The 72089-nt window shown below is 34.0% G+C and overlaps 3 protein-coding genes across 7 annotated transcripts; 2 read left to right on the top strand and 1 right to left on the bottom strand.

The window, feature by feature from the left end:
* Window positions 1-17783: 17783 nt before the first annotated feature.
* LOC109792476 (putative 2-isopropylmalate synthase) lies at window positions 17784-55738 on the bottom strand. 4 transcript variants are annotated; one of them, XM_083072357.1, is made up of 13 exons: window positions 55159-55738; window positions 51344-51557; window positions 51174-51257; window positions 48231-48323; window positions 48057-48143; window positions 43757-43857; window positions 22700-22777; window positions 20099-20132; window positions 19939-20013; window positions 19046-19129; window positions 18813-18947; window positions 18222-18367; window positions 17784-18125 (listed from the first exon to the last, which is right to left on the bottom strand). In XM_083072357.1, the coding sequence occupies exons 1-13, from the start codon at window positions 55686-55688 to the stop codon at window positions 18038-18040; spliced, it is 1749 nt and encodes a 582-aa protein (XP_082928483.1). In that variant the 5' UTR covers window positions 55689-55738; the 3' UTR covers window positions 17784-18037. The 4 variants fall into 4 exon arrangements, with proteins under 4 accessions (XP_082928483.1, XP_082928484.1, XP_082928485.1 ...); XM_083072358.1 differs by having other exon boundaries at window positions 19939-19995; XM_083072359.1 differs by lacking the exon at window positions 22700-22777 and having other exon boundaries at window positions 19939-19995.
* On the top strand, window positions 21535-24941 carry LOC145956753 (DNA-directed RNA polymerase III subunit 2). Of its 2 annotated transcripts, XM_083072361.1 has the most exons (7): window positions 21535-22017; window positions 22111-22174; window positions 22250-22368; window positions 23205-23330; window positions 23411-23466; window positions 24126-24196; window positions 24661-24941. In XM_083072361.1, exons 3-7 carry the CDS (start codon window positions 22259-22261, stop codon window positions 24724-24726), a joined length of 429 nt encoding a protein of 142 aa, XP_082928487.1. In that variant the 5' UTR covers window positions 21535-22017; window positions 22111-22174; window positions 22250-22258; the 3' UTR covers window positions 24727-24941. The 2 variants fall into 2 exon arrangements, with proteins under 2 accessions (XP_082928487.1, XP_082928486.1); XM_083072360.1 differs by lacking the exon at window positions 22111-22174 and having other exon boundaries at window positions 21537-22017.
* Window positions 55739-60685: 4947 nt separating the features above from the next.
* LOC145957221 (uncharacterized) lies at window positions 60686-61906 on the top strand. The gene has a single exon (XM_083073441.1). It carries the CDS (start codon window positions 60686-60688, stop codon window positions 61904-61906), a length of 1221 nt encoding a protein of 406 aa, XP_082929567.1.
* Window positions 61907-72089: the final 10183 nt, after the last annotated feature.

The following is a 72089-nucleotide window of genomic DNA, read 5'->3' as shown; positions in this document are numbered from 1 at the left end:
TTATCTTTTCCATGAAATGCGGGAAGAGTGATGTTAGGTTCCCTATTGGAAGACTCCCTATGTCTATGATGCCTTGGGGGTCTTTGATAGTAACCATCATTGTGATGGCTACTAATGAAGGTATCACTTAGAGGTTGGGTGTGATGCCCTTCCTCCTCATGAACACTTGCATACATATGCCCCTTTCCTCTTGAGGGTTGAGGAGAAGTGACTCTTGGTCTTGAACCACTAGCCTCTCCTCCCACAACTAGTTTTTCAAGCATCCTTTTTATTTCCTCATTATTTTTTTCAAACTCTTTTTCTTTTCTTCTCAATTCTTCCTCTCTTTTTATATTTTCCTCTTCTTTTTTTCTTAGGTACTCTTTCAATTCCCTAAGTTCATCCCTAACACTAGACCTAGTACTACGAGAATTATGACCATGGACACTAGAATGATCACTCATCTTTGATCAAGAAAAGGTTTTCACAAATTGTTTTCAAAGGGGTTGGAAAAGTTTTTCACAAAGACTGAGTGATAAAAATGGTTTTCACAAAAGGTTTTCAAAGTGCAAGATAGGTAGGAAAAGGCCTAAGTGTACAAAGTGAACTTTCAAGGGGAGGTGGACTACAAAGAATCACTTAATAACCAAGCCCTATCAAGTAAAAATCACTAATCCTTTTCTACTTTTCTTACAAAACAATTTGGCACAACAATAAAGTGGGTGTGTGCACGTTACCCCTAGTAGGCAAAAGCAAGCCTTCTAAACGGATTTGGAGACAAAGATTAAAGCCTAAACAATTATACTACCAAAAGCTATAAAGCATGCAAAAGAAAAGCATGTAAAACATATTCTAGTCGAGGTCCTAGGTGAAGGCTTTCAAATCACCTTCAAACTACACGAAATTAAAATCAACTTGAAGAGGTTTAGAAATGGTCAAATTACAAACCAAAAGAATGAAACCAAGGCCCAAAAACACAAGAGGCCGAAAGCAAAGAAAACAAGTAAAATTATGAAAAACAAAAAATTAGGTCTTCAAACTCCTCCACTTGAGTTCCTTCACAAAGAGCAAACTTGATGGAGGACCATCCTTGAAGACACATGTGGGCCCCATCACTAGGTCCATGGCTAGGAGGGTCGAAGAGGAGGAGGGTGTTCACACACCTAGGGATACTCTCCTCATGATCATAGAGTATTAGTACTCTCCTAAGCCTCATTAGTATAGGGTTTATTTTATTTGCCAATTTTACCCTTGTATTTTGGGGTATTTTAGTCATAGGATTTATTTTCTTTGTATTTCCTATTTTACCCTTGTATTATGGGGTGCTTTAGATGATTAGGGTTTTTAATTTGGGTTAGGGTATTACATAGGAGGTGACGCCTAGTTTGGTGAGTTTGGACCTATTTTTGGTGATTAGAAAGGCTTAGGCCCAATGGAGGGCAAAGGTTGCATGGACTTATCATGCACCTAGAAATAGCCAATCTAATCCCATAGATTCCAAACTTGGCCACCAAGTTGCATCTAGGGTTAATTTGGCATTACATTTGGAGTGCATTTTGCCTTGGCATTTTCGGCCATGCACACCCTAAATGCAACCCTAAATGCAACTTCTCCTATAAATACCCCACCCCCCACCACTTGTAAATACTTTGGATGTATATGAATTTGAGTGAGCATTCTTATGCCTCAAGTCCCTATCCTTAGTCCCTAGCTAAATTCGGCTAGCCTACCTTCATTCTCCACCCTTGGAGAGTGAGACCTAGAGTGGCCTCCACCTACCTTGGAGTGAGCCAACCTAAATCACCAAACACCATCCCCAAAAGCTTACGCCCAACACCTCCCTTTTTCGGCCATTTTCATTCTTCCCACCATAAAACCTCCATTTTGTCTTCCTTGTTGAACCTAGATCAAGGGCAAGGCTTCCTCTCCTTCATCTCTACGTCATTTCATGGAGAAGGAACCCATCAAGTGGTATCAGAGCCTGGTTCTTCAAGGGTAACATCTAGTACTTTTGTGTCTTCTTTGAGTCTTCTTCTTGTTTTTTTTGCTTTCGGTCATTTTCTTTCTCCTTGCCTTCTTTGTGTGGCCGAATAGCTTTAGGGTTCACACCTTGTCCTTGTGAGCCTTCCTTGCCATTTTAGGTTTCCATGTTTTTTTTAGGGTTGCCATGCTTTTCATTTTTCTTGAGTCTCATATGAACATGAAGAACATGCTTTTTGATTTTTGAATCCACCTAAAGTTTTGTCATTTCTTTTGTTTCCTATATTTTGTCAACATAAATTCCATGTATGTGCCAAACACTTTGCATGAAACACATGAACAAAATATGCCATATTGCATGATAGTGGGCGTGACATTTAGAAGTTCTTTAGAGGTCATTCATGCATGCTAAATAGTCCTAGCATGTTCCTTGTAATTTTGAGTTTCCATGTGTGAAATGCTTCCTTGCACATGCATATAACTTGCTGCCCACTTTTTCCCTTGCATTCCACTTGTTTTGGTTAGTTTTGTATGTTTAAAGGAACCCTAAAAGAATCTAAGAGGTGGCTGAAAAAAAAAAAAAAAAATTGTGCCAACAACTTGTACCAACTAGTACAAACCTTTTCCACTAAAAAGATTCCTTAAGGAACCACTAAGAAACGCCACTTGTCATCCTCTCTTCTCCTAAATTTTTTTAACCTAATTTTTGACCAACCACAAGTGCAAAACCTAAGCAACATTTGGGCTTAATTTAACAAAAAAATTTCGGACCCAAGACATATAAAAGAAAACATTGCCGTGAAAAGAAAGAAAAAGACTAGAACAAAAAAAAAAAATTCTTGGACCAAAAAGGACTTGTTGCTAGACTTGTGGACTTGGACAAATACCTGTGCATTTGGGAGTTGGACTTATGACAATTTGACCTTATTTTGGGACTTTCCTTTGGCTGGACCGAAACACAAAAAGAACTTAATCAAGTGGACTAAACACTAACCTAATTCTAGTGCCTTTCTAGGATTATTCTTTGTGTGCTTCCTTTCTTTGATTGAGTCTTAATTTTTTTGCTTGTCTTTCTTGGCCTCTTTTGTTTTGTCATCTTAAATTCTCTTTGAGTTTAGCCTTTCTTAATTGTGCTTTTCAGTTTTTATTTCTTGGACTCTTGCTTTGGGTTGGTTTTAATTTCATTGTAGGTCAAAACCCACTCTAGTCAATTTTCACACCTTTGGTGGATTTGAGTGGAGGGGTGAACCGAATCCAAGCCTAGCCTTTGGAGGGACTTACACCACACATAAAGGAGTGAACAAACACTTGGAGAGGTCTAACACGTTTGTTCATTGTGAAGGAACCCCATTGGAGGAGTTTGAAGACTTAAATTCTTGTTTTTGTCTAATTTTTTGCTTACTTTTCTCTCTCGGCCTCTTTGTTGTTTTTGGCCTTAGTTTCATTCTTTTGGTTTGTAATTTGGCCATTTCTAAACCTCTTCAACTTGGTTTTAGTACGTGTAGTTGAAGGTGATTTGAAAACATTCACCTAGGACCTCGACTAGAACATGTTTTAAGTGCTTTCCTTTTGCATGTTTTAAAGCTTTTAGTAGTATAATTGCTTAGGACTTTATCTTTGTGCAATTACGTTTAGAAGGCTTGTTTTGCCTACTAGGGGTAACGTGCACACACTCACCTTTGATTGTGTCAATTCTTTTTTGTAAGAGAAAGTAGAAAAGGCTTAGTGATTTTTACTTGATAGGGCTTGGTTATTAAGTGATTCCTTGTAGTCCACCTCCCCTTGAAAGTTCACTTTGTGCACTTAGGCCTTTCCTACCTATCTTGCACCTTGAAAACCTTTTTGTGAAAACCTCTTATCACTCACTCTTTGTGAAAACCATTTTCAATCCCTTTTTGAAAACAATTTGTGAACACCTTTTCTTGATCAAAGATGAGTGATCATTCTAGTGTCCATGGTCATAATTCTCGTAGTACTAGGTCTAGTGTTAGGGATGAACTTAGGGAATTGAAAGAGTACCTAAGAAAAAAAGAAGAGGAAAATATAAAAAGAGAAGAAGAATTGAAAAGGAAAGAAAAAGAGTTTGAAAGAAACAATGAGGAAATAAAAAGATTACTTGAAAGATTAGTTGTGGGAGGAGAGGCTAGTGGTTCAAAACCAAGAGTCACTTCTCCTCAACCTTCAAGAGGCAAGGGGCATATGTATTCAAGTGTTCATGAGGAGGAAGGGCATCATACCCAACCTCTAAGTGATATCTTCCATAGTAGTCATCACAATAATGATTACTATCAAAGACCCCCAAGGCATCATAGAAATAGGGAGTCTTCCAATAGGGAACCCAACATCAATCTTCCCTCATTTCATGGCAAAGATAACGTTGAAACTTATCTAGATTGGGAAATGAAAGTGGAGCAACTTTTCTCTTGCCATGGAATAAGTGAGGATAGAAAGGTTTCTTTAGCAACCCTTAGCTTCCAAGGGCATGCTATGTATTGGTGGACTTCCTTAGAAAAAGAAAAAAGAATAAACCATGAGCCTCCAATTCAATATTGGAATGAGCTCCGTAGTGCCTTAAGAAGGAGGCATATTCCTCCATACTATGACCGAGAGCTTATGGATAAGCTTCAAAGATTAAAACAAGGGTCCTCTAGTGTGGAAGAATATAGGCAATCTATGGAGTTACTCATGATGAGGGCTGGGATAAGGGAAGAAGAGAGGACCACCATCTCAAGATTCCAAAGTGGTCTTAACCTTGAAATAAGGGACAAAGTTGAGCTCTTACCATATAGAGATTTGAATGAGCTTGTTCAACTTTGTTCTAGAGTGGAGCACCAACTCAAAAGAAAAACTTTTAGAAAAGACTCCACTCCATCTTATTCCAAGAGCTTCAAGAAGGAGGGCCCCTCTTCCAATCCTTTCCCTAAAGAAAAAGAAAAAGAAACCTCTCAAAGGACAACTTCCAAAGACACTAAGACAAGTGACATCAAGTGCTTTAAATGCCTTGGTCGAGGGCACATTGCCTCTCAATGCCCAACAAAGAAAACCATGATTTTAAAGGGCCAAGACCACTATAGTAGCCTTGATAAAGCTACTTCTTCACCTTCAAGTGATGAAGAAAACTTAGAGTCCGAGGAAGAAACTCACCCTTGTGAAGGAGACTTGTTAATGGTTAGAAGGCTTCTTGGAAACCAATCTAGTACCCTAGACCAATCCCAAAGAGAGAACTTGTTTCATACAAGGTGCAAGGTTTTAGAAAACACTTGTTCTCTTATTGTGGATAGTGGATCTAGTTGCAATTGTTGTAGTACTAGATTGGTGGATAAGCTATCCTTAACTACGATGCCTCACCCAAAGCCTTACAAATTACAATGGATCAATGAGGAGGGAGGTATTGAAGTTAATCAACAAGTGAATATACCTATCTCCATTGGCAAATACCAAGATGAAATTTTATGTGATATAGTGCCATTGGATGCTAGTCATATTCTACTTGGGAGGCCTTGGCAATTTGATAAAAAAACTATTCATGATGGCCTAACCAACAAAATAAGTTTCCATCACTTAGGTAAAAAGATTGTGTTGTGTCATCTATCACCTTTTCAAGTATATGAGGACCAACTCAAGATGAAAATCAAAAGAGAGGAAGAAGGAAAAAAAAGTAAAAAGCCAAAGAAAGAAAAAAAAGACCTTTCCCTTAAAAATAAAGAAGGGAAAGAGGAGGTGCCAAGTTTAGAGGAAAGTGTCCCCTCTAAAGAAGTTGTTCATAAAAATGTTTTTTCCCTTAAAAATGATATCAAAAACACACTTTTGATTGAACAACCTTTGTACCTTCTCTATTTCAAAGAGACACTTGCTGCCACTAGTCATGAGCTTGAGTCTCTACCTCAAGAGGTTCAAAAACTTTTAAAGGAGTTTGATGATCTATTTCCTCAAGAAGTCCCTAGTGGACTTCCACCTTTAAGAGGAATAGAATATCAAATAGACCTCATACCGGGATCTAGTCTTCCTAATAGGCCCGCCTATAGGACTAACCCACAAGAGACCAAAGAGATAGAAGCTCAAGTTGATGACTTGTTGAAGAAGGGTTGGGTTCAAAAGAGCCTTAGCCCTTGTGCCGTCCCCGTTCTTTTGGTGCCTAAGAAAGATGGCAAATGGAGGATGTGCACGGATTGTAGGGCCATCAATAACATTACAATAAAGTATAGGCACCCAATCCCTAGGTTAGATGATATGTTAGATGAATTACATGGGGCCATCATATTTTCCAAGATTGACCTTAAAAGTGGTTATCACCAAATTCGAATCAAAGAAGGTGATGAGTGGAAAACTGCTTTTAAGACCAAATTTGGCTTATATGAGTGGTTAGTGATGCCTTTTGGCCTCACTAATGCCCCTAGTACTTTCATGCGCCTAATGAATCATATTCTTAGGGATTGCATAGGTAAATTTGTGGTTGTCTACTTTGATGACATCCTTGTGTATAGTAAGACCTTAGATGAACATCTTGGACATCTAAGGCAAGTCCTAATAATTCTTAGAGTCAACCACCTCTATGCCAACCTTGAAAAATGCACTTTTTGTCAAGAACAAGTTAAATTTTTGGGCTTCATTGTTGGCAAAGAGGGAGTGCAAGTTGACTCCGAGAAAATAAAGGCTATCCAAGAATGGCCCACCCCAAAAAGTGTTGGAGAAGTTAGAAGTTTTCATGGCTTAGCTAGCTTCTATAGAAGATTTGTAAAAGACTTCTCCACACTTGCATCTCCTCTTAATGAGCTTGTTAAGAAGGATGTACCCTTCCTTTGGGGTGAAGCCCAAGAAAAAGCATTTAAAAACCTAAAAGAGAAACTCACCAATGCACCCATTCTAGCTCTACCAAATTTTGATCAAACCTTTGAGCTAGAATGTGATGCATCCGGTTTGGGCATAGGTGTTGTGTTACTTCAAGGAGGTCACCCCATTGCTTACTTTAGTGAAAAACTTCATGGGGCCACCTTGAATTATCCCACCTATGACAAGGAACTCTATGCCCTCATAAGAGCTCTCCAAGTTTGGGAGCACTACTTGGTGACTAAAGAATTTGTTATTCACACCGACCATGAGTCACTCAAGTATCTTAGAGGGCAAGGAAAGTTGAATAAAAGGCATGCAAAGTGGGTGGAATATCTTGAACAATTCCCCTACATCATCAAATATAAGAAGGGAAAGAGCAATGTGGTAGCCGATGCCCTTTCAAGGAGGCACACCTTGCTCTCCACCTTAGGAACTCAAATACTTGGCTTCGATGATGTAAAGGAATTGTATGAGCTTGATTTAGACTTCCAAGCCACTTATGCCAAATGTCTCCAAAAGCCTTTTGATGGATTCTATCTTCTTGAGGGGTATCTTTTTAGAATGGGCAAACTTTGCATACCCCAAGGATCCATTAGAAATCTTTTGGTCAAAGAAAGTCATGAAGGAGGTCTCATGGGCCATTTTGGGGTTGATAAAACCCTAAGTTTATTGAAAGCTAAATTGTATTGGCCACACATGAGAATAGATGTCCAAAGGCATTGCTCCAAATGCATTACTTGTTTGAAGGCTAAATCAAGAGTAATGCCTCATGGACTCTATACCCCCCTTCCTATAGCTAGCTCCCCTTGGGTAGATATTAGCATGGACTTTGTGCTTGGTCTTCCAAGAACTCAAAGGGGATTTGACTCCATCTTTGTGGTAGTGGACCGTTTTAGCAAAATGGCTCATTTTATACCATGCCACAAAGTGGATGATGCTAGCTATATAGCTAAACTTTTCTTCAAAGAAGTGGTTCGTTTGCATGGTCTACCCAAAACAATTGTGTCCGATAGGGATGCCAAGTTCCTTAGTCATTTTTGGAAAGTTTTATGGGAAAAACTAGGAACTAAGCTCCTCTATTCTACTACTTGTCATCCTCAAACCGATGGCCAAACCGAAGTAGTAAATAGATCTCTATCCACTTTGTTGAGGGTACTCCTCAAAGGAAATAAGAAAACTTGGGATGATTGTCTCCCCCATATAGAATTTGCATACAATAGAGTAGTCCATAAGACTACTAATCTTTCCCCCTTTGAAGTTGTCTATGGCTTTAACCCAATCACTCCTCTTGATCTTTTGCCCCTCCCTAATACCCCTTCCTTGTTTCACAAAGAAGGAGTATCTAGGGCAGATTTCATTAAGAAATACCATGAAAGGATCAAGAGTCAAATTGAACAACAAACTCAAAAATATGCCAAATATAACAACAAAGGAAGAAAGAAAATCACTTTTGAAGTAGGGGATTGGGTTTGGCTTCATTTGAGGAAGGATAGATTTCCTACTCCAAGGATGTCCAAACTAAACCCTAGGGGAGATGGACCATTCCAAGTCCTTCACAAAATAAATGACAATGCATATATATTAGACCTTCCTTCTGAATATGGCACTAGCTCATCTTTTAATGTTTGTGATCTCACACCATTTTTAGGAGCTGAGGAGTTGGATGAAGAAATTAATCTGAGGACAGATGCTTCTCAAGAAGGAGGGGATGATGGAGGACCATCCTTGAAGACACATGTGGGCCCCATCACTAGGTCCATGGCTAGGAGGGTCGAAGAGGAGGAGGGTGTTCACACACCTAGGGATACTCTCCTCATGATCATAGAGTATTAGTACTCTCCTAAGCCTCATTAGTATAGGGTTTATTTTATTTGTCAATTTTACCCTTGTATTTTGGGATATTTTAGTCATAGGATTTATTTTCTTTGTATTTCCTATTTTACCCTTGTATTATGGGGTGCTTTAGATGATTAGGGTTTTTAATTTGGGTTAGGGTATTACATAGGAGGTGACGCCTAGTTTGGTGAGTTTGGACCTATTTTTGGTGATTAGAAAGGCTTAGGCCCAATGGAGGGCAAAGGTTGCATGGACTTATCATGCACCTAGAAATAGCCAATCTAATCCCATAGATTCCAAACTTGGCCACCAAGTTGCATCTAGGGTTAATTTGGCATTACATTTGGAGTGCATTTGCCTTGGCATTTTCGGCCATGCACACCCTAAATGCAACCCTAAATGCAACCCTAAATGCAACTTCTCCTATAAATACCCCACCCCCCACCACTTGTAAATACTTTGGATGTATATGAATTTGAGTGAGCATTCTTATGCCTCAAGTCCCTATCCTTAGTCCCTAGCTAAATTCGGCTAGCCTACCTTCATTCTCCACCCTTGGAGAGTGAGACCTAGAGTGGCCTCCACCTACCTTGGAGTGAGCCAACCTAAATCACCAAACACCATTCCCAAAAGCTTACGCCCAACACCTCCCTTTTTCGACCATTTTCATTCTTCCCACCATAAAACCTCCATTTTGTCTTCCTTGTTGAACCTAGATCAAGGGCAAGGCTTCCTCTCCTTCATCTCTACGTCATTTCATGGAGAAGGAACCCATCAAAACTTGTTAGTCCTCTCCAAGTGTTTGATCACTCCTTTTGGTGTGGTGTAAATCCCTCCAAAGGCTAGGTTTGGATTCGGTTCACCCCTCCACTCAAATCCACCAAAGGGTGTGATAGTTTGCTAGAGAAGTTCTTCACCTACAAGTAAAGTGAAATCAACCCAAAGAGCAAGAGTCCAAGAAATAAAACTGAAAAAACACAATTAGGAAGGCTAAACTCAAGGAGAATTGATGGAGACAAAACAAAAGAGGCCAAAGAAAGACAAACTAAAAAATTAAGACTCAATCAAAAAAAAAAAAAAAAGCACACAAAAGATTAATCCTAGAAAGGCACTAGAGTGGATTAGTGTTTATGCTCACTTGATTAAGTCTTTTAGTGATTCGGTCCAGCCAATATTAAGGTCTCAAAAATGGTCCAAAAAAGTCACAAGTCCAACTCCAAATGCTTAGGTAAAGGGTCCAAGTCCACAAGTCTAGCAACAAGTCCTTTTTGGTCCAAATTTTTTTTTTTGATACTATTGTTCACGTCAATTTCTTTTTCCTTTTGAGTCCAATTTCCTTTTTTTTTTTTATAATGTTCAGCCCATTTTGTTGCTTAGGTTTTGCACTTGTGGGTGGTGAAAATTAGGTCAAATTTTAGAAGAGAGAAAGGAGGACAAGTGGCGTGATTTTAGAGGTGTTTTTGGGTATCTTTGAGTGGAAAATGTTTTGTACTAACTAGTACAAGTTGTTTTGCACAAAAATTTCAGCACACCACTTAGATTCTTTTAGGGTTTCTTTAGGCATAGAAAATTGACTAAATCAAGTGAGAATGCAAGGGAGAGTGGGCGGTTATGCATGTGCAAGAAAAGTTTTACACATGGAAATCACAAAATCACATAGAACATGCTAAGGACTAGGTAGCATGCATGAATGACTCCTAGATGGCTCCTATATGTCACGCCCACTTAGAATGATGCATCATGGTATTTTGATCATGTGTTTCATGCAAGGTGTTTGGCACATACATGGAATTGATGTAGACAATATATAGGAAACATAAGATGACAAAACTAAGGTGGATTCAAAAATCAAAAAGCATGTTCATGGCATTTTCATATGATACTCAACCTAAAAATAGAAAAGCATGGCAACCCTAACAATGGAAACCTAAAATGTTCAAAGAAGGTTCACAAGGACAAGAATATGAACCCAAAGCATTCGGCCATTCAAAGAGAGGAAAAGAAGAGACAATGACCGAATGGAAAAACAACACAAAGACAAGGAAGGCAACGTTTACCCTTGATGATCCTTGGCTCTAGATACCACTTGATGGAGTAGTTCCTTCCATGGGTGATGACAATGGTTGAAAGGAGACTCCTTGCCCTTGATCTAGGCTCATCAAAGGTAGGACAAAGGGAGGTTTATGGTGGAAAAAGGAAGCTAGGCGAGAGATAGTATTTAGGGTGGCGGAAGCATATGGTGAAAGGTGTTTGGTTGCTCACGGTTGGCTCACTCCAAAGGTAAATGGAGGCCACTCTAGGGTTCTCACTCTCCAATGGTGGAGATAGGAGAAGGTTAGCCAAAGGTAACCTAGTGACTAAGGAGAGGATTTGAGGCACAAAAAGGCTCACTCAAATTCATATATTCCAAAGTATTTACAAGTGGTGGGGTGTTGGGTATTTATAGGAGGGGAGGCATCTAGGGTTTCATTTGAGATGTGCATGGCCGAAATTCATATGGCTAATGCACTCCAAATGAAATGTAAATAAACCCTAGATGCAACTTGGTGGCCAAGGATGGAATCTATGGGTTTAGATTGGCTATATCTAGGTGCATGATAAGACCATGCAACCTTTGCCCTCCACTTGGGCCTAAGCCTTTCTATCACCAAAAATACATCCAATGCTCACCAAAAATAGGCATCACCTCCTAATGTGATACCCTAGCCCAAATTAAAAACCTAATCATCTAAAGCACCCCATAATACAAGGGTAAAATGGGAAATACAAGGAAAATAAATCCTATGACTAAAATACCCCAAAATACAAGGGTAAAATTGGAATAAAGCAATAAATTCTATACTACTCAAATTGGCCATAGCCATGAACCATGTGATGGGTCTCACATGAAGTGAAGTACCAAGGATGGTCCTCCATCACAAGCTTAGAGAAAGAATTAGGAAAATGCATCTAATTTATTAATACTCAAAGTTAAAGTTCAACCAATACAAGGAAATCCTATATATAGGAGTTTGGTTGGCTTATGGTGCAAGCTAGACTAACCATGGTCAAGTGTAACAATGGTTAACCCTAGTTAACTTTCTACAAGTGTAGTTAGTTGGCTAGAAGCTTACAGAGCAAGCTAAGCTAATCATAGTTTAAGAATAACCTAGGTTAGCTTAAGTTAACTCTATCTACCTAACCTAATTATTACAACTACTAGACTAATGATTACTTTGACTAGTTTGTTGAGATGTCACTATCAAGGCTATGTGACTTACTTAACAAGCTTGGATGGCTTGTTCATTAAGCTTGGAAGTCCAAAACACTTTCTTACGCAAGTGGACATCCAACCTTAATGGGCCAGAAAAATGTTATGGCCTAGGCTAGTTACACCTCCCCTAAACTACTAATTACACCCTTAAATACAAGGAAAAAAATTCCTATACTACTTGACCCAAAATACATGGTCAAAAATATCCTATACAATCACTACTAAAAATGTAAAACAACAATAGGATTCCTTAAGGTAGGATAGACCTCCAAATGTAAGGTACCTTACAAAATAAGGGTAAATGCCTTATAATTCTTCAGACCATCGTTATCATCCTTCACCCTTCTTGGTTCTTTTTCTTCCAAATGGATCATTGGGAAGTAGATTTGCATCACTTATCCATTATATATTTCAATAGTGTTTGCCCTAAAACAGTATGCATGAACATATTGCTTGGATTGATATTCCTTATTCTAATAAGAATACAACATTTTCTCTAATAAATGACGATTTCTTTTGTAGCTCTAAAAGATTATTAAAATAAAAGAATAATATTTTGCTCTAAATAGATAGACATATACACTTTGATGAAAATTATATTCATCTAAAATTGAAAATGACTAGATCTAATGTATTTAAAATTTTATCTTTTCAAAAAAGTGTTTGTCACCATAAAAAAGGGGGAGATTGTAAGGTCAAAAGATGATCTTAGATCCCTAAGGCTTTAAGTTTTAACAATAACAAAAATATATATTTTTCTAAGAGAAATTTTTTTAGATCAAGCATTAAGACAAATAGATATAAGACGATTGATTATCTTGACATTAAGTCTCAAAGACGAAGCACTTTATTTGTAAGACAAATGCTTTGTATTTATATCATTTATGATGTTTGAAAACAAAAATCATCTTTGTCTACATGCTTCCTTAATTGATCGAATGAAAAAAGTTTCTTCAATACTACAAGAAAAACTCAATTTAGCCACCGAAATTAGAGACTAATTTTTTTTCGTCGCTAATAGCGACATAATTAGTGACCGAATCTGATTTGGTTGCAAATTTTATTTAGCGACCGAATTTTCAAGTGGCCAATAATCAATCGCTAAATTGGTCGCTAAAATAATAATTATTGGTTAAAATAGCAACGGAACGGTTTTGGTCACTAAAAAAATAGAAAGTTATTATTTATAATAATTTTAGCGACTAAATTAAAATTGGTCGCTAAAAAAATAAAAAAATATTATTATTTATAATTATTTTAGCGACTAAATTAAAATCGGTCGCTAAAAAATAAAAAATATTATTATTTATAATAATTTTAGTGACCAAATTAAAATCGTTCGCTAAAAAAATACAAATATTATTATTTATAATAATTTTAGCGACCAAATTAAAATTGGTCACTAAAAAAATAAAAAAATATTATTATTTATAATAATTTTAGCGACCAAATTAAAATTGGTCACTAAAAAATAATAAATATTATTATTTATAATAATTTTAGCGACCAAATTAAAATCGGTCGCTAAAAAAGTAAAAATATTATTATTTATAATAATTTTAGCAATCAAATTAAAATCGGTCGAATGTAAATTTTTTAAAAATTTTAAAAATATATTTCTTTTAAATGAAAGGAAATATAATAATATATAATATTATTTTTTTAATGTTAAAAATATTAATGATAAGAAATAAAAATCATTACCCTCCCAATAAAATTAATTTATTTTTTAAAATAATAAAAATTATATAATTTAAAATAGATAATTAATATGATGTATTAAAAAAATGAGAAATATAATGCTATGAAAGAAAATTAAATAATAATCTTTTTAATTGAATCTTTTTTAAAAATATTAGACTAATTTAAATAATAAATTATCTAGAAAATTTATTTATTTTTCTCTTGAGAAATTTATTTCTCTTTTATCATGTTTAATATTTTATTATATATAAAAATTATTTACCTAATATATTTTGAAATTATTTTCATGAATCTTATTTTATTTCAATTGTTATTTTAAAAGTTAGACTTAACCATTTAATTCAATTGATATAATCGTGTTAGTTTCATTATTTAAAAGCAATTGACTTATACAAAAATTAGTAAGAATTTGTGAAAGAAATTATAAAATGAAATATTTTTTAGTAATTTAAAAAAATTATTATCTTTTGATTTTAATTTACTCAAAGATGTTCATAGTATTTAACTTATGATATATACACCTCCTTTATTTAAAAAGGCTAAAATTACTAGTAGTAGAACTCAAATCCACACACATACTTACGTGAAGAAAATCTTAAGTCTTCCCCCTTAACAAATTGGGCAAATCATCCGCTTGTTCTTTTTGATCAGTTTTTAATATATCACAATGTGTTTTCTTGTTTTTTTCTCTATCAAATAGAATATGCATGTGACCGTTTTAATTAACAGAGTTTTTTTTATTCGCACATTTATTTTAAAGTTTCATGTTGAAATAAAATCCCAACACAAATTAACATATTTTATAACTAATTAATATCTATTTTTAAACTTGATATGAAAATATTATGATATAACTTGATAAGATTTTAAATTAGTATTTTATTAATGGTTGATAATTAGAAAAATAAAACAAGGATAAATACATTTTTTAAATTTTATATCTTAGATTTAAGATGAATAAATATATTAAGTTAATGAATAATTTATTTAAAATGTTAAAATTTAATTTATAAAAATAATATTTTAAAAGAGAAGGGTTATAATAACACCGTTGTAACTTTTACTAAGTATTACATTGCTAAATAACTTTATATTAAATGTGAATTTTATAAATTCAACTGTTAGATTGAAAGTTTTTTACTCTTAGATCATATATACAAAATTTTATATGAATTCAAGATGATTTGATACTTCATTCTTGTAAAATAAAATTGATGTAATATATACATTTCAAAATATACTAAAATATGAGCATTTTGATTACCTTCAAGTTGTTGTTCAATTTTAACAAAACTTAATATAAACATATAAAGTGATATGAACTTTCAATCTAATGGTTGGATTTACAAAATTCACATTTAATATAAAGTTATTGAGCAGTGTAATATTTAGTAAAAGTTATACCAGTGTTATTATAACCCTTCTCATTTTAAAATATAAAAATTATTATTTAAACTTTTAAATTTATAATAAATAATTTAAATTGTATCATAATATTAATTTTAAATAGAAATAAGTAGATTGTTAATTATAAAAATAAGTGTATATATATATATAAATAAAGATTAATTAAATATAATATAATAATTATTATTAGTAATATAATTATTATATATATTATTATAAATTATAACGGTCCGTATAAATAAAAATGAGAAGGATCCAAAGATAATATAAGTTGAGATTGTATAGTTGAGGATGACTTAAATGAATTAATTTGTGCTACCTATACTAATAACATGCATCTGCTTTTCGGTAGCTTATCTCATAAGAACTCCACAGTTAAGCATGCTTGACTTGGAGTATTATAGGGATGAGTGACCTTTTGGAAAGTTTTTCAAAAACTGTGTAATTAAGGACAAAACATGCTGAAAAGTGAAGTATTGTGAAATAAAATCCTTGAGAGGCCAAATATGAGTTTTTCGTAGCGACCGAATTTGCGACGTCTATAAAATTTAATAAAATAAAAAATAAATCTTTAGCGACTGATTTATTCAATCACTAATTTGGTCCCCATACACATCAGTGACCAAAATCATTGCAACCATTTTGCGACTGAAATTTTCAGTCGTTATATAGCTTTGCGACCAGGGTTTTTGCGACTACTTAAATTCCGATTTTGGTGGTCGCTAAATGCCATTTTTTTTGTAGTGACTCACAATTCACTAAAAGAACTAAAAAATGCTTTACGTTAGAAAAAAGACTAGCATATCACTTGAAGCACGAAAATTTTCAAAAGAAAGTTGCTTCAGATTGACACATGCATGGTTTCTCTCATGCATGGTTCTCTTTTTTGTACCTAAAAGGTGACAAATAGCTTCATCGATCAGATAAAAAGTGACAATTTGATGAAATGCATTTAATGCACCAACAAACATTTTTCTCTTCTTTAAACAAACATAAAGATAGAGGAAGCAAGCTTGTGAAAGGCACTCAAGGATTTGTAATGGTCATCTTCATGAAATACCTATATAAAGAAACTTGAAGATTTAAGAAAAAAGAAAGAGATATAGACGTACAGAAACATCATTATACATTTCTTTCTTTCTGTAAAAAACTTTGTACTTAATTGGTTGTATCATGTCATGATAGTAAAACGAAACAACATTATTGTTAGCTTATCCGACTTTAACTTTGTGTTATTATTCTGGGCTTGGAAAGGCTTAACTATAAAAGATTACTTGATTTCCTTGGGGATGGAGAGACTTGACTATAAAAGAATACTTGGTTGCCTTTAGCCTAGAAAGGCTTGAGTATAAAAGAATACTTGGTTGCCTAGAGCTTGGAGAGGGTTGACTATAAAAGAATACTTGGTTATTAAATCTTGAAGAGGCTTTGTGTTAAAAGAATACTTGAATAGTTACTTCAAAAGGTAAGTCAAAGAACACTTAGGTTGAGCTAGAAGTGGTTTGTGAAAGAATACTTATATATTTGTAAAAAATAGTGGAACTTAATCAAGTTGATCAAGAACTAGATGTAGTCTTAATGGTTGAGACAAAGCAATATAAAAACTATGTGTTCTGCTCACTTTAATTACTCCTTTTCTTTTCTCTTACGGTCTTGTTACTACTTCACTCTTTTAAAAAAAGTGAATTTTTTTATTGAAACTATTCAACTCCCCCTCTGGTGTTTATCTTTTCTCCATAGCTTGATGAGGGATGTGTTAGTAGAAAAAGAGGTGTAGAAACAAACATGCCAAAAGTATAACTAATGTGTAAAACATATGAATTGGTGAGTTTATTTAAACTAATGAGAGAGATACCACATAAAAATGGACGTCCACTTCTTAGGTTAGTATGCCCTACTCTTTCATGGTCTAATCAAACCTAATAAGCACATCTCCAAATATTAATTGTATTCCTCTAAAATACTAAATACACTTCTTTTGTCATAATAGACAACGTAACTATTGTGACATTGAGTGAGAAGTGGTAATTCTAATTACAATCATGGTCTTTGTAGCGTGCAATGATCATGAACTTTAGGAGAAACTAGTAGTGGCACCTATAAAGACTTCATTGGCAAAGTTAGTATTTACTGAAAGTGTTCGTAAGAAAAATGAATAGTTATATACCTTTGTGAAAGAATTTTCTTATATCGAGAATAGTTGATTGGAAAATTAGTTATCTTCGTAATATTTTGTTATGTGACGTGAAACTTCTATAGAGCAAAGAATGTGTCACATAGCAAATTCTCTAGTTTTTCAAATTTTTTTATATCTTTGCTTAACTCGATACATTTTGTATAGGTACTAGACTAGGTATAACCATAGTGTTTTGTGTTAGGAATAGGTGAATATATAGTTGTAAAGGTAAAAAAAAAATGTGCTAGAAAGCTTAGGCCAAGTTAAGTCAAGATAACATCCAAAACAATTTTGACATCTATAAATGATTTTTATTAATAAGTTTTATGTTAGTAGCAATTGATTTGAAATAACTAAATTAACAACCTCATATTAAGGTGTCTATGAATTATATCTAGACAAGTTACATGTTATAATTTGATTGATTAGTTGGTGGAAGCTAATAAAAAAAATTAAACAGAAAATAAAAATCAAATTGGTATAAGCTATGTTATAAAAGAGTTGTCTCCCTTTAGTAAGTTAGATCAAAATAATGGTTAAAGTTAATTATTGTCCTACATTGGACACAACAGAAAGTTACACTAAAAAATAAAAATGGAATTAGAACTTGTTTGAATATAAGCTTAAAAGAGCTTATTTACTAAAAAGAGTTTTTTTTTTTCCAATAAATAAACTCTAAAAAATATTTCTAAACTTATATCTAAACATACATATCATGTTTCAAATTCAAATTTTCCAAGGAGGCATTATTGAGTCTATTTCTCCCGTACTCTAAAACATGTTTAAAGTTCACAAAGACATAGATACATAAAATTTTATATGAACACTCAACACCTACAATTAGGTGTTAGAAGTCTAGTAACAATTATAAATCATTCCATGAAACGGAGCATTTTGTTTAGTGCAGTGAGATAAGCCTCTACACTAGAAACAATGACATCCACTCCTTCTCCAATCCCACTATAAATTGACAAAAGCATAGAATATTAGTTGTGCATGTGCGAGATTAGTAAGAAAATGATATACTAAAGAAATAAAATTTTAAATTAATAATACCTGAATGTTGGATTAATATTATTTCCATTTAAAATAGGATTAGATACCATGTTGTTTTCTCTTTGAATCACAACACGTGTTGTCACAACTGCATCACTACCTTTTGTAACTGTAATCAATGAGTACTCAAGTAGTTTTACAATTTCCTGCATAAAATAGTAACAGATTTTTTCATGACATAAATACTACTAATATTAATAATCGTTGTCAATCTAGCTAAATATTTGAAAACAAAAATTGTACAATCCAAGAAACCTCCCTAGCTATATGATGATTTAACAAAGAAGGCTAAAAAGTTTAGGTAAAAGTTTTATCTTCTTAATTTTATACTCAAACATAAATATGATTCACAATGTCTTATAGATAACCTTATAGCCCATTATTTTTCAACAAAATAATTAATCATCGGGAAAAGGGAAAAATAAAATATTAAATATTTCTTTCTAGAATTTGAGGCGTTAATACAAATAGATTTTTAAGGAATACACAAATAGAAAACTAAAGAAATGAATAAATGCTTATATATACTAAGAGATGTAATCAAAATGAAAAAAAATAAAATACCAACAAGGAATTTATCAAACTTCAAACCTTAACAATGAGATTAATAGCCTTGTAAGCTGAATCCACTGGTCCTGCACCAACAGAACAAGCAATATGTGTGCTACCATCAATACTAACAAGTTTGATAGTTGCAGTTGAAAATCCCTTAGTTCCACAAGTCACCTACATTGAAAGATGTTGATTACTTTAAATTTTTGGATTCTTATAGTCAAGACATTGTATTAAGCATATAGCTTTAAATTAAGCACAATTCAATTTACCACCAAATCACCAAGCTTCCAAATAGGTTTTTCATGAGAAACTTCACCTAACACCAATGCTTTGAGGTCATCATCAGTAACTCTCTTGAGAACACCAAACATTTGAGTCAAACAATAGGAAAAATATTAGTTCCAAGAACGACAAAAATGGATGCATGTTTAACAAACATCACAAAATAGAACTATAATCATATTATTATAGCAATTTTTATAAGCATATTTATATCTTGTTTTAAAATTTAAGTGATGGCCTTAACGTCTAGTGAGTGATTATTGTAGTTTTTCTAAAGGAAGTGGTTATTATTGTTTGCAATACATGATTTTTGGGATATGGTCCCCTTGTATATATGACAAGTTTTTGGGTTGCTTTCATCCACAATGCAAAATGATGACTCTAAATTTTGTTTAGATATATTTGTTTTCTTTCAGGCTTTGGTTGCTCTCTTCAGGCATCATGCTTTTGGGAGTTTTCTATATATGATTAGTCATTAATTCAATGATGTGAATTTGGATTTTTTTTTCTATAATAAATAAAGATGTGTAATTATCAAATTAACATATGGTGAGCATAAAAATTTTCTTAAAGTGATTTCATTTGTATAAGGTGCACAAATAAAGATATATCCACTGTCAAATAATTTTAGTGAGTTTAACTTGTACAATTTTGAGTTAAATCCATATGTTGTAGTGTTGTACCAATGCATCTAAAATTAATTTATCCTTTGACCTCAATTTTATGATATATATATATATATATATATATATGTATGTATGTGTGTATGTGAGAGAGAGATAAATTACAATTAATATGGCCAAATTAAGTACATGCAATAATATATTATATTGATAATTGAAAAAAGACAAGCTAGGAAAGAAAACAACTAATTTTAAACCTTCTTTTTTTCTGCCATTGCTTTGAAGCTTTGAAACACGCTCTCAACTTCATCATCCTTAAGTTCATAACCAAGCTAAAAAGTAGATAATAACTCATAAAGCAAAGGATAACATTTAATATATCTTCAAGAATAGCAAAAAAAAAGAATATTCACATACCTCTTTGAATCGATTTTTCATAGCTTGGCGTCCACTAATTATTGTAAAGGAGTAAATGTAAGGAAAAATATGAGTTACATTTATTATTTGAAGTTTATACAAGAATAGTAAAACAATCATTAGCAAATTGAAAATTTTAAAAAATAATAATAACAAAACACAATGAACCAATGCTATCATGTAGAAAAAAATTGTAGATGACCATGGACGGATCTGTGTCCTATTTTGTCATGATTTGTTGCATGATGAGATTGTGTCTTATTTGAGAGGATGTGGGGATGTATGGCTATGTTGTGAATTTGTTTTTGCATATAACATGATATTAAGAGTAGACCCTTGTCCACGGTGTTTCGAAAATGATTTCAAGATGTGATGGAATCATGTGGTTAAGTCCAAGAGGATAGTAAGACTAGGGTTGTCTCTCATAAATAATAACTTACACTTTTGTAATTTGAAGATGAGGAAAAACCAAAGGCAGATGGAGAGGACTTTAGAGATTCGCATCTAGCATTTGACAATCATCAAGATAAGAGAGGAGTGAGAACCTCACTCTAAAGTGTGGGTTATTTGTGAGTAGTAAGATTGGCCTCTAATCTCATCTTGATTATGTATAATGTATGAAGGAGAAATCTCAATCTTGAATTGTACTTCTTAATTTTTTGTTCTATGTTATCTTTATGTGTTATAGTTATGACAAGTGATAGTAGTCTTGTATATGATCTATATATATAATTGCCTTTAAATATGAATTTATAAGTGTTTTTGGGTTCCCAAAGGAACCCTAAGAACTAGAAAAAAACGGATTGTTAGGAGTATTGCATATAAGTAGGAAAAACTTAGATTAGAATAGGTTATTCATTTTGTGAATTCACCGGGCGCAAGAGGGTTGCTTTAGGTGTGACCCTCCTAGTGAGATTCGTAGTGTTCTCTTTTTGAACTATGTCGAGCGTAGGGTGTTCTTCGTTGAGCGTCACCATGTTCCTACACATGTATTGCATGATAGTTGTTTAATGAATTTTGAGCGAAGATAATCACTAAATGGACGTATGTTGTTGTAGGAACCCAGTGCATGATTAATATTGATGGTGTTGAATATGTGATGATCATGTGAATGGAAGTCCAAGTCTAACTTACTAGTGTAAAAAGTGGGACGAGATAAGACAATCCAATTGTGCCTAAGTACAATATTAAGATTGAGTATGTGATACACTTATTGAATATACTACAAGAAATTATGTTTTTAACTGAAGTTACTATAATCCCTGGAAACGTATACACTTACGGGAGTTTTAATAACTCTAGTTAAATTATAGGGGTTTGATTTCAAACCCCGGGAAAGTGCCCGGTATTTTTTAGAAATCCTGGGTAATATTATTTTAATTAATTAAAATATTATTTTTTTAATTTCCCTCCTATTATTTCCTTTTCCTCTTTCTAATAAAGACATCTTGTTCAACACAGTGCGCGTACACCCGCCGCGACATCGAAACCCTAGGAAAGAACTTCGGCTCACTTTCATTCCCCTTCACGTTTTCGACAAGTAACGCTTCCTCCACATCCACATCCACACACTCTTTCAATCCTCGCGATTTCAAGTAAGAGTGGACCGGAATTCCCAACGGCGCCGCCAACAGAACAACCAAAACCACGGCGAACGCCCAAGACGCCAAAGCGCTGGGGTTGGGCAGGAACCCGAAAGCCAAGAGGTAAAGGGCAACGACCACGGCGATTGCGTTGAGGAAAAAGATTCCAGAGAGGCAAACAGCGAATGGAACGAGAGCGAGCATGACTAGAAGGATGTAGGGTCGTCGACGAAGAGAGCAGAGCAGAGGTCGGTGAATATGGTGGTGCTTAAGCCGACATAGCCTTTGAGAATGCCAGAAACGGGGCCTTTGTTGCGGCAGAAGTTGTGGATGCAGGTGACTAGAACTGCCGTGTTCATCCAAGTTGTGCCATTGCCATTTTTTTTTGTTCTTTTGTTTTCTTCCATTCGTTTGTGTGATCCTTTTTAGGAGTTTGACTTAACGAATGAACGGTTTCTTGTGCCGGAGATGCTCTTCCGACCTGCTGATTTGGGTCTGTCATTACGATGTGATTTTGGTTTATTCTTTAATTTTGAGGGATTTATTATGTGACTTTAATTGTTTACAGGAATGAACCATGTTGGGATCGTGGAATGTATTGTGCATGCTGTTAATGCGTGCCATCCGCATCTCCACCCTGTGGTTTCGGTTGAAGTCGAGCAACCTGTTTTTCAGTCTCAGAAGAAGGTATAACTGTTATGCTAGCTGGATTTTGGTTGTTTTATGAAATATTTGCGTTTGGATGTGTGTTGCTTGTTTAGAATTTATAAAATGTGGATTCAGGTTAGTTATGTTCATGGCTTGAATGATATTTTCGTTGGAAAAAATTAATTACTTGCATAACTTTGATTTAGAGTCACAGCTAACGAATCCCTTTTCAAAGTGCAAATAAATTAATCCTTCTTGGTTTTTAGATTTTACACAACATAAAGCCATCACCCCACTCACCACACTACATATTCCTGAAACAGAAACACTAAGCCAATAGCAGCAATGGTTAGAGACACAGAGCCTTTACCCTATGATGCTGTTAATGGACAGCAAAAAGACTTTGATCCTAGTGCTCCTCCACCATTTAAGATTGCAGAAATAAGAGCTGTCATACCAAAACATTGTTGGGTAAAGAACCCTTGTGAGATTCACTGTACCGTTTCCATTGTTTGTGTATCCATATTATTTGGTGAGTGCTTTTTGACTTGGAAGTTGGAACACAACATTATTATAGTATAGTTCAAAAATAATGGCTTTTCTTTATTTAAGAGGAGGCCTTATAACTGTTGATCGTGATTATGGTTGGATTAATAACATCCACCATGACATTGGCACACATGTTATCCACCATCTCACTACTAGAAAAACACTATCCCTAATAAATCTGTACAAAATAAAAGGAATTGTGCACTAATAATAGAACACAATCAGTTCAAAATATATATCTAGCATTAAAACAGTTTTATTTATAAATAAATAAATATATAATGCATGTTTCAATATGGGAACTTATTTTTATTATGGTATATTAGTCGAATGACTGTTGGAAAGATGATAGAGCTTCTTGGAGGGAAAGCAGGGGTTTCATGTGGCAGGTTTCACTATGGAAGTGCTTTTAGGGAAAGAAGTGGTCATGCTGACAAGGTTGAAACCATAAGGTATCTTGTTTGTCCCTTGTATATCACTCATTCCATGATTTATCTATATCCGTATTCTCATAGTTTTCTTGCTCTTGCAGTGAAACTCTTGTCAGTAAAGGATTCAACTACAGTGGGAAATATTTCATTTATTCAGGTTATTATTTTCTTAGTTATCATTTCAGGTTGTAGATAAAAGGACTTTTAAATTTTTTTGGAATAGTCTTTATTCTAGCACATACTGTTTTTAGCAATAGGTTGAAAATTTTTCTTTGGTTAGATTGCCCTACATAGTTACTTTTTTGGTAGGGGATTTTAGATGGGTCTTCGAGCGAGTCAAGCACACCTATACATTAGTTCAAAATGCATATACAAGCTTTATTCGATAAGTTTTTTCGCTTCTCAAAAATATATTATTTATACCATACTTATAAGTTAACTTTTTAAAAAAATATAATTTTTTAGAAATTTAAAATAATTTTAAATGGTTAGACTTAATTGATCCAACCCAATCTATAACTTGTTCACGAACGGGTTGTTCAATTTGGGTTTGACAAAAATTAACCCATGAGCATCTCTAATTTTGTGCCTATAAACTGACCCAACTTAACATAACCCATAGTATTTTGATCTGGTTTGGTAACCAGTTTTGCCAAATTGACCCGTGAGCATCTCTAATTTTGTGCCTATAAACTAGTATAAATAAATGCTAAATGTGATATATTGATTTTCAACACCAATAAATATGCAGGCAATGTTATTTACATTTTTCTATTTATCAATCTAAGGTGGCCTAATTCACTTTTTCTTTTTCAGGTATTACAGGTTGCCCATTGCAAGCATATATTTTTATGGGTCCAATTTACTACCAGAAATTAAAACATATGGTTAGTGAAGTCCTTCCAAAAAAATTGTCTTCTATTTCATTTACGTGGTTGTCTATCTTTATTAAGACCAACCATAAATACTAATATATGTATTAATTAGAATCAAATCAATTTAGGAATTGTGGTTGCACCCTCCACATGCGAGGACTCATGCCTCAAAAAACTAGTGTTATACATTCAGCAAGTTTCCAATATTTTTATAACCGTAGAGATCGATTTGTTAACTTAACTACGTGGTTGATGGTATTTCTATTTTTCTGCATGTTTTTCTCATGTAATTAGTGTTTAGGGTGGCTAAATTATCTTGAATTAATAATGTTTGCTCAAAATTATCAAGGCCAATTACCTTTTGACTTGGCTATGTTCAATAATTCACCGGTAGTGTTTCAAAATGAAATCACTTTTTTCAATATCTAATATTGTATATTTTGTGTTTCTAATTATGATTTATGTTTATATTGTAGGTTTCTGATCAAGGAAGTGTGCCAACATATGAAACAAATTCTCAACGTGAAATGGGGTGTGGGTGATAGCTTAAAAGCACATTAATTAATTTGTAGTTGATTTGTGCTTCATTTTTTGAAGATAAAAACTCTGTGCTAGTTTATTTTGAGTAATTTGTAGTCTATTTCTTCTTTTAGGAGTGACTTCATGAGAATACTCCTTTATTACTATTATGCTACATTATGTTAATTTTAAGCTTCATACCTTATGCTAGAAATATAAATTTAGTTTATATTTATAACTTGCAAATTTGATTTGATTTACAAGCTTTATTAATAAAAATAAGATCTTCTAAAAACTAGTATTATATATATATATATGTATGTATATATACACAACAAATAAAAACAATAATTTATGAGAATAATAGTGGTTCAAAAACTTATTGACGTACACAATTAAGAAATAAATGTTAAAATAAAAATAACAATGATGGGGTTAAATAACCCCTTCTACAAATATTTTATAGTAATTAATCCTTAACAATTAATGGGAGTTAAAAATTGCAGACAAGTGCAGCACCATATTAGTTTTTTAAAATTTTTTTAGGATTATTAATCTCTATTATTTAATAGAAACCTCATCTAATTGTCAAAAGTTTACAAATCGCGAGGAATTAATAGGGGTTCTAGAACCCCAGGTAATCATTTGAGGGTTTTAAAACCTCTGGTAATTAATTGGGGTTTTAAAACCTCTGGTAATTAACTGGGGCTTTAAAATCGCTGGTAATTTACTGGGGTTTTAAAACCCCCGGGAACATGTGCGTTTACCCAAGGTTCGCTAAAACCGTTGGTAACACGTTACCGATGGACAATTTGGTTGCGGAAAATGCAACCGCGGGTAACGTCATTAACGGGGTTTTAACCTCAGGTAAATTTAAAATTAACCTCTACTAAATCCACTTTTTTTTGTAGTGATATATATATATATACACAAACACACATACACATATACATGCATATATACGTACACACACAAACACACACACACACACACGCACACACACACACACGCACACACACACACACACACACACACACACATATATATATATATATATATATATATATATATATATATATATATGTATGTATGTATAAGTTTGAGTTGATGAAGCATGTTGAACATTAATTGCATAAAAGTCTTGTATGACATGCATCATGAGCATCAAATTGATTTTTGAATGGCTACAATGCAGAATCAACCACTAGGTATAACACCTCGATTTTCACAAAATGGGTCATTCCCAAATTAGAACGGGTTGTTCCAAATTACTAAAAAGGCATATAACCCTAGTTGGGAACGGGCAGCTCTGGTTTAAGAACGGGCTATTCTGGTTTAAGAATGGGTCATTCTAGATGTGAATTTTACATATGACGAATGAGTCCAGAACGGGCCATTTTGGATCTGAAACAGGCCGTTTTGGTCACTCCTGACATCTATAAATAGAAAACTCTGGCACTACTTCTGGACACACTCTCTGAAGACCAAGGAGAACCAAGAGAAGGAGATCAACTAGATTCTGCTCTAGCTTCATCTTCTGCTTATCCAGGTAAGGGAGAGTGAGAAACCTCGCTCGGGGGTGTGGGAATAATTGTTGGGTAGTAGGATTGGCCCCCAATCCCTTACTTGATGCATGTTTCTAGGAACAGGCAAAATATGAATGTTTTCTATTTTTCCTTCTGATTGTTCTGTTGTATTCCTTATTGGATGTTATACATGAATATGTGATTAATTTTGAAAGTAAACAATATTTGATATGAATTAGAGTGTTATATGGGTTCTTGAGAGAACCCTATGAGAAACAGGCAAAATATGAATATTTTCTGTTTTGCTTTCTGAATGTTCTGTTGCATTCCTTGTGTGATGTAGAGTGTAAATATGTATTTGATTTCAAAATTAGATAAGTTTTGATATGAATTAGAGTGCTCTGTGGGTTCCTGTGCGAAATCCTATGAGGAACAATTATGAGTATGACTATGTGAAATATGAACCAATGAAATGAGACAAGATGTGAATGAGAATGTGCTAATGTGAACACTATGACTATGAGAATGTGAAACATGATGAAATGAGATAAGCTATGACTATGAGAATGTGAAATGTGATAAGTTATGACTATGAGAATGTGAAATGTGATGAAATGAGAAAAGACATGAAATTCCATGACAAGTAAAATGTTGAGTCAATGAAATAGTGAATTGTGACATGCATCATGTGCATATATGATATATTTCAGGTGTGCCGCTTAGGCCACATACCAGTGATGTAACAAGCTAACAAGGTGTACCTTGGGTCACTAGTGATGTAACAAGCTAACAAGGTGTACCTTAGGTCACCAGTGATGAAATGATGAAGTGATGAGAAATGTGAAACTTTCGTATAGTGCCACATGCATGCATTATTATGAGTCGACTCCATGACATCATTGTATGATAAATGAGTGTACATGTGATACTGATTATGTATGTGTATTGTTTATATGTGATTGGTGCTTGTGACTTGTAATATGTTTGTTGTGTGTGTGTGTGCTATCTAACCTTTATTTCTGCACCTGAACCTGAGTGAAATGTTTCTCACTCCCTTGTTGTTCTTTGTATGTGTTTAAATTGCGTTGCAGGTGATTATTAGCATGAGGGTGATGGTAATGAGGCTTAGGATTCAGTTAGGCATACTCTGATAGGATATGTGACATCGGGGCATAGTTAGGCTTAGTTTAGGATGATATTTCCATTAAACTATTTGAAAACTCAGTTTATTTCTTTGTAATTTCACTGACATGTTATTTGGATTAAGTTTATGAATGTGAACTCTTTACCCTTATGTGGTTGGATATTTGGTTTTTAGTGATGAAGAATTTTATTTTTATAATTATTGTATATGTATGTTGGGGTAGAAGATGTCACACTAGGGAAGGTCCCTTTTGTAAAAAAGCTTAGGTATTCATGACCTTGGCAATAGTTAGGTTCGGGAGCCAGGGTACTGTTCTGGCTGTTATGTGAATGGGGTAAAACTTCGCCAACATAGTTATCTTAATGCACCCTGATGTTTATCCTTCTAGTGTAGAGTGTTGTGATGGTTGTAACCCAACATGTTCTCTTAGGCTACTAAACTTTTGGGCAACAATTAACAATTGGCATTCATTTTTACTAGCGCACCATGCATATAGATTAGGAGTTTCCTTGTCCAATGCAGTGACATAGCATAATAATTATATTTTTTTATTGACTATGAGATGTAAATGTGATATATACTAAAATGTGTGAGATGGAATGGTGTAGATATTATTGTTATTATTTGTAATTGTATATATGTTGCTTTTGTGTGTGGTTACCCAGCCATAACGTTCATAGGTAGCCATAGAGAGATGATTCTAACTTCCCCTTCTTTTGTTTTTTGTTTGGTGTATGATTGTTGGTGAAACTATTTATGAAAATGACGAGGTTTAGACCTTGTGTTAGGAGTACTCTGATAAGAAGTGACATTGGGGTAGTAGATAGGAGTTGATAATTTCAATTATTTTTTTAAATTAGGATTTTTATTCTATTAGTTGAACTTGTGTTAAGACTTAACTTTAGTATTGTTGTAATTACCCTTTCGAATCTTGCTTTTGTTTATTGTTTAGTTATATGAGTAATGTGATACTTCTACTCAAGTGGTTTTATTTTATTTAGTAAAATTATTGAATTGTGTATTATGATAACATGTGGGGTAGAGGGTGTCACAAACTTGATTAGGGAAGGTGGAGACCAAGAATGGGACATCCCACTCTAGCCTAACCAAGGTTGAGTTAACTTGTTTTACAAGCTAACCTAACCATATTTTGGCTAACTTGCACTACAACGACAATGTGAACAATGTTAAAATGGTCATTTTACTGATGGAGATAATGATAGTAGAACTATGGATAGTAATGAGGCCTTGTAGGGACAGGTAGTAGGATACTTATCCTCGTTCTACTAGCTAAAAATTTGTCATATACTCATCCCATACTCATGTGAGTATTCATTAAATGGGTTCCCTCGAATTTTATAAATATTCGTGGATATCCATGCATATTTGTAATTTTTTTAAAAAGATAAAAATATTACAAATAATTTTAAGCTTGTATACATTAATTTTATTGAAATGTTAAAGATAATCAATTGACATTTATTTTTAAACTTGCATTTAACACTAATTTTGTCAAAATATTAATATAATATTAAAAAATATAAGATAAATATATAAATATTTAACTAATTTTACTTAGTTGCTACCCGCGGTGTAACATCCCAAATTTTCTAAAATCAAATAAAATAATTTTTCTTTGATAAGAATTATATTATATACTTGATTAATTAACTAATTTATTAATTAATTAAGTCTATAATATAAATAATGTTTTTACTAAATAAATTAAATGAGAATGAGGTGAGGAAAAGAAAGAGAGTTTAGGTTTATTAATCTATGCTAATGTGAATGATCTACAATAGATGGTACTATATAATTATTGTTGTTGTAAATTTGTGATTAATCATGGTGAAATTGCATCATTGGATTAATCTTGTGATGAATTGAATTGTTTAAGGTTAGAGTGTATGTTTTGGGGATTTTGGATTGAATGGATGAACTTGAGCGTTCTAAGGAATGCATGTTGTTCCATGTATGATATAAAATTACATTAACTTAGTAAAAGAGATGCTCAGATGTTTTCGGATGAGGTTTTGAAAACCCAAATTGTGAGCTTCACAATTTTGTGAAGTGCAAAATTTGTAGCAATGTTAGGCATGGTGAACCTAGATTCCTAGGCTATACATGGAAGGAGCCACATCATGCGCAAGGTTGCTAGAGAGGGCTCTAAACTCTTAGTGTTGGGTGAGGGGTGTGTTTCCCAACAATGTTTGACATCAATTTTTGGGGATGGTGGACATCAGGCATAACCCTAATCATGCCAAGTGAGTTAGTTCCACAAGGTTCCTAACTTCTTAGTGTTAGACAGAAGAGCACACACGTCGAGCGTAAATTAGGCAGAGACATGCTGGACCTCTTCATGTTAGGTTTGGGTGACACAACACTAAGCATGAATATGAAAAAGTGGTCCCTAATCTCTTCATGTTATCCACAAGTCTGACCTTGTTGAGCGCCACACCTATTTCGTAGATTATTGGGTTGCATAAATAATTAATAAACAAAGAAGCCATGAGGAGGGATCAAGGACTAGAGTTAAGAGAATAAAGGTAAATAATAATAATTTGTTAAAGGTTAAGTGAATGATATATCTTGTTAGTATGAATAATGAATAAGTATCAGTATTGTTGTATGAGAAATTATATTGATGCATGATATAATGAGTCACTATGAGTAATGTGGTTAGACGTGGTGGATAAGTCTAGTGTTGTAGACTGACAACTAAAATTGGTCGTTTTTTCATATATTTGATGATGTGGTTTGATTAGTAGAGTCTATTCATACATGTTTGGTTGTCATGATAGTGTGAGTTTATGCAAGTAAGTCTCAAAGGTTATCTACCTAGACCTTAGGAGTGTTATTATGGGGAACCTTTTGCAGGAGGTAAGAGAAAACCATGGCCAGCTATAACACTTTAACAACACCTTGATAGACATCCTCTAGTTAAGGATGGTTCAAGGGGGCTCATCAGAGGGAGGTGATCCATACATCGAAAGGAGGTGGTCCCATTCCATGGCTGCTAGGTTATTCTAAGTTGAGGATGAAAAGGAGATTTGGTACCCTATACATGTACAGTTAGGGGCATGCATTTACATGAGTTTATGAATATTAATTGTAATTGTTTGGTTTACCTAAATGAGTTGTAAAGTGAATTCATATATATTAAGATGAGTGTTTTCCTTGATGATTGATAAATGAAAATTCTTCAACGAAGTCTAACTATGACGTATGTTTATTAGTACTACTCTTATGTTTCATATGTACTATATACATGGATGAGACATATTCTCACTCCTAGTTTGTAATTGTGTGTGTTTGGGCTGATCACCATTTGCAAGCATAGATAAGGTACTAAAAGAGGAGTTTGATGGAGGGGAAGCTTGATACTTTATGGGTTATGTGGGATCTTGCTTTGATTGAGTGATATCAGGGCTAGAGAGTTTATGTTTCTTTAATTTAACAGAGATTAATCATTTTATGACTTCCTGTTAGGTTGGAGTTTATGTAATTGGGCAGTTGTGCCTCACGTAGATTATTTGAGAAATTAATAATATTTTATTCCATTTGAGAGCTGTATTTTATGAAGATTATGTAAACATGTTTACTAATCAACACCAATTTAATTTATTTAAATGATATAGTATTTATTAAAATTTCTTATCAAAGGAAAATCCTTATTTGTTATGCTTTCAGGTAAAAGGGTGTCACAACAGATATGGATATTACTACACTTACCTCCTCCCATTTATGAACAAGTAAAAAAATATTCATACTCATTACCTACGAGTATCCATTTATGCTACTTATTTATTATCCATGACAGATTTTATTTGTAGATACTCATGAGTACGAGTTTTTTCGCAATGTCTAGAAACAACGAGGACCTTGTTAGAGCAAATGCCAACAACTCTAGTTTTGTAGTTGGGAAGGTGAAGTTGGCATCAGGGACAGCGGAAAAACAAACATCAACTACTACAACTTTGGTGTAGAATGTTGCCGGTAAGGCTTTCTCTCGTGAAGGGGTGGGGTTATTGCAGTTAAGGAAAAGGACAGGCTAAAAGACAATCTCAACAGTGGATTTGTGTACTACACATCCAAATCGGTGTAAGCATATACAAGATAGATTGTTTAAAAATTGATTTGAATATTGTTTTGAAAATTGGTCAAAGCCTTATTTTAAGAATGCTTTTAGACAACATAGACCAAACAAAATTAGTTGTACAAAGAATTTTGTAGACCTAAAACAATCAATTTTGTAGACCATTTTTTAACAAGTATGGAATAATGTCTAGTATCTTAGGGGTAGGCAGAGGGCTAAATCCATTAAGGACTAAGTTTTATAGACTAATGTCGTGATAGACCTAAACCCAAGCTATATTATACCCAATAGTGATACATGACTTTTTGGGTTTATGTTAACAATACATGAGTGACTAAGGTTGTTATAGTCTAGTAGGGATGTGGGAAATCCTCAAGCTGTTAGTGTGTGACAATGCATGGCACAATTAAGCATATGAAGTTGTGTATGCATTGCATACGATGTTGTGATGTGGTTGTTCGTGCAATTTTTGGTGATGAGTGTAACATTCCAAAAAATTTTATTTTTATGTATTGGAATTATTAGAAAGTTTATCATATTTTTATACGAATTTTACTATTCACGTATACGTATTGTACTATTTACATATACGTATTTTACTATTCATATATACGTATTTTACTATTCATATATACGTATTTTACTATGCAATTGCATAGTAAATGGCTGCTGAAGGGAGCTCACGAGGGAAGCAAGTTTCCATTTATAAATGAATTTGAATATTTTAATGAATAGTGCATAGTAACTTATAATATTATTTTAATGAATAGTAACCTATGCATAGTAACTTCAAAAATTCTATAAATAGGAGCTTAAGGTTTTTGAAAATTCATAATTTTAGAGAGAAGAAATTCTAGAGAAATAAAAAGAGAGAATAAGAGAGGAGGTTCTGCTCTAATTCCGGTCCCGATTTAAGAAAAAGAGGAGGAGGTTCTGCCCAAGTTTCTATTCATCCAGGTACGGGGGAAAAGGGGATTATTTATATGTAGAGTACATGAGGGAATTGGGTAGAGGAATAATTTCTTAAAATCACGTTTAATTTATCTGAATGGAAGGCCGAGCCTCCTATTAATTTATAATTTGGAATTTATCTGAATGGAAGGCTGAGCCTCCTATTATTTTGTAATTTAAATGTTCTTGATAAAAGACTAAAATTTACATCTTTGTTATATTTTTATGATTTGGAAAATATAAATGGATTCCTAACTAGGAGGCACTGCCACCTTTACTGGAGTTAATTTATATTTTCTTTATTATTATCTATATATATATGTATTCCTATTTTTTCACTATATTGTAAGGGTAGTACGGGTTGCTGGTTGCAGAATGCGCTGGGCGCGCTGAGTGCAAGTCTGGGCGCTGAGCGTGAATATTTTGATTTTGAGGTCTTAATGAAAGTTGTAGCCTTGGATTTTAGCTTTCCAATGGCGTTGGAATCACCCAAAAAGGAGGTCTAGAACTCCAGATATGGATGTTTTAGTGAAGAGGGGTCAAGCTGTCAGCTTTATCTATAGCTGTTGCGGTTTTTATCATTTTTCACAAAGTAGATGATGGAATTAGGACTTGATGTCTTCATGAGAGTTATAGGAAATTTTCTTATCTTTCATATGAAATAAGGATGAGCATGGTAGGAGTAGTATAACCCCTGATACGCTGTTTATAGTTTATACTAATTATTCTATTGATTATTATATTAGTTATTGTTACGTTATTTGATGGATGATATTGATGTGAATTTGAATTATGAGTTGAGATATTGTATGATTATGCTTGTGATGTCTCACATTGATGACTAGGATGGCACGACCCCTGGGTAAGTGGTGCTATAGGGAAGGCGTGACCCTAGTATGATGTGGGATGAGTAGGACAGTTAACACCACCACTTATGTCGCTTATGGCAGCCCTGGCATAGGGTTAATTGCAAGAGATTGTATTGATTGTAATGTGATTGTGTTTCCTCACACCAAAATGGCGAGGGACGGCACGGCCCCTGGGTAAGTGATGCTACAGGGAGGGCGTGACCCTGGTCTGGTGTGGGTTGAGTGAGGCAATTAACCTGTATCACTTGTGTCAGATGTGGCGAGGCCTTGACATAGTGTTAATTGTTGGATTGGCACGAATGTTGTATGTGAATATGATGAGTAATTGATATATATATATATATACACTATATAATGAGTTATGATGAAATTATACTGTGATATGATTGAATGTATTTTGCATATAGATAATTTTTCTTTTCTCACCGTATAAATTGTTGATATTTTAGGTGGAGAGGATCCAACTGCAAGTGGTATATAGAATGCCATCCGTTAATTTGGGAAATGCTCTGATAGTGTGACATCGGGGCAAGAGGATCTCTAGGATAGAATATTTGGTATTGTAATAAATGTTATTTTCTTTGAAAAATGTGTAAACTCTTGAATTTTATCTTTCAAGTTTTATTTTTCAGTCAGAACAGTTATGAATTATTATGTGAACCCTTTTACCAACTTAAAAAGTTTATTTTCCTTAATTTTTTTTTATTATATTTCGATATATGTGTTGGGGTAGTAAGGGTGTCACATTTAGTGGTATCAGAGCAGGTCGATTCAATCGGCCGTGAGTTATGAGTCTATTGTGCTTGTTTGGTAGATGGATGATGTGGCAAAATTAATTGTTGAACTTATTGATAATATGACGATTGATTGAGTTTGTTGTTTTAGAGTATGATTGTTAACTTTTTGGGGAAACACAGAAAACAATGGCAGGAGGTAGAAACGATCGTGCAATAGCCGATGCTTTGCAAGCAATGGCTCAGGCTCTTGGTAATTTGAACCAACGACCAGACATTGATTGGCTAGAGAGATTTCAGCGAAATAATCCACCAAGTTTCCATGGAGGCTATAATCCTGACGGAGCTGCTGACTGGATATTTGAAGTCGAAAAGATATTCCAAGCTATGGGATGTCCTATGATACAGAAAGTGACTTTAGCTGTCTTTATGCTTTCTGGGGAGGCTGGTATTTGGTGGCAAGGTGCTTTACAAAGAATGATGGCTGCGGGAACTCAAGTAAACTGGGAAAATTTCAAACGACTGTTCTTGGAGAAATATTTTCCCCGAGACGTGAGACATAAGAAACAAGTAGAATTCCTTGAATTAAAACAAGGAGAGAATTCAGTGGCTGAATATGTGACTAAATTTGAAGACTTGGTTAGATTTTGTCCTATGTATGATGGCGTAGACAATGAGGAGGACAAATGTGTGAAGTTTGTGAGCGGTCTGCGCCCTGAAATCAAACAAGTATTCAATTATCAAGGGATCACACACTACCATGAATTGGTGAACAAGTGCAGAGTTTATGATGAGGACAACCGAGCTAGGGTAACTCATTATAAAAGTGGAGGACCAATGAGAAATAATAAGTTTGGTTCATCCAAGGGTAAACCTTATACCAAGTTTACAGGGGACTCAAGTTCTAAGGTGAATAATCAGGGTTCTATCCAACAAAGAAGCCAAGTTCCAATGGTTAGCCAAACTTCTGGAAGGGGAAGTGTGGGTTTTGTTCCACACAACAACTGTTTTAAATGTGGAAAGCCAGGTCATAAGGCAGTTGATTGTCGGATGCAAAGGATAATGATATGCTTCAAATGTAAAGCAGAGGGACATAAAGCTAGTGAATGCCCTCAGAGTAGGAAAGAAATAACAGAGGCTGGAGGGAGCGCTAGCAAACCTCGAACCACAGGAAGAGTATTTGCTTTGAGTGGTGCTGAAGCTACTCAATCCGAAGACTTAATTCAGGGTATGTGTTTCATTAATGGAACTCCTTTAACCGTTTTATATGATTCTGGTGCGACTCACTCTTTCATATCACATGCGTGTGTGTCTAAACTAAAATTACCTGTCTCTTCCTTGTCTTTTGAGTTAATTGTCAAAACACCTACTAGTGAATCGGTAATCACTTCTGATGTCTGTTCAAAGTGTCCTCTGACTATTGAAGGTAGAGATTTCATGGTTGACTTAATTTGTTTACCTCTAAGTCAACTAGATGTTATTTTGGGTATGGACTGGTTATCTTCCAATCATGTCCTTTTGAATTGTGCTAGTAAATCTATTATTTTTGAGGAGTCTGTTGAAAAAGTGAGTAAGGATTATTTGACTGCCAACCAAGTTAAGGTATCTTTGCAAGAAGATGCCCAAGTGTACATGTTGTTAGCTTCTCTGAATTCCGAGAAAAATGTTTTGGTAAATGAATTGCCTGTTGTGTGTGACTTTTCGGATGTCTTTTCTGATGTGTCTAGCTTACCACCCAGAAGAGAAGTAGAATTTTCCATAGATTTAGTTCCAGGAACAGGACCTATTTCTATTGCACCTTATAGGATGTCACCCATAGAGTTAGTGGAACTGAAAAAGCAAATAGAAGACTTGTTAGAGAAGGGTTTTGTGAGACCTAGTGTATCACCTTGGGGAGCACCCGTACTCTTAGTCAAAAAGAAAGATGGTAGCATGAGATTGTGTGTGGATTATCGCCAGTTGAACAAGGTGACCATTAAGAACAAATATCCATTGCCTAGGATAGATGATCTTATGGATCAGTTGACAGGTGCTTGTGTGTTTAGTAAGATTGATCTTAGATCAGGATACCACCAGATTAGGGTTAAGGAAGAAGATGTACCTAAGACAGCCTTTAGAACTCGCTATGGACACTATGAGTATCTAGTAATGCCTTTCGGTGTGACGAATGCTCCTGCAATTTTTATGGATTACATGAATCGGATTCTTCATCCGTATTTGGATAAATTTGTAGTTGTCTTTATAGATGACATACTAGTTTATTCCAAGACTAAAGAGGAGCATGAGGAACATTTAAGGGTAGTACTACAAACACTCAGGGAGAAACAACTTTATGCTAAGTTGTCCAAATGTGATTTTTGGCTAGAGGAGGTGAGTTTCTTAGGGCATGTAATTTCGAGTAGGGGTATATCAGTGGATCCATCTAAGGTTGAGGCTGTGTTGAATTGGGAGGCACCTAAGTCAGTTAGTGAGATTAGGAGTTTCCTTGGATTAGCTGGATACTATAGGAGATTCATAGAAGGATTTTCTAAGTTAGTATTACCTTTGACAAATTTGACTAGGAAAGGAGTTGTGTTTGTTTGGGATAGTAAATGTGAAGATAGTTTCCGAACCCTTAAGGAAAAATTGACTAGTGCACCTGTTTTAGTATTACCTGATCTTAGCAAGACTTTTGTGGTTTACTGTGACGCTTCTAAGATGGGATTGGGTGGTGTATTAATGCAAGAGGGTAGGGTTGTATCTTATGCATCCAGACAATTGAAGGTACATGAGAGGAATTATCCCACCCATGATCTTGAATTAGCAGCTGTGGTATTCACACTTAAGATTTGGAGACATTATTTGTATGGTTCAAAATTTGAGGTGTTTAGTGATCATAAGAGTCTTAAGTATTTATTTGACCAAAAAGATTTAAATATGAGGCAAAGGAGATGGTTGGAATTTCTTAAGGACTATGATTTTGATCTTAATTATCATCCAGGAAAAGCTAATGTGGTAGCTGATGCTTTGAGTAGGAAATCTTTGCATTTGTCTTCTCTTATGATTAGGGAGATGGATCTTTTGACCCAATTTAGAGACTTAAGTTTGACTTGTGAAGTGACTCATAATAGTGTGAGATTAGGTATGACTCGGGTGACTAGTGAGTTGTTGAGGGAAATTGGAGAAGCTCAGTTAGTGGATTCATTTCTAGAGGCTAGACGTAAGGCTATAGGACAAGGGATTGGAGGAGAATTTACCTTGGGTGCAGATGGAGTGGTAAGATTTAAAGACCGAGTATGTGTGCCTAGTGACCCTACACTTAAACGATTGATACTAGAGGAAGGTCATAAGAGCAAGCTTAGTTTTCATCCAGGAGCAACGAAGATGTATCAAGATCTCAGGAAGATATTCTGGTGGCCTAGGATGAAGAAAGATATAGCTGAATTTGTGAGTGCCTGTTTAGTATGTCAGAAGGCTAAGATAGAGCATCAAAAACCTTCAGGATTACTTCAGCCTTTGAGTATACCCGAGTGGAAGTGGGATAGCATCTCTATGGACTTCATAGTTGCTTTGCCTAAAACTAGGAAAGGGCATGATTCCATTTGGGTTATAGTTGATAGGTTGACCAAGAGTGCACATTTCCTACCTATTAACATTAGGTTTTCTCTGGAGAGATTGGCTAGACTGTATATTGATGAAATCGTGAGATTACATGGGATACCATCTAGCATAATTTCAGACAGAGACCCTAGATTCACCTCTAGATTTTGGGAGAGCCTACAACAAGCTTTGGGAACCCAACTGAGACTTAGTTCAGCTTACCACCCTCAAACTGATGGTCAAACTGAGAGGACTATTCAGTCTTTGGAGGACTTGCTTAGAGCTTGTGTGTTGGATCAAGGGGGTAGTTGGGATAGTCTTTTACCTTTGATAGAGTTTACTTATAATAATAGTTACCACTCTAGCATAGGTATGGCACCATATGAAGCTTTGTATGGTAGGAGGTGTAGAACTCCTTTGTGTTGGAGTGAGCCTGGAGACAATGTCATCTTAGGACCTGAGATTGTGCAACAAACCACTGAAAAAGTTAAATTGATACAAGAAAGGATGAGGACATCTCAGAGTAGACAGAAAAGTTATGCTGACAGAAGAAGAAAGGATTTAGAATTTCAAGAAGGTGACCATGTATTCTTGAAAGTCACTCCATGGACTGGGGTTGGCAGGGCATTAAAATCCAGAAAACTTACTCCTCGATTTATTGGTCCTTTTCAAATTCTTAAAAGAGTCGGCAATGTTGCCTACCAAATTGCTTTGCCCCCTAAATTGTCAAATCTTCATGATGTCTTTCACATTTCTCAACTTCGAAAATACATCCACGATCCTTCGCATGTGATTGAGTCGGATCATATTGAGGTTAAGGAGAACTTGACGATGGAAGCTACCCCGGTGAGAGTCGAGGATCGAATGGTAAAGCAACTTAGGGGTAAAGAAATTCCTTTGGTAAAAGTTATTTGGGGAGGAGCTATACCAGAAAGTGCTACTTGGGAACTAGAGGAAAAGATGAGAACTTCATATCCATTTTTGTTTAATTCAGGTAATTTCGAGGACGAAATTTCTAAAAGGAGGGGAGTAATGTAACATTCCAAAAAATTTTATTTTTATGTATTGGAATTATTAGAAAGTTTATCATATTTTTATACGAATTTTACTATTCACGTATACGTATTGTACTATTTACATATACGTATTTTACTATTCATATATACGTATTTTACTATTCATATATACGTATTTTACTATGCAATTGCATAGTAAATGGCTGCTGAAGGGAGCTCACGAGGGAAGCAAGTTTCCATTTATAAATGAATTTGAATATTTTAATGAATAGTGCATAGTAACTTATAATATTATTTTAATGAATAGTAACCTATGCATAGTAACTTCAAAAATTCTATAAATAGGAGCTTAAGGTTTTTGAAAATTCATAATTTTAGAGAGAAGAAATTCTAGAGAAATAAAAAGAGAGAATAAGAGAGGAGGTTCTGCTCTAATTCCGGTCCCGATTTAAGAAAAAGAGGAGGAGGTTCTGCCCAAGTTTCTATTCATCCAGGTACGGGGGAAAAAGGGATTATTTATATGTAGAGTACATGAGGGAATTGGGTAGAGGAATAATTTCTTAAAATCACGTTTAATTTATCTGAATGGAAGGCCGAGCCTCCTATTAATTTATAATTTGGAATTTATCTGAATGGAAGGCTGAGCCTCCTATTATTTTGTAATTTAAATGTTCTTGATAAAAGACTAAAATTTACATCTTTGTTATATTTTTATGATTTGGAAAATATAAATGGATTCCTAACTAGGAGGCACTGCCACCTTTACTGGAGTTAATTTATATTTTCTTTATTATTATCTATATATATATGTATTCCTATTTTTTCACTATATTGTAAGGGTAGTACGGGTTGCTGGTTGCAGAATGCGCTGGGCGCGCTGAGTGCAAGTCTGGGCGCTGAGCGTGAATATTTTGATTTTGAGGTCTTAATGAAAGTTGTAGCCTTGGATTTTAGCTTTCCAATGGCGTTGGAATCACCCAAAAAGGAGGTCTAGAACTCCAGATATGGATGTTTTAGTGAAGAGGGGTCAAGCTGTCAGCTTTATCTATAGCTGTTGCGGTTTTTATCATTTTTCACAAAGTAGATGATGGAATTAGGACTTGATGTCTTCATGAGAGTTATAGGAAATTTTCTTATCTTTCATATGAAATAAGGATGAGCATGGTAGGAGTAGTATAACCCCTGATACGCTGTTTATAGTTTATACTAATTATTCTATTGATTATTATATTAGTTATTGTTACGTTATTTGATGGATGATATTGATGTGAATTTGAATTATGAGTTGAGATATTGTATGATTATGCTTGTGATGTCTCACATTGATGACTAGGATGGCACGACCCCTGGGTAAGTGGTGCTATAGGGAAGGCGTGACCCTAGTATGATGTGGAATGAGTAGGACAGTTAACACCACCACTTATGTCGCTTATGGCAGCCCTGGCATAGGGTTAATTGCAAGAGATTGTATTGATTGTAATGTGATTGTGTTTCCTCACACCAAAATGGCGAGGGACGGCACGGCCCCTGGGTAAGTGATGCTACAGGGAGGGCGTGACCCTGGTCTGGTGTGGGTTGAGTGAGGCAATTAACCTGTATCACTTGTGTCAGATGTGGCGAGGCCTTGGCATAGTGTTAATTGTTGGATTGGCACGAATGTTGTATGTGAATATGATGAGTAATTGATATATATATATATATACACTATATAATGAGTTATGATGAAATTATACTGTGATATGATTGAATGTATTTTGCATATAGATAATTTTTCTTTTCTCACCGTATAAATTGTTGATATTTTAGGTGGAGAGGATCCAACTGCAAGTGGTATATAGAATGCCATCCGTTAATTTGGGAAATGCTCTGATAGTGTGACATCGGGGCAAGAGGATCTCTAGGATAGAATATTTGGTATTGTAATAAATGTTATTTTCTTTGAAAAATGTGTAAACTCTTGAATTTTATCTTTCAAGTTTTATTTTTCAGTCAGAACAGTTATGAATTATTATGTGAACCCTTTTACCAACTTAAAAAGTTTATTTTCCTTAATTTTTTTTTATTATATTTCGATATATGTGTTGGGGTAGTAAGGGTGTCACAATGAGATGTTGTGGGTTTGAGGTTCAATGTTGTGTGGATATTTATATGTGTCAGATCAAAAGGCAATCTTAGATCCCTCAAAATTAAACATGTTTTAATGCTAACAAAAAAGAGATATTTTTCAGATCATATAGAAAGAAAAACCTTAATAGACGATTGGTTATGATGATGTGTAGTCTATTAAATGAATCACTTCATCTATCTAAGATGAATGCATTAAATATAAATCATTGATATTTCTAATAACCAAATCATCTTTATCTATGTTATTCCTTAACAGATTGAAGGAATAAAAGTTTTTTTTTGTAATTTAACTTCAAAAAAGAACAAAGATATGTTTTTCATCAAAGAAAGAACAAACAAATATCTCAAAGTGTGTGAAATCTCAAATAATGTGATTTTCAATTAACAAACACAAAAATTTAATGAATCAACGGACACTTTTATCTATTAGAAAGGTCATTTAATGCATCAACAAACATTTCTCTCTATAAATAAGGAAGACAAAGAAAGACAAAGCAATCTTATGAAAGAAGTTCAAAGATTTGCAATAGTCATCTTCAAGAAACACCTATATAAAGAAGCTTTAAGGTTGGTTGTTTAAAGAGACAAGTCAAAGAAAACTTAGGTTGAGCTAGAAGTGTCTTGTGAAAGGATACTTGTATCTTTATGAATAATAGTGGAACTTGATCAAGTTGATTAAGATCTAAACGTAGAATTAATGATTAAGATGAACCAATATAAAAATATCTTATGTTCTTTATATATTTCTTTACATATGCATTTTTATGATCTCGATACTACTTCACTGTTTCAAAAAATATTAAATTTTTTATTGACTCAATTACCCCTTTCTAGTGTCTTTTTTCTCTCCATAATATTCATGTTTTATGCACTTCCATCTGTATGTTGCTTTTATTATATCAAGTTTACCTATAGTTTGTATGTTAGTTGTGATGATCATATCTCTGATATAAGAACAAACTAGGATTAGGTTTAGAAGTTGGCTTGGAGTTGCTGATGAACTATCTACAGTAGGATTAGGTTTAGAAGTTGGCTTGGAGTTGCTGATGAACTATCTACAGATGGTTGGAGGCGGAGATGTTGGTTTTTTGGCCTTGTATAGCTATTTTAGACTAACTTAGATTTTCATTTAGGATTTGCATACATTCGTATATTCAAAAATATAGTAATCCCATAAGGAGATTTTCTTTTGATGTTGATGATCAAAGAATTGTTTTATGTTTTCTAGTTGATCCATAAGATGCCTAGTGTTGTTAAATAACTTATATGTTTTGTTGTTAGACGTTATACCATTGTATGACTTGTCAGATGATTACTTTGTGAATCAAATATGTGCATGAGTTTTTTATTTAAAAGTTGATAGATAGTTCAACATTAGATGGGTAATGTTTCTTTAATTATAATAAAAAAATATTTTAAAATAGATAAAAAAAATTAATGAACAGGATAAAATAAAAGAGTATACTTCTTCTCACCTTTTAATTTTAATATTCTTTATATGAGTTAGAAATTTTTAAAGTTTTATTCGATTCAATATTTTTTTAAATTACAAATACGAAATTAGAGCATAGTGATCGTAGTTAAATGTGATTCATTTTGTTATGCAGTTAATTTCTGCATATATTATATTACCATAATATGAAAAAAATATAAATTAAATTTTAATATTTTTATTTTTTTAAAACTAAATGAACAATTTTGTCATTGAATTAAAGACTCGTTAAACTTTAATTTGTTCTTAAATATTTGTGAAATGAAGTCATTCGAATATTAGATGCATAGAAATAGTTTATATTATATTTTCATCCGTAGTAACTTGATAAAATTATCATTTTTATATCATTTATTTGAAATTGTATTTTTTTAAATAATTGAATTGACATCAAATGAATTTTAATCTAGAAAATAAGTTTAATATTTTCTAAGATATTATAATTTTATTTTCAAAATATACACTAATATAAAAAATATTTAATATTATTGTTAAAAAATTGTAAATGATTACTAATGTGAGGATAAAATATTACATAATTTACAAATCCTTGAATTAAAAAATTTAACTAACCTAAGAGCGCCTTTTGTGAATTGTAATAAGATTGTCATAAATTGCAACTTCTTCCATTGATATAAATAAATATTAAAAAAACCTGCCAACTCTTTTATTAAAATTTCACCTGTTATCTATACTATAGTCACATGTGTGTTTTGTAAAACTAATTTATAAGTTGTCAAATTTATATAAACTAGTTAAAAGTTTATAAACTTTAAATTAGGAATCAAAAATTAAAAGCTCATAAGTTGACTAATTTATTTGAATGTTTTATAATAGTAACTAATAAGTTAATTCATCAATGTAAAATGAGAATTATTTATTTGATAGCATGCGTAAGAAAAGAAAATGCATGTAAAATGATTTCTAAATTAAAAAAGATAAAAAAATTTGTAATTAAATTAATGAGGATAAAAATAAATTAATAGCTTATAATATATAAATTACTTCAATAATCAATTAGCTTACACAAAAAAAAAAAAAAAGCTAATTGTCACTAAATCAATCATAAACTACATGATTTTGTGGCAAAAAATATTAGGCGTTTAAATTTATTATTTATTAATCATTATTTTATATATATAATCAATTTAATTAAGTTTTTTTTTTGATAATTTAGCATGTATTTACCAACAATTTACATAAATGTCAATAAAAACATTAACGATTCTATATACACCAACTATTATTTAATTATTGATAAATATAAAAAATGACCATTTATATAGTCCTAAAGAAAAAAATAATGGCTACAAAAGGTGAACTTTGGTGTAATAAGGTTACAAACTCCTAAAATAAGTCATCTAATCAAATAAGTTTATTTTGATCAAATTAACTTATAAGTTCACAAAAAAAAATTATAAACTCTTTAAATTTATTGTCATACATGTTTTATAAGTTTCCATATAATTAAATTCACCAAATGGGCCCAAATAAATGTGAGAGAAAGAGAATGACACACCTTAGCTTCCCTAGTACAATATTAACTCCATTTGAACTTTCAAGGCCAATATCTTCGGGAGACATTATTTCGTATGTCGCTCTGTGCTTTAACATTCCAGCCTACAAAAGTAAAAATGAAAATTAAAAAATAGTAAGAGACAATGAATTAAGTATACCTAAACTTATTTCACTCAATAGCTCATATTCTACATTAAATTTTAACGATCCAACCATTAAAGTAAAAGTTCTTAATGCATAAATCAAGTCTGTAAATTTTTAAAAAAATTTAAAAATATTTAATACTTTGTTTCATTGATTCAAATTGACAAATAATTATAAAATATTTAATATGTTGATTTGAATTTATATAACAAAGTATCATATGATTTTTTTAAAATTTAAAAACAATTTATGCATTAAGAACTTTTGATCATGGTGTAAGAAATAAGAAATTCTCTATTAATCTAGAAGGAATCAAAAGTAATTTAACTAGTGTGGATAAAAATAAATCATAATATTTAATCATAAACTTAATAATAAAATGACAATGAATTTTCACTTAAGTTAATACACTGGCTAAAATTTAAAATTTTCATGTACAAAATTAAGAGTATTAATTCCAAGTCATAATAAAAAGAAGAAATGCAAATAATTCTAAATTTGGTGAATAAACTAAATTTCTAGCTAAACTTGTCCCCTTTTATTATTCACAATAATTGTAACACCATCATTTTTTTAATCATGTATATTTGATATGTATCTAATTAAGATTGAAGGTTTATGTTGTTTTAAGTTTTTTTTATGTTATTCTTCTCTATGATGCCTATGTAGAGGTGAGTGTTAGTAGAGATGACCTCAAACTTAAGTTATAGAGGATATAACTTAAGTGTATGAGAATTGGTCCGGGAAGGGCTATGATATATAAGATCAAATTTGAGTAAGCGAATTTCATAAATTCATAAGACAAGTTTTCTAGAGAGACGATCTCTAGGAACTCTAAGTTGTTGTTCAAGCATTTAAGTAACTTTAAGATATGCCAAAGAGGAATATTTTCTAAGGTTGGAGCAAGGTGGTATGTTTGGACAAGACTATGTAGTGATGTTTGAGCATTTGATTTGATTCCACTCTCAAGGGACCTCTAAAGCCTAAAGATGTAGAAAATTTAGTAAGACTATAGTTGTGTCTGGGTTCCTTAACCTGGATGTTGAGTTGGCATGTAAGTTGTGGGTTGTCACCTAAGGTGCACCCTAACCTAGTGTTAGAAGGGTATGTGGTATCTTAGGCTTAGGTTGTAAGCTAAATCTAGAGGGGGCTTGGTTGTTGTAGACCAATATTACGGTAAGCTGACACACAATTATTCTATCCCTACAGTGATACTAAACCTTCCAAATTTATGTCAATTCACTATAAGAAAATGTAAATTTTCAACAGACATAATCTGTCGGTAAAAAGGAATATCCGTCAGAAATTCTCTATTTTCGACGAATTTTTGACAGACGCAAATCCGTTGAAAAAAGGGACATCAGGAAAAAAAAATCTGTCGAAACAATTTAATTCGTCAAAAATTTATGAAGGATTAATCCGTCGATAATTATCCGTCGAAAATTACCGACAGATACATCCGTCAAAAATTGTTTGAAAATCTTTGTATGATTCTGACAAATAAATCCGTCAAAAAATTTTTGTTTAATTTTAATAAGTTTATTAATGTAACAACTCTCATATTTGGCGTCTCAAGATTCTATTTCACGACACTTCACTTTTCAGCGTGTTTTGTCCTTACTTGCATAATTTCTGGGAAACTTCTCAGAAGGTCACCCATCCCTATATTATTTCAAGTCAAGCATGCTTAACTGTGAAGTTCTAATGAGATAAGCTACCAAAAAGAAGATACATGTTGCCAATATAGGTAGTACAAATTAATTCATTTAAATCATCCTCCACTATACAATCTCATACTTATACTATCTTTGGATCCCTCTCATTTCGGTATGTCTGGACCGTTATAAAAATATAATAATATATATAATAATTATATTACCAATAATAATAATTATATTATATTTAGTTACTTTATTTATATATATTTACTTTTATAATTAACAATCTACTTATTTCTATTTAAAATTAATATTATGATACAATTTAAATATTTATTATAAATTTAAAAGTTTAAATAATAATTTATATATTTTAAATGATAAGGGTTATAATAACCGGTGTAACTTTTACTAAGTATTATACCGGTCAATAACTTTATATTAAATGTGAATTTTGTAAATCCAACCGTTAGATTGAAAGTCCATATCACTTTATATGTTTATATCAAATTTTGTTAAAATTGAACAACAGCTTGAAGTTAATCAAATTGTTCATATCTTAGTATATTTTGAAATGTATATATTACGTCAATTTGGTTTTACAAGAATGAAGTATCAAATCATCTTGAATTAATATAAAATTTTGTATATATGATCTAGGAGTAAAAAACTTTCAATCTAATGATTGAATTTATAAAATTCACATTTAATATAAAGTTATTAAGTAGTGTAATACTTAGTAAAAGTTACACCGGTGTTATTATAACCCTTCTCTTTTAAAATATTACTTTTACAAAATTAAATTTTAACATTTTAAATAAATTATAAATTAACTTAATATATTTATTCATCTTAAATCTAAGATATAAAATTAAAAAAATGTATTTATCCTTATTTTATTTTCTAATTATCAACCATTAATAAAATACTAATTTAAAATCTTATCTAATAATATCATAATATTTTCATATCAAATTGAAAACCATATATTAGTTATACAAAAATATCAAGATCATATAGTAAATTGTCAATAAGATTCTAGTTAAATAATTTAAAATAATTAATTTTTCAACTATATTGTTTGCAAATAATTTATTCCAAAGCTAATCAATTTTTTTCTATATTAATTATAAGTAAAATAATAACTTAAATTAATAATTGGATCGATGAAATTCAACATACACCATGAGTTATTGAGTGGAGTAACTTTACTAAGAGTTACTTTGTGAGTCATTTGATTCCTCCTCTCTCTCTCTCTCTCTCTCTCTATATATATATATATATATATATATATATATATTTAAAGTTTTATTGATGATCTTTTTTAATATATGATTGTCAATTTTCGTCAAAAATTATTACATTTTCGATAAATATAAATTTGTCAGAAATATTTCATGAGTAATATAACTTTTCTTACGAATTTTTTTTATTGAAAATATAAATTTTCTGACAGATTTATATTTGTCAGAAATTACCGACGGATATATCTGTCGGAAATTACCGACGGATATATCCGTTGGAAATATAAATTTTTTGACAAATTTGTATCTGTTGGAAATATAAATTTTTCGACAGATTTGTATCTGTCGAAAATATAAATTTTCTAACAAATTTGTATCCGTCGAAAATATAAATTTTTCGACAAATTTGTATTTGTCAGAAATTATCCGTCGGTAATATACTTTTCCTATGATTATTTTTTCCTTCGGAAATATAAATTTTCCAACGGATTTGTATCCGTCGAAAAATATTCGTTGATAATTTACATTTTTCTTGTAGCGATTATATTTGAGTAACTAAGGTAGTTATTGTCCGGTAAGGATGATTTGAGTAGACTACTCGTATAGGAGATGTCCAATGTGAGTGTATGAAGATGCTTGGTGCAAATAGGCACATTGATATATAATGTGGAAGATGTGATATACGATGATGGGTCGTGTTGTGGTTGTGCATGGGTCCCTATGGTGGAATTGTATGGTGGTGTTTGTGTAGTTTAAGGCTCATAGGTGTATGTTATGACTCTTTTATATGCACTTCCATATTGTTATATCTTATGTAGTTGTGTATCAAGTTTATGACTGTTTGTGGTATTGACTACAACGATCATGTTATAACATGATAGCAAGTCAAGTTTAGTTATTGTAAGATGTTAGATGGGTATATATCTTGGAGCTGTTATTGCCATCTAGAGGATGATGGAAGTTTAAGATAGGTTTTCTAATCACTTTGTTTTGTTGCTTTATTATGAATATGAAATGTATAGTTGTTTTTATAATATATGTAAATAGTATATATTTTGAGACTATAAATAATTTTTTTAAAAATTATGTCATTATAAAACCTGTTGAGGAATTAAAAATTATAGATGTAAAATGTTTGATGCTAAATGAAAATTCAGAACATGAAAGTTATAACCTCAATACAGGAATATAATGATAAATGCATGGTTTATACAGTATTATATTACTATACATGCAAATCTTTAACTCCACCGACCTGATGAATGCCACTTTCATGGACAAAGGCATTAGCACCTACAATAGCTTTGTGTGGTTGTAAGTACATGGCAGAGTACTCTTCGACCTGTTGATAAAGATTATAAATTTTTAATTGATTAAAATATAACTTAAAAGGAGGGAAATAATAGAATAGTTTGAAAATATATTGAACCATCTTGCTTGTCTTTAATATGTGCCTCGTATTAATTCCAGTATACAAACCACCTAAGACATGAGCTCCCCTGCATTTTAGGGCCATCACAACCTTGAATAAAAAAAAATATAAATTGAGTTATAGTATATTAAGGGAGATGATAATAATTTAATAATATAAAAAAAAAATACAAGAGATATGTTTGCAAATATAGAGCAAGTATAGCACGTGTATATATATAGCATACATGAAAAAAAATTCTCCGATTCTAATTATATAAGTAATAAATTAATTTTTTTCTTAATTATAAACAATAATTATTAATTTTTAAAGTTATTCAAAGATAATTTCTTTTTATATATACCCTTAATTAATTAATAATTTTATTTCCTATATATTCATTTATAATTAACATTAAATGTAACAATTACTTAAAATAAAAAAGTATCTTTGAAATAAATATAAAAAATATTTTAAAACAATTAATTTAATTACTTTTTTTATCTCGATGGTTTGGGCTTTGTTGTTTACCGAAGGTAGTATTTTTCTTTTTAAAGAAGATATATCAAATGATAAAAGAGATAACAAATTGTAACATCGTAGTTTTTGACTCTAGAAAAGGAGTGTCTACTGAAGCATGAATAAAATCTTTTGATGCATTATAGTCCTTTTGAATTATCTTTGAAATTCAACTAGTCCAATATTATTTTGAATTCTGCTGAATTTTGGTAATTTTATTGGTGGAAAACAGGTTTCTACAATGAAAGTTAAACGGGTTTTAATGACATTTTGCGTTAATGACCAAACTTTTTGAAAATAAATATATAAGTTGAAAACCATATGTACTCCTTTCCCAGTGACTCGTGTGGGCTAACCCTATGGAACCTCCATACCTTCTTCAAGTCTTGTTATGTGTCCTCATTCAAACCTATGTGGTCCCATAATATTTGGGGATTTCTAGTTATAAGTATTTTTGGGGGACTAATTCTTTTAGACAATATACTGGTCAGATTTGATTATTAAGAATGGTTGTGCCCTTTTAGAAGGTATATAATGCTTAATTAGTTCATTGCTTGATTTGTTTTCCCTTTTTTGGTACACTTCGAAAGTGCCTAAAACTGGCTTTCCCTATGTATGTTCTGGTTTGAGACCAGAATATTACTAGTATTGAAGAGAGATGAATGAGTCTAGGCCCCTTAGAGGTAGTATATTCCTTAAAACTAGCTCCCAATAAATTCAAGTTGTATGATTTTAATGATTTTCGCATGAAGTTAGTTGAGTGTGTGTGACTTCTAGTGGGACAGTTTGGTATCTTTCCGCATTGAATATATATATATACCCTAAATCCTAAACTAGATATGCTTTTCCTCGATGTGAAATGTATTTAATGAAAAAAGTTGTCATGCTCTTTGTAAACTTTTATAGAGTGCATATGATGCTAGTCACGTAATTCCAACATGATGTTGTGAACCCCCGATGTGTACGAATTGTATATATGATTTCAAGTATTGGAATTGTGATATGTAAGTTGTTTCAAAGCTTTTGCATGGCACGGTAGCCTCATGTGTAAATGTTGTATATAGGTCAATAGATCCATATTGTTTAAGCTTTGTATGTTTGTGTTAAATATAATACTACAATATATGTTCTGGATGTCTTAAGATATTTATATGTGGATTTATAACTTCAGACAAGATTATTTCCAAAGAAGATACTTTTGGAAAATAAAAATAAACTATAATATTTATAAACCATAATTATGAAAAATCAAAATAAACTATAATATTTATAAACCATACTAATGAAAAATAAAAATAAACTATAATATTTGTAAACCATCCTCTCATATAAGAGAAAATTAATTAAATATGTTATTCTGGCATTATTATACTCAAGTTCTTTTTGCAAGAATTAAACTACTTTTTTTTTATTTTTTTTAATTGCAATTTTTTTTAGAAAACTTTGTAGTAGACCTATTTTTATTTTTTATTTATTAATTTATACATTTATAATTTGTGTGCATATCTTGCAATAAGATACAATAAGATGTTTCAAAAGTCTTTTATGGACCAATTACAAAGTTGTTAGTATGAATGCTATTACGTACATTTAATCTTTATAAATAAGATATAAAATTCTAATATTATATATAAAAATATGTGATTAAAGACGGGATACCTTGAAAAAGGTGACTTGGTTTAGGTTTCTTGACAAAATATTAAATAAAACTGATGGATAGTTTATAACAATAACATAATTATCTAGAAACACTTTTATGAAAACAAGAAAATTTATTACATTCCAAGATCTTGTGTAAAAAACTTAAATAACACTTAAAAAGAAAAGGATGTAATAATTTATAAGGATTAAAAAAAATTAATTAATTTAGTTATTAACACTAAATTTGTCTTCTTATGTTTTTTTTTTTTAAATTACCCTGAATACTATATGAGACATATATCCTTATTTTTTTTTCAGTTTTTCTTTTAATTTTTCTCATTGTTAATATATTTATTGTCTTGTTTTTTATTGGTTATGAATGTGAAGGGTTAAAACAAAGTTTAAAAAATTATATTCATATACAAGACAAAGTTAAAATCGCAAAGAACTCGAGAAAATGAATAGTATTTACCATTATCTAGAAAATTTTCATATTAAAATAAAAATAATTAATGCACAAAAGATATTGATTAAATTTTATAAAACTGAACAAAACAGTAATTTCCAAATTAATAATTATCAAGTTACATAGTTGCATCTTTTGACATCATTGATATGGTATAAGAAAAGAAATATAATCATTTTATTAATAGGTCCAATCTGGAATGGGTTTTCGAATCCTAGTGGAGAGTTGTAAATCTTTCACCAAGTTACTATGAATAAAATTTACATTGAATAAAACATTGCATAACTATGTTTTGTTAACATCTACGTATATAATACCATATGATTGATACTAACCTCTTCCAATGAAGCATTACCAGCCCTTTCACCAATCCCATTAATTGTTACTTCTAATTGCCTTGCACCACCAACACGTGCAGCCTAAAAGCAATTAAAACTAGCAAATATTTTCAATCTCGAGCTATTAACTACGTACATTATTCATTGGTAGAGTCGTGTGTGTATACCTCTATTGTGTTTGCAGTAGCATGTCCAAGATCATTATGACAGTGAACAGAAATAATAGCATTTTCAATTCCCGGGGTATTGGCTTTTATATCAGCAATCAATTTTCCATATTCAAAAGGCATTGCCATGCCCACAGTGTCTCCTATGCCCACTGTTGTTGCCCCAGCTTTGATAACTTCTTCTAAAATTTGGTAAAGAAACTCTCTGTCCGATCTGGTCACATAAAGAGATTGAAGAATGCAAAATTAATACTTTAAATTCATGACTATATCAACATTGTCATTGCAACCAACAAAATGTATAAAATATCCACTACATTAAAGGAGTCCAGTTAATTGGATGACATATATAGTTATGTTTGATTTACGGATTAAAAAGATTATTAAGAGTATTATATATTTTCATGTTTGTTTGGAGTTTTAGAAAAATATTTTTAGGTATTATTAATTTTTAAGAAAGTACTTATGATATTATTTCCTTTATTTCTATTCATATAGTGGAAGATATGAAAATTGTATTAATTCTCATGAGAATGTAAGAAATTATATTTTAACCCACTTATTCAACTCTTTTTATTTTATTTTTTTTAACTAATTTAAATTTTCAACTATTCCAAAAAAATATTAAAATCCTATCAAACACATTTTTAAATATTCTCAAAAATAATATTACAAACAATAATACTCCTAAAAATATAATTCCTAAGAATGTAGGATCATACAACAAAAAACATCTCATATATTATTTTATCACACAATAGTCTTGATAAAAGCTGGCTTGAGAACATTTGATACACTAAGCGAAACCACTATTATGCCTTTTAATAATAACATTTAATATATTTTAAATTTTATTTTTTTACATATTACGAAGAAAATAAACCATTAAATGTGTATAATTAAGATTAGAAAGTATTTTTTCTACTGATAAAATAACTAGATTATTCAATATTTTTTATGACATGTTTACCAGTAAAAATTATTTTTTGATTTAGTTAAAAAAAACTGATTTTTATTAAAGTTATGCTAACTATTTATCTAAAGAGAAATGATGAAGTGGATGATTGCTAAAAGAGTGTGAAGAGATAAAAAATAAAATAAAATAAAATAAACAACAAAATAATATAGTGGTAGTTACCCAAAAGAATGTGAGATGTTTACTATTAAGTAGAGAAGAGGGAAAAGGAAAATAAATTAAGCAAATTGGAAGAGTAATTTCAGGTGATAAATAAATAAATAAAGAAGGGTCAAATCAATAAGAAAAAAAAAATTGGAAACCAAGTACAATCATAGAAGGGTGTATTTTCTTTATATATAATGATATAAATATAATGAAAAAAAACGTTTCGTACTTCAACCTATTTTATTTAAATAAAAAGATGAAAATTAAGATATGACAGATAATTACTTATTATAAAAATGTGTACATGATATAATAGAATCGTCTTTATTATTAATAATATAAATACAAATAATTAACAATAACCTATAAATTATCTTTGTATTGAGAGAAGGTCTCATTTTTTTAATAAAATTTAATATTCTTCTAGCATTTTAATTTCTAAATTCATAATTTTTTAATAATTTCTAATTAAAAATTTACAGATTTATAACTTCACGAGTAAGTTTTGATAAACTCATTCTACTTAGTAACTCATGTTTTATGTTGATTTGAATCTATAGAATGAAATATATTTTTAATTTTTAAAAAAAAATTGTAGACTTGATCTATAATTTAAGAACTTTTAATTTAAAGGTTAGATCATTAACATTTGATGTAAAACATGAGTCATTGAGTAGAATAAGTTTAGGTGTGTATGTGTGTACAAAAGAGGGATATACCTATTCGAAGAGTAAGACTATATATAAACTTGTTTCATTCAATAACTTTTGTTTTACATTAAATTTTAATAATTCAATTGTTAAATAGAAAGTTTTTAATGCATAAATAAAGCTTGTGAATTTAAAAAAAATTAAAAACTATTTGGTACTCTATTTTATTAATTCAAATTAACAGATAATTATAAAATTATTTTTATACATTAATTTGAATTAATTAAATAACTAAATAATAAAAAAATTTCAAATTTTAAAAAATTTACAAACTTAATCTATGCTTTAAGAATTTTTAATTCAACGATTAGATAGTTGACATTTGATGTAAAATATAATTTATTGACTAGAGTTAGTGTAAATAAATTTACTCTTAAAATAAGTAGATTTTTTCTTTTATATTTGTGTGTGTATGTGATTTATTCACACTATGATGTCAAATTAGTGAAATGAAACTTTTAATAATTTTTTTTATTAAATTCACATTTAATTGATCCAACTATTATATTTTAGTTCAATTGTTAATTATTAATCTCAGTAACATACCGGATTCGGGTTCACTTATACTCAAAATAAAAAATTATTAATAAAAACACTATTGACTTTCTCTTTAACACAATGTTTTAAACATTTTTTTTTTAAATTTAGATATGTTTTTAGTCTTTATAAAATTAATAAATTCTGATTTTAGTCTTTTTAAAAAAATTTCTTTATTTTTCATCCTTATAAAATTAAAGTTATTGTTTTTAATCTCTATTTTTATGTGATCATTTTAACTATTTTTTATTTATTAAAAGATTAAATAATCATCTTAAGTATTATCTACAATCATTAGTAATATTATATCGATATTTAATACCTCTAAAATATTATAGGTTCTTAAAATATATATTATTTATCTACTTTAAAATGATTATTAGGGACTAAAAATAGTTAGTTTATATTTTAGAGCAATAAAAATTAAAGAAAAATATTTTATAAAGATCAAAATCAATTTTACTCATTTTACAAAGATCAAAAACAATATTTATAAATTTTAGAAGGATAAAAGACAAAAATAAAATTCTAGAGGGATTAAAACCAAAAACATCAATTTCATAGGGATTAAAAATATATTTAATTTTTTTTATTATTAACAAAAATCTTATGAAAATCTCAAATTTTGTGAATTTTGTATTAATAAATATCTGTTTATTAAGTGGTAGAACCTAGTAAATTTTGTGATTTTCAACTAATAATAAAAATTATTAGCAAAAAAATGTTGAACAAAATATCTCTAATCAATTAATTCAAAGTCAAATATGTAGACAAAAAATTAAAAAGTCATTCATCCGATTGTTATTCCTGTGGACCTATTTATAAACAAATAAAACCAATTTTACATAAATTAAAAAAAATTATTAAATACATTTAATTTTCACAATTTTACATAAAATATATATTACATTTTTAAAAATATTTTTAACCACTTGATAGTAAATAGTACTCTCATTTATAAGAATGCTTTTTTAATTAAGAATATTAAATAAAATTAATTTTAATAAAAATTGTTTTTATTTCAATTCAAAATAATTAAGCTTTTTCTCATAAATACATCTAGAGCAAATCCCAAATTTAATATTTTTAAATAAAATTCTTAATTCAAATCTTATATATATAAAAATATATAATTAAAAAAAATATTCCATTTGAAAATATATTAGTCAAAACCTGTAAATATATATATATATATATATATATATATATATATATATATATATATATGAGTTAATCATTCATATACTGTCAGTGTAAAGTTTTTTATACTAGCAACCAATCATATCCTTTAAATTATTTTATTTTATTTTTATTTCATTAAATAAATAACTGACATGATATTATTAGAAGATATGATTGGTTGTCGGTGTAAAAAAAACTTTATACCAGTGGTGATTAACTCTATATATATATATTTGTGCGTGGGGACAAAAACAGTTAAAAACCTAGCTGCGTCTTCAGCACCGAACTGGATGTCACAACACAAACTCCGCGCAAACTTGACCATATCGCGAGCAATTTGAAGCACCTCCTCTTTACTCTTTCCGAGCTTATGCTCCATGTGAATGGGACTCGTTGCTATGAACGGTAAAAGCCTAGGCCTCTTAGCGTACTTCACAGCCTCCCACGCCGTCGCAATGTCCTTCTCATTGCACCTGCACAGAGCGTTGATGACGGGAACATAGCCATCAGCGTCACACTTATTCCCAACATCTTGAGCTATCATTTTCACGGCGTTGAAGTCCTCCTGGGACGCCGAAGGGAAGCCCGCGTCAATGACGTCCACGCCCAGCTTCGCCAGCTGCCGGGCGAGGTGGAGCTTCTGGGTGGCCGTCATGGCGGCTCCGGGGGATTGCTCTCCGTCGCGGAGAGTCGTGTCTAGGATGCGAAGGTAGGATGGGTCCGGAATGTGGTCTGGAATGTACTCGGGGCGAGGGCCAGGGCGTGTGCCGTTAGTGCATGTTTTGGCTGCCATGTCTGAGGAAAAGGAATTCAGAAAGATTTGTTGTTCAGAAAATGAAGAACCGGAATATATAGACCACGAGAGTTCATCGATTTTTTTTAAAATTCAAATTCAACCCGTTCGATTTTTTAAATATTAATCTGTGTTTTCTAAATTGAAGCAATTGAGAGTGCGGTATGATTATCTATTTTATATTAATATATAAATTAATATTTTAAAAAAATTGAATCGAATTGATTAACATTATTAAAAATGAATTGAATAATAAAACTGATTTTATAAAGTGGATTTATTCGAATTCTTTCTTAAAATTGATTAGGTGTATTAATGAATAATTTTTGAAAAATTTAAATTGAACCTAATTTATCTATATTTTATAAAGTAGATTAATTTAATTTTTTAAAATATGAACTGATATTATTAAATTCAAGCTATTTAATGTGATATGATTATTTATTTTATATTTGTATATAGATTGATATTTTTTAAGAAAATCGATTCCAATTGATCTGCTTTATAAAAATAAATCGAATAATTAATCAAACTGATTTTAAAGAATGGATTGATTCAAATTTTTTCTTAAATTAGATTAATTTTTTTTAATGTAAATCAATTCGATTATAAATCAATTCAGTTATGGATTTACATGGATCATAATGGAGATATTTGTCCTCACCAACATTTTTTATATTTAATTAATTTTTATAAATATATTATTAAGGTTTAAATATATTTTTAGTTTATCAAATTTAACGTAAATTTATTTTTGTTTCTTCAAATTGAAGCACCAAAATATATGGCGAGGAGTATTCATCGATCAAATTTTTTTAAAATTCAAATTAAATGGCATCTGTTTTATAAAATGAATGGACTTTTTTAAATTAATTTGATTTGATCCGATATGATTATCTATTTTATATTTATATATGAATATTTTTTTTAAAAAATTGAATCAAATTGATTCATTTTATAAAAATAGACTGAATAATTAAATTAACTTTATAAAGTCAATTAATTTTAATTTTTCTCAAAATAAATCAAATTTCTTTATATAAATTAATTCGAATATATATGAATTGGTTGGGTTTGGTAGGATTTGTTTTTTAAACCGCTAATACAGACAAGGCAAAATGAAATGCTATTGGTTGAGAGTGTCGGCAGAGTTTGACGTGGGGCTTGCGTGCTGCATGTCCGTATGGAACACGAGCGCGATTTAGTCCGTCTACGGATATATAATTCCTCCCTCGTATCAAATATAAGATACGGCGTCTGAAATTTTGTCCCAACCATGGTCCGAAAAATTAAAATATTAATATATTTTAATAAATTTATTATAAAATAATTATTTAATTTAATATTTTATAATTTAAAATATTATTTTATTCATTCATAATGGTACAGATTCGGAGGCTCAATCATTTTTCAAAATATAAGTCTCTTCTTTTTGGCACTGTATTAAGGTTTGGGATCGGGTTGGTTACCCGTTATATCACTCTATCATAGCCTATTTTAAAAGTCTCTGATGCTACTTTTAAAATCGGCTATTTAAGAACTGATTTTAAAAATTACTTACAAAATCGGTTGTTAAATAGCCGATTTTAAAAGTATCACTTTTAAAATCGGCTCTTGAAGAGTCGATTTTAAAAGTAGCATCAGAGACTTTTAAAATCGTTCATAAGGTAGCCGACTTTAAAAGTAATGCCATTATTTACAAAATTGTCACCACATCACTTTTAAAATCGGCTACCTTATGACCGATTTTAAAACCTCAATTTTAAAAGTCATTTTTGTACTAGTGAATCAAAACTGCATGTATTAGAGTAAGTACACCTACCAGTCAGCAAAGGACAATGCCTCTGTAGCTACAATACCAGAAAAGTATAGAGATATCTTAAAGCCAGATATAGAAGCAAATAAATGGCACTAAAGATCTCGTGGAAAGCAGATTCAGCAAGCAAACGTTTAATGCAGGATCAAATGCATTAAATGCAAGAGTCCACGAAGCTTGTGCAAACTGAACAAGAGAATCAAATGATGGCTAAATAGGCATCCAAATTAGGTCTGATCACGAACGAAAAACATTCAACAAACAATAGATGAGATATAAAAGGATATGAAGTATCAGAAGAAGAGCCAAAAACAAGATCAAACATCAGATGAAACCAGAAGATCAACTCAGCTAAAAAAACAGTTATGGCAAGCCACGTCATGAGAACTATACAATTCAAGCTAATTGAATAAGACAAAGAACAATGTGTGCACCAAACGACTATGAGTCCAATATCAGATGAAGGTATGTCAAGAATAACCTCCAGTACAACATGAAGGAATGGACCAAGCATAAGACGAAGATAAGAAGAAAGACAATAACACGTAAGATGAAAGACACTCTAGATGGAAACAAAGTCCATCTACAGAGTTGACTAGACTAATGGAGAAGTCAATGCATCAATACTCAAACAAAGTCCAAAACTCTAAATTACACATTGACTAACCTAATCAGAGAAAGTCAGACAAAGATCTAAAACGTGAGAAGCACATGAAATGATCAGACGCAGACAAAAATCATCATGAAGAATAGAATCAAATCTCAGAGAAAGACTCAGACATCGTCCACAATCATACAAGAAGCTCTCAACGTTAAGGGAAAGAAATAAGGAAAAGAGAAATGAGTCAAAATAGGAAGCATGCATGTGTCAGAAAAAGTGCGTCACCTTTTCAGAAAAGGACAACACTCTACAAGTTACGAGACCAGAAAAGGACAAAAGGTTTCCTAAGTCTTTACTAAAGTCAAACAGATCGGCTAACAAGACAAAGAAGACTTCACGCAAGGTCTATCACAAGAAGCAACATTTAATGCAAGAACTCAAGCATTAAATGAGTAGATTGAACTAGTCATGATATATTTGCTTCAACGAACACTTGCAACGGGAAGCTCCGCTTCGACGGATATATTCAAGATCAAGCAACGGGCAGATTCTACAAGACTATATATATATCACTACCTCAGACCTTGAAAGGCAGGCTTTTGATGAGAAGAAAAAGAGTGATATCAAGCCCACAAGACAGAGAGATCAGAGATGAGCATTCATAGTCATATGTACAATGTAACATTGTATTTTTGTCTCTACAGACTAAGGTGTTCGAAATGTCACTCATGAACAAAACCTTAGTGAGTTTTGTACACCTATGTATCCTCTCCATAAGAGTAACCCAAACACTCAAACACAAGTCTCTGTAAGACTAAGGTAGCAAACCTTAGAGAGTGTAGAAAATTCCCAATCCTCTCTATGAGAGTTATGTATGCACTCAAACCAAAGCACAAATCTATCATGTGTAAAGCCTGAAGAGGCTAGGGAAAGAATACCTGTAAACCCTAAAGGGGCTTGTCAAAGAATACTCACTGCTAGCCAGAAGTGGCTGATAAGAGAATACTAGTTCCAGGGAGTGAAGCTAGCAGGCTAGGAGGTAGTCGAAAATACTCACTACTAGCCAGAAGTGGCTGATAAGAGAATACTAGCGTTGGTGAGTGAAGTTGGCGGGCCAAGAGTGGTCGAGAATACTTGGGGAACTAGAAGTGATTTAAAAATACTAGCGTTGATGAGTGAAGTCGAAGGGCCAGGAGTGGTCGAGAATACTCAGGTCCAGGAGTGGATGATAATACTCAGGTCCAGGAGTGGACGATAATACTCAAATGTTAATTATTCATTCTGATATCTAGTAGAACCCTTTAGTTGAAGGAGACTGGACGTAGCTCAGTTGATTTATTCTGATATCTAGTAGAACCCTTTAGTTGAAGGAGACTGGACGTAGCTCAGTTGAGCGAACCAATATAAAAATTATTACACTATTTTATTTATATTTCAGACGCAAATTCTTTTTAATTGAAAAATCATGTTGAAAAACTTCGTCTACTGTCTATTCTTCTTACAAACTACTTTTCAGACGAAGATGCAAATTTTGTTTAACAAATATTTTACACTGAAAATTTTTATCTACTGCTTATCCTTATATGAAACTGTTCCGGTATGCCTAAAAGTCCCACATCGCTTAAGAGTCGAGGCTAAGGGTAGTTTATAAACACTCTTCCTCCTTAACCCACCGAGGCGCCTTTTCAAGGACAAAATCGTGACGGCCCAACGAGCGCCAAAGCGGACAATACCTCGGATGCGGTGACCCTAACGATGACAGCGGACTTACGGTAGGAACATTGGCGCTAGAAGGAGGGCCCAGGCCACTCTCGCCCCTTAGCATCGACTGGGGGCCTTGTTCCAGTATGCCTAAAAGTCCCACATCGCTTAAGAGTCGAGGCTAAGGGTAGTTTATAAACACTCTTCCTCCTTAACCCACCGAGGCGCCTTTTCAAGGACAAAACCGTGACGGCCCAACGAGCGCCAAAGCGGACAATACCTCGGATGCGGTGACCCTAACGATGACAGCAGACTTACGGTAGGAACATTACTAACCGTATTTCGCACCCGGGCTCCTAGCCCGGATTAGTAATGCAAATAGGTGACCTCGGGCACGCGGTGCATGACGTCAGCCCGATATTTGAGCAAATCATACCTGATTCCGAGGATCTCGTCCCAGACCAGATCCGCCCTTCAATTATATCATATCATATCATGATATATCTTATCTCAAGCCCAAAAGCCCAAGGCAAACCTAGATCACCTCAAGGTACGTGCATTATATATATGAGTCTATTACTCATGCAAACCCTAACTTTGGCATCAGAGTCTCTTTTGCAGGTACCTCCCCCATCTTGGAGCACCAATACACCGGGCAAAAGAGACTCACCAATCTTACTGGACGGACCAGCTCTATAGCAGATTTCCGGTAAGAACATTTGGCGCCCACCGTGGGGCTGATCAAGACAACTCTTATCGGCCACCTATATGGTTTCTACTAGAAGCCATATCAGATGAGCGACAGACGATGCAAGCCACTCAATCAACATGGACAGCGACGCTGCAACCCTAAGGCGGCTGATCGACCAAGTTGAGTAGATGCGACAACAGCACGACGCCGACCTTCAAAACATGCGCACCCAGCACGAAAACGACCCTGCGGCGATGCGGACCGCTAATGAAGCAGACCTCGGAGCGTTACGTGCCGAGAATGAGCGCATTCGCGCCCAGCTCCCTCGACACCACTCCGAACAACCTTCGCACGAGAGCGACACTCATGAGGAGGAGGCACATTCAGCCTCCCAATCCCGAGCGACGACCAAGGCACCGACTTCACGGCCTGCCACGCACCGGTCTCATGCATCAACGCACAGATCAGGGCAAGGTACTAGCAGGGCCCCCACCCATGTCTCTGAGGGCCAAGAACCCTTCCGCCGTCATCCTTTTGTGGATGGCATCATGGAGACCCCACTGCCCCGCGGGTGGAAGCCCCTCCACCTCGACCGCTACGACAGCACCACGGACCCCGACGAGCACATTGACTCGTACACAACTCAGGTAAACCTTTACACTAACAGCGACGCTATATTGTGTAGGGTTTTTTCGACCTCACTCAAGGGACCCGCGCTTCATTGGTACACCCAACTACCAGCCGGATCCATCGACAGCTTTGCCACCTTGATGCGGCGATTCGTGGCACAATACGCCACCAGCCGGCCTCACCACACAACCTCGACTGCCTTGGCCAACCTCAGGCAGAACGATGATGAATCTCTGCGAGCTTTCATGGAGCGCTTCTCCAACATCTCGGTTCGGATCCAGAATCTAAACCCGGAGGTCGCCCTGCACGCCATGCTCATGGCACTGAAACCCGGATCGTTCATCGACAGCCTATGCCGCGACGCCCCCCGCAACATGGACGAGCTGCGTGCCCGCGCCGCCGGCTACATTCAAATGGAAGAGCACTCGGCCTTCCGCAACCAAGTTCGCGGGAAGGGCCCCACAAAACCAGAACAGGGCCACAAAGATAAGGTAAAAGTCAATAATGACAGCCAATTCAAGAAGCCGGCCAAAGCCAACAGAAGCGGGAGGTATGACTTCTACACTCCCCTAAACGCCCCGAGAGTCCACATCCTGGAAAAAGCCAGTAACAATAACCTACTAGCCCTTCCACCACTCGGCCACAGCCCCAACAGCGCCGATCAGTCCAAACACTACCGGTACCACAGGAACTACGGCCACACCACTGACGAGTGCCGCACGCTCCAGGACCGCATCGAAGAGCTCATCCAGGCAGGCCACCTCGGCCACTACATCTAGCAACAGCCAGGTTCCCGAGGTGGCTCTAGAGGCCGGGGACGCGGGAGAGGCCGCGGGTCAGGAGCTCGCACAGATTTACCCACAGGGTCCCAGCAAAATGCTAACGGCGCGATACAGGCCAAAATAAGTCAGGAAACAGCGTCGGCTCCCTTACGGGGAGTAATCAACACGATTGCAGGTGGTTTTGCTAGAGGAGGCGCCAGCAACTCGGCCCGGAAAAGACACTTGCGGAATATCAACTGCGTCCACTCTACCACCTCGACCCCGCACCTAAGCTCGCCGCCGATCTCCTTCTCCGATGAAGATTACGCTGGCGTCAGCCCTAACCAGGATGACCCCATGGTCATCGTTGTGGAGATAGCCAACTGGAAAGTGCAGAAACCACTCATTGACCAGGGAAGCTCGGCTGACGTCCTGTACTGGCCGACTTTCCTCAAACTAGACGTCCCCCACTCTCTCATTCAACCTCACACGGAGCCCCTAGTTGGCTTCGCGGGAGAACGAGTTCACACTCGGGGATACGTAGACTTGTTGACAACTTTCGGAACGCCACCAGATACAAGGCGGGTCATGGTCCGGTACCTCCTCGTGGAAGCCAACACTTCCTACAACATTATCATCGGGAGGCCAACCTTGAACCAACTCGGAGCGGTAGTGTCAACCCCACACCTCACTATGAAGTTCCCGGGCAAGGATGGTCAGATCATCTCCGTCAAAGCTAATCAGAAGATAGCTCGGCAATGCTACGCCGAGAGCCTGAAGATCTCCTTGTCGAGCAAGCAAAGCGAGGAGAATCCCCCCACTATAGCTCCTAAAGTTTTTTGCTTAATCTTCTTTTACTTTCAGTACGAACAAGCTGTGCACTCTTTTCCCGCCTCAGTCCTCGACTGAGACGGTTTTTAACGAGGCACGTAAGAACAAATCAATAAAATTATACGTTTTGCTCAATCCATTTCCTCACGAATTGCTTTTGTAACACTCGAAGTTAAACTGGCCTCTTTCATGAAAATCCAGGGTCGAGTACGAACCTCAGGACTCTCAGCATAAGGTCGAATTCGAACCTTAATTACGTTGTTCATTTTTAAGCGAGGTCGAACACGAACCTCGAACATGAAAATCCAGGGTCGAGTACGAACCTCGGGACTCTCAGCATAAGGTCGAATTCGAACCTTAATTACGTTGTTCATTTTAAAGCGAGGTCGAACACGAACCTCGAACATGAAAATCTGGGGTCGAGTACGAACCTCGGGACTCTCAGCATAAGGTCGAATTCGAACCTTAATTACGTTGATCATTTTAAAGTGAGGTCGAACACGAACCTCGAACATGAAAATTCGGGGTCGAGTACGAACCTCGGGACTCTCAGCATAAGGTCGAATTCAAAGCTTAATTACGTTGATCATTTTAAAGCGAGGTCGAACACGAACCTCGAACATGAAAATCCGGGGTCGATTACGAACCTCGGGACTCTCAGCATAAGGTCGAATTCGAACCTTAATTACGTTGATCATTTTAAAGCGAGGTCGAACACGAACCTCGAACATGAAAATCCGGGGTCGAGTACGAACCTCGGGACTCTCAGCATAAGGTCGAATTCGAACCTTAATTACGTTGTTCATTTTAAAGCGAGGTCGAACACGAACCTCGAACATGAAAATCCGGGGTCGAGTACGAACCTCGGGACTCTCAGCATAAGGTCGAATTCGAACCTTAATTACGTTGATCATTTTAAAGCGAGGTCGAACACGAACCTCGAACATGAAAACTCGGGGTCGAGTACGAACCTCGGGACTCTCAGCATAAGGTCGAATTCGAACCTTAATTACGTTGTTCATTTTAAAGCGAGGTCGAACACGAACCTCGAACATGAAAATCCGGGGTCGAGTACGAACCTCGGGACTCTCAGCATAAGGTCGAATTCGAACCTTAATTACGTTGATCATCTTAAAGCGAGGTCGAACACGAACCTCGAACATGAAAATCCGGGGTCGAGTACGAACCTCGGGACTCTCAGCATAAGGTCGAATTCGAACCTTAATTATGTTGTTCATTTTATTCGAACCTTAATTACGTTGTTCATTTTAAAGCGAAGTCGAACACGAACCTCGAACATGAAAATCCGGGGTCTAATACGAACCTCGACACTCTTAGCACAAGGTCGAGTTCGAACCTTAATTACGTTGTTCATCCTAAAAGCAGGCTCGAATTCGAACCAGACATATAGCTTAATTATGTGTTCAGCCCAAAAACACACCATAGGCACCAGACATATAGCTTAAAAATGCGCAAGTGTCGAAAAATCAGATACGGTCGCAAGGAAAAACAGAAAACAAAGGGGCATATATACGTACATATAAGACAAGTCCTCAAGATACAATTCACAAAAACAAAAACAACTATGCTATTACAAAGGCAACCTAGGCGGAGGCATTCTCACTAGAGTTGTCGTTGACATCATCCTCCTGAACCAGCCTCCCAAAGCGAACCACCTTCTCCACATGCATGGAGGAGAAGTCAAACCCGGGAGCAAGGAGCCGTGCCTGACGAACAACCTTCTGAAAACCCCTCTTGTGCTCAAACACAACGGAGCGTTCGACCTCCAAGAGCCTCTCTTCCACGGCCGCCTTCCCCGCCGCCAACTCTGCAAGCTCCGCCCTCAAGGAAGCAATCTCGTCTTCTCGGCCACCAAGAACGGCCTCACTGCGAAGGTGCTCCTCGGCCGCCGCCGCCAATTCCCCCTTTAAAGAAGAGACGGTGTCCTCCAGAGCCCGCACTTGACCACGAGAGGACGTCACATCATCCTCCAAGGACCGGACGCGACCTCGGGAGAAGGCAGCGAGCTGCTGCAGCTCCCCCACCTGAGTAGCATAAGCCTCATTAGACCGCAAAGCGATCTCCAGAGACTTCTGCACCCTGGCAAGATTGCCACGCACAGACCGGAGCTCGGCTTCCTGCCGCTTAGCCTCGCCGACGGAGGCACTGAGAACTTTATTCTCCTCCCTCAGGATCTTGTTCGCCTCCTTCCAAGGATGAAGTCGCCCCTTAACTTGGCCAAATCCTCTTGCTGCTTAGCCAGGTCCTCCCGCTGCTGCTTCCACTTAGGCTTCCAATGGCCCATTATGCCCATAACCCTCTGTAGTATGACCTGGGCAGCATCAAAACTATCTTCAGAGCCGACCTCGTCTATCAATCCTTGGTCGTTGGAGCCCAATGAACCCTGAGGAAAGAACTTCTCAGCGGTCACCCCCGCGCTCCACAGCGAGTTCATGTCGGCGGAAGCACTCACGTGATCCAGCCGCACCTTGTTCAAACCCTTCCCGAAGCGATGCGCCAGATAATGGGTCCGGGAAGGCCCCGGCGACGAACCCGCCGGCGACGCCGAAGCTGCAACAAAGACTGGCGTCCCCTGCTCGGCATCCTGAACGTCAACGGTAGGGACCCCCGACCCCACCTGCAAAGACCAACCCCATGTCAAGAACAAATAAGATGACATATGGGGAACCACAAAAACAAATAGAACAAACACTACTCACCTCGGCAGCATGAACAACATGCTCGGCGGCCATAACCCCCTCCTCGGCAGCTTGGGCGGCCAGCCCAGCAGCCTGCGTCGCCACCTCGGCGGCATTTCCTGCCTGCAAGAAACGGTCCCAGGTAAAAAGACCAAAGATTGTAACAAGAGACGATCGAAAAAACACGATACTCACCACCTCGGCAACTCGAACAACTTGCTTAGCAGCCCGAGTCACATCCTCAGCAACCACTGAGAAAACCTCTTTGGATGGCGGACTCTCGGTAAGGTCCACCGTATCGGCATCAGCAGCCCTGGAGGTCACCTCCTCGGCACTACGAGGGGCAGAGGTCCCCCCGACCTCCTTCTCTCCCCTTTTTCTTTTGCGATGTGTCCTCAGGGGGGCGGCATCCTCCTCCGGGAGCTCGGGAACCTCGAGCTCAGCCACATTGTAACGGTGCTTAAGCTCACGCCACAAGTTCTTCCCCATAATGCCTGCAGATAAGAAATAGAAGCACATCAGTAAAAGGCAACTACACAAGCCCGACAATCTATTGAAGCGTGCAATACTCACTCTCTAGGCCCCTCTCCCTATAAGGCGAATTTGCAAGCGACAGAACGAGCTTGCAATCCAGCGGACGAGGGAGCGCGGCAAGATTCTTAATGGCGGCCGCCTCCGCGGTCGTCACCTTCTGATCTCCCAAACCGTGAAACTTAGACGGTTTGGGACGCCAATAGAACGGAAACCTCGGCAAACCACCGAAGTAAAACACCTCATCTTCCAAAGGGTCAACACCCACGAGGGCGACCCGGAAAAACTCCTGCTTGAAATTTTTATACGATTGGGAGTAGGGAGTAAACAAACCCCCATCCCTACTCCCGCTCAGGGACAAAATGCCATAAGGCGGAACGCCCATCTTCAACTGATAAAAATGAAGAAAGACGCGAAGAGACACCTCTATACCTAGAACTGTACACAGAACCTGAAAAGCCCTCAAAAAACCCCAACTATTGGGATGCAACTGGCAAGGAGCCGCGTTGATGAAATTCAAAAAAACGCACTCAAACTGAGTGAAGGGAAGACAGACACCCAAATCCCTAAAAAAGCATTGATATACATAGAAATGGGGAGGATCAGTAGACCTCCCCATGTACACGCCCTCATCGGCCTGACAGGGCTCAAGCCGAATCATGTGGGAGATGGAGGAATCGCAAACCCTATGTGCTCTCCGAAACGCATTCACTTCGAGGAAAGAGCGAAAAATGCTCTGAGCCTCAGCCACCTCGCGTTTGACCCAGTCGTAACCAGGAACGCCTGGCTCCGGGCCCCTAGGCGGCGACGGGTCTTTCTTCTCAACAGTGACCCTTCCAGCGGCCACCGCCTTGCCACGCACCTTGCCCCTGGCAGACGCAGAGGATCCGACACCACTTCCACCGGCCATGAAAAGAGAGAAGAAGCAAATAAAAAGGAAGTACTTCGTACTCCTCCTCAGAAAACAACCCTAACAAAGAAGGGGTTACCGGAAACGGCGACGAAAGCGCAAAGGCAAGAAAGCCAGAAAAGCTCTCGTACTCGAGAAGTCAGAAGAAAGACAAAGAGTAAAAACGAAGAGGCGCGAGTGGAAGAAAAGGAAAAACTCTCCCCCAAAATTCAAAACCGACGCGACACGTGTCAGCTGAAAAGCACAACTGACAACACATTTATTGCAAAACCATCATTACACAACCGTCACCTCCCTTAACGCGTCGCTCGAACGCCCTTGGGAAATGAACAGTCGTGACACATGGAAAACCTTCAAACAACGTATAGCGAAAAGCCGCTCCCCTCCAATGAGCCCGGTCTTAACTCCTCGACCTACGGCTTTCGGAGCTCGGGGGGCTAGTGTACTAACCGTATTTCTCACCCGGGCTCCTAGCCCGGATTAGTAATGCAAATAGGTGACCTCGGGCACGCGGTGCATGACGTCAGCCCGGTATTTGAGCAAATCATACCTGATTCCGAGGATCTCGTCCCAGACCAGATCCGCCCTTCAATTATACCATATCATATCATGATATATCTTATCTCAAGCCCAAAAGCCCAAGGCAAACCTAGATCACCTCAAGGTACGTGCATTATATATATGAGACTATTACTCATGCAAACCCTAACTTTGGCATCGGAGTCTCTTTTGCAGGTACCTCCCCCATCTTGGAGCACCAATAAACCGGGCAAAGGAGACTCACCGATCTTACTGGACGGACCAGCTCTACAGCAGATTTCCGGTAAGAACAGAAACTATCTTGAAAAAGGAAAATGCAAGAGCTTTAATTGGTATTATTATCTAAATCATTTTCCTCAGTAGATGGTAAATCTTTCAGACGTAGTGCCTATGTGTTAAGAAAATTCTACATAACCGTGTGGTATTTAAGAGTGCATTGGACGAAGAACATTACTCTTGCGAAAATGTTTATAAAATTCCTTATTACTAACACACACATATTCAACCCCCCTTTTATGTGTTTCATGTCTAACTTCATTCATAACCATTATTATAAGGTAGAGCCTAAAAAGGCTTGACGAAAAATAATACTTGGGTTTGAACTTATAGAGGCTTGTTTGTAAAAGAATACTTAGGTTTGAGCTAGGAGAGGCTTGACTGTAAAAGAATACTTGGGTTTGAGCCTAGAGAGGCTTGATTGTAAAAGAATACTTAGGTTTATGCCTAGAGAGGCTTATCTGCAAAAGAATACTTGGGTTTGAGCCTAGAGAGGCTTGTCTATAAAAAATACTTAGATAGTGGCTTGACGATACTAGTCAAAAAATACTTGTTTGAGCTAGAAGTGACTAGGTAAAAGAATACTTGTAACTTTGCTAAAAGTTAGGGAACTCAATCTGGTTGGATTGAGAACTGAACATGGCCTTGGTGGTTAAGGTGAACCAATATAAAAACACCGTGTTTATTGATTAGTTTGACTGACTCTTCGTCTATTGTAGACACTACTTCACATACACTTGAAAACCTACGAGTTTTTGATATATAGTATTCAACCCCCTTCTAGTATTTATCTTTTTTCCACATGTGATAACTTTGTGATTAAAATTTTACACAATATTTTAGGCATTTATATATATATTCACCTTGGGTTTCTCATTAGTTCTTTAGAAATATAACTAAACTCTTTCATGGAAAGTAACTTAGCCTTTCACACTCATGTAGGTAGATACTTCAAGCACGTCTTTATAGCACCATCCATATCAAAAGCTATGTATCTATTAGGAGCTCATGGCTCAACCTCACATCAAGCACTACCATATGCTATAAAGGATGAAAAATGTAGTGCATAAGAGTATTCATATGGCTTTGTTTGAAAACTAATTGAGTGTCTACGATACTTTACTTTACTCATGGCTATAAGATCATCTTTCGACATGTCTAGAACAATTTTCCTATGTAATCCTTTTATGAAATGATCTACAAGATTTTTTTTCACCTTTTACATACTTATTTTGGAATCAATAAAATCTCCCCAAGTAGGATTCGAACCTACGTGTGAGATACCATAATTTTTAATTAAAATTTTGACAACATCATGTCTTAATGTCTTCTCTTATCATTATAACAATTATTAATCATAATGAAAAGATACAAGAGATATGGATCTCTCCCACAATAGTATATTAGCCATTAGGCCTCTTTAATTATTATGCTTATTCACTTGCACTACAAAAAAAAAACTGTTATTATCTATGGAATATTACATATGAAATTTTTTCTATAGATAATTTTTAGTTATTTATAGAATATTACCTAGGAAATTTTTTCTGTAATGTTTAGCTATCTATGGAATATTACCTACAAAATTTTTTCTATAGATAATTTTTAGTTATTTACAGAATATTACCTACGGACTTTTTTCTGTAGATAATGTTTAGTTATCTATGAAATATTACCTACGGAATTTTTTCTATAGACAATGTTTAGTTATCTACGGTGTGACACCCTCTACCCCGCATATCATAATACAAATAATAAAATTTAAATAACACAGTCTTTCATTTTATTTTTTTTTTAAATACCAAACATGTTCATATAGAGAGCACCTCATTCATAACTTAAACAAATAACATAATCACAAAAGAAATAAGGATAAGATTTTCAAAATAATTTAACAGAAACAACATACTAATCTAATCCTATCTATGCCCTGATGTCACATGTCCTATATCAGAGAAAATCCCAACATAGAAGCCTAAGCTTCATCACCAACATCCTCAGCCTCATGCTGATAATCACCTGTAAGACAAGGAAAAACAACACATGGCATATTGCCGCTAGCAATACACGAAGAGTAGTCTAGGAGTACATGTTAGGTCACACCCTCTGCGCACTCTCACTAGAAAGACATACTACTAGAGTCTTGTCGGGATAGCTAAGCCGTGCAAGATACATCCCATGCACACAATGGGCGAGACTGGGACTTTCAAACCGAGCTATCCCCAAGGACTAATCCCCAAAGCTTTTACACTAGGGGGCCTTCTCTAGCGGTGTATTCCATATCGTACCCTTAAAAATATTTATGCACATGATGCTTGTCAATCAAGACTCTATGAATTCCGTAGATAACCTTGACAGGATGCAGAGCAAAATTTTTTACACTCTAAGTGATGAAAAGAAAAGTTATATTATTGATGGAATATTTTCGACAAATTTATATTTGTTGAAAATGTAAGAATTTTTGATGAAAATTGACAATCATATATTAAAAAAGATCATCAATAAAATTTTAAATATATATATATATATATATATAAATATATATATATATAGAGAGAGAGAGAGAGAGAGGAGGAGGAGGAGGAAGAGGAGGAGGAATCAAATGACTAACAAAGTTACTCTTAGTAAAATTACTTCACTCAATAACTCATGGTGTATGTTGATTTTCATCGATCCATTTATTAAATTAAAAGTTATTAAATTTTACTAATAATTAATATAGAAAAAATTGATTAGCTTTGGAATAAATTATTTGCAAACAATATAGTTGAAAAATTAATTATTTTAAATTATTTAACTAGAATCTTATTGTAAGCCATGTTATACATGTTTCTTTTTGTAATTTCTAAGAAATAATATCACCTCATAAAAGTGAATATATACTCACTCACCTCATCATTTTTTGAACTCGAATTTGTATCACAAAACTCTTTTGAGATAGTTGGAAAGTTAATGAACTCTAAACTCCAAGTCATAGTACCTTTTGATACTTTTAAAAGACATAAAAGCACTTTCCAATAATCATCATTTAGATTAAAAGTGTACCTACTTAATCTACTTACAACATATGCAATATCAATTGTGACACCTCTATCTCGCATACCATAACACATAATATAATATAAAATTGAATAACCTCAATATAATAAATAAACTCAAAATCCATGCAAGTAGAAAAAATCACATTTTAACATAAATTAGAATTAGTGGAAATAAAAAATTATAAAGGAAATAAAATCAACTACTCAATTTAATAACATAAATTAAATCTTAACTAATCTCCGATGTCACGTGTCTTATGAGAGCAAAACTAAGCATTAAGGACTAGATCTTATCACCAAACATCACTACAAGAAAAATCAAGATTATCTACGGAAAAATTAGCAGATAAACATGAAAATCTGTAGATAAGTGTTAATTATCTACGGATTATCTACGGAAAAAAGTTCGTAGATAATAAGGTCTTATATAACTTTCAGGAAAGTTATCTACGGATTTTATCTGTAGATAAATTTCAGGAAATTTTTTATTTAATTTTAATAAATTTATTAATGTAACAACCCTCATATTTGGTCTCTCAAGGATGCTATTTCATTACACTTCACTTTTCAACATGTTTTGTCCTTATTGCACATTTTTAGGAAACTTCCCAGAAGGTCACCCATCTCTATACTACTCTAGGTCAAGCACACTTAACTGTGGAGTTCTGATGAGATAGGCTATAGAAAAGCTAATGCATGTTATCAATATAAGTAGTACAAATTAATTCATTTAAGTCATCCTCAACTATACAATCTCATACTTATACTATTTTTGGATCCCTCTCATTTTGGTACGTCCAGACCGCTATAAAAATATAAAAAATATATAATAATTATATTACCAATAATAATAATTATATTATATTTAATTAATCTTTATTTATATATATATATATATATACTTACTTGTATAATTAACAATCTACTTATTTCTATTTAAAATTAATATTATGATACAATTTAAATTAATTATTATAAATTTAAAAGTTTAAATAATAATTTATATATTTTAAAATGATAAGGGCTAGAATAACACCAGTGTAACTTTTACTAACTATTACACCACTCAATAATTTTATATTAAATGTGAATTTTGTAAATTCAACCGTTAGATTAAAAGTTCATATCTTTTTATATGTTTATATCAAATTTTGTTAAAATTGAATAACAACTTAAAGGTAATCAAAGTGTTCATATTTTAGTATATTTTGAAATGTATATATTACGTCAATTTTATTTTACAAGAATGAAGTATCAAATCATCTTGAATTAATATAAAATTTTGTATATATGAGCTAAGAGTAGAAAACTTTCAAACTAACGGTTGAATTTATAAAATTCACATTTAATAAAAGTTACATTAGTGTTATTAT

The sequence above is a fragment of the Cajanus cajan genome, chromosome 4 (assembly GCF_000230855.2).
Source record: "Cajanus cajan strain Asha chromosome 4, NIPB_CcT2T_4, whole genome shotgun sequence".
In the NCBI taxonomy this organism is placed as follows: Eukaryota; Viridiplantae; Streptophyta; class Magnoliopsida; order Fabales; family Fabaceae; genus Cajanus; species Cajanus cajan.
This window is presented reverse-complemented; position numbering and strand designations above follow the sequence as displayed.

Coding starts and splice junctions, on each gene's coding strand:
- LOC145957221 (XM_083073441.1), top strand. CDS start 60,686: ATGCGACAACAGCACGACGCCGACCTTCAAAACATGCGCACCCAGCAC.
- LOC145956753 (XM_083072361.1), top strand. CDS start 22,259: ATGTTGGGATCGTGGAATGTATTGTGCATGCTGTTAATGCGTGCCATC. Junction 23,331..23,410: donor GACAAGGTTGAAACCATAAG/GTATCTTGTTTG, acceptor TTGCTCTTGCAG/TGAAACTCTTGTCAGTAAAG. Junction 24,197..24,660: donor ACCAGAAATTAAAACATATG/GTTAGTGAAGTC, acceptor TTTATATTGTAG/GTTTCTGATCAAGGAAGTGT.
- LOC109792476 (XM_083072357.1), bottom strand. CDS start 55,688: ATGGCAGCCAAAACATGCACTAACGGCACACGCCCTGGCCCTCGCCCC. Junction 51,258..51,343: donor CTACTGCAAACACAATAGAG/GTATACACACAC, acceptor AATTGCTTTTAG/GCTGCACGTGTTGGTGGTGC. Junction 20,014..20,098: donor TGAAAAATCGATTCAAAGAG/GTATGTGAATAT, acceptor TCTACTTTTTAG/CTTGGTTATGAACTTAAGGA.